This window comes from Crocuta crocuta, unplaced genomic scaffold (genome assembly GCF_008692635.1).
Source record: "Crocuta crocuta isolate KB4526 unplaced genomic scaffold, BGI_CrCroc_1.0 scaffold81, whole genome shotgun sequence".
Taxonomy (NCBI): domain Eukaryota; kingdom Metazoa; phylum Chordata; class Mammalia; order Carnivora; family Hyaenidae; genus Crocuta; species Crocuta crocuta.
In genome coordinates, this window is record NW_027527808.1 from 3,512,638 (window position 1) to 3,584,726 (window position 72,089).

General features: G+C 37.3%; 3 protein-coding genes across 4 annotated transcripts in view; all 3 read right to left on the minus strand.

The window, feature by feature from the left end:
• Nucleotides 1–9,765: 9,765 nt before the first annotated feature.
• Nucleotides 9,766–13,013, minus strand: LOC144240348 (fatty acid-binding protein 9-like). The gene is made up of 4 exons (XM_077774662.1): nt 12,941–13,013; nt 10,533–10,705; nt 9,978–10,079; nt 9,766–9,816 (listed from the first exon to the last, which is right to left on the minus strand). The coding sequence occupies exons 1-4, from the start codon at nt 13,011–13,013 to the stop codon at nt 9,766–9,768; spliced, it is 399 nt and encodes a 132-aa protein (XP_077630788.1).
• Nucleotides 13,014–22,158: 9,145 nt separating this feature from the next.
• On the minus strand, nt 22,159–27,015 carry FABP4 (fatty acid binding protein 4). The gene is made up of 4 exons (XM_077774672.1): nt 26,895–27,015; nt 24,274–24,446; nt 22,799–22,900; nt 22,159–22,347 (listed from the first exon to the last, which is right to left on the minus strand). Exons 1-4 carry the CDS (start codon nt 26,965–26,967, stop codon nt 22,297–22,299), a joined length of 399 nt encoding a protein of 132 aa, XP_077630798.1. The 5' UTR covers nt 26,968–27,015; the 3' UTR covers nt 22,159–22,296.
• A 41,962-nt stretch (nt 27,016–68,977) lies between these two features.
• FABP12 (fatty acid binding protein 12) overlaps nt 68,978–72,089 on the minus strand; it is a 6,337-nt gene continuing 3,225 nt past the window's right edge. For both annotated transcript variants that reach the window (XM_077774675.1, XM_077774683.1), the window contains exons 4-6: nt 71,901–72,073; nt 70,751–70,852; nt 68,978–69,117 (exon numbers count right to left, since the gene is read on the minus strand). In XM_077774675.1, coding sequence (XP_077630801.1) covers nt 69,043–69,117; nt 70,751–70,852; nt 71,901–72,073 — 350 coding nt within the window. In that variant the 3' untranslated portion in view covers nt 68,978–69,042. The remainder of the gene's footprint in view (nt 69,118–70,750; nt 70,853–71,900; nt 72,074–72,089) is intronic.

Here is a 72,089-nt window from a genome sequence, read left to right on the forward strand (position 1 = left end):
TATTCATAGGTAAGGGAGGCTTGGCATAGTTCACATATTCCGGGCGGGCAGAGTGGGCAGACAATACGGTCAGTCTATTACAACAGAGCACAGAAATTGTATTCATGGATGGACAAGAAGTAGCACCAGAACACACCCTTTGACCACAGCAAAGAGTTTCATCTAAAAAATCCTCAAGTCGAAATTAAGCAGGTTCTTAGTTAATATAACAACTTTGAATTTAAGGCCTTTAAAATAAATCTTCAGTATTATAAAGGGAAGAATTTTCTATATACATAATACTACTGTATATTGAGAGCTCATCATGGGCTGGTCACTGTGCTAAGCGTTTGTTACGGATTATTTTATTTAATTCTCTCAACACCTCTCAGAGTTAGGTACTATTATTACGTCTATTTTACCAATGAGAAAATTAAAGCTTGGGAAGTTTAGGTAACTTGGACAGGCACAGTTTGAACTTGGCATTGATCTCCAACCTGGACTCTGGACCATTATATTATACTGCTCCCTTTATACCACATATGCACCCAGGCCTTGGCCAAAGGTCAGATTATACTGACAACACCATGACTAGATAGAGATATTCATTGTCTGCCCCCAAATCAGTAGAGAACAAAGTCAAGAGACGAGGCATCCGGGCTACTATCGTACATCAGAGCCTCAGTCTTTGACCAGGGTGAGCAGATATAAAACCACTTCAAATATAAGTGTGGCTCTTGCGAATACCTTCTTGCTATCATGACTTTTCCTGGTGGTTTTCCATATTGGCTTTAATCTGGATTATAAAACAATGGATATTACTAGGTTTTATATATTTGTACATAGGTTGACACTCTTCACAACAATGGGAAATTGATCATGGAGAAATCCATGATCAGTTTACTCATAACAGGTAGAATTGCTGGCCTCTAGGGTTCAGGTTACAAAGGTCAGAGCTGTGCCATTACCACTGCACTTATGTGGTTAAGGTCCAAGTTGGGTAAAAAATATGGACTCATACAGTGAATCCAAGTCTCACCTTACATTACTCATGCATGCATAACTCAAAGTGGGAATGAAATAGTGACTAGAAAAATTCCTCAGCTGGGGCGCCTGGGTGGCTTAGTCGGTTGAGCGTTCAGCTTTCGCTTAGGTCATGATCTCGCGGTTCGTGGGTTCGAGCCTCGCGTCGGGCTCTGTGCTGACTGCCAGCTCAGAGCCTGGAGCCTGTTTCAGAGTGTGTGACTCCCTCTCTCTCTGACCCTCCCCTGCTCACGCTGTCTCTCTCTCTCTCCTAGAAATAAATAAAACATTAAAAAAACATTCCTCAGCTAATCAGCGAACCCAACCCTAGACCTAAGAGAATATAACTGGAGGAAGGATATTGTTCTGGGATAGAAGAGACAGTTATGAAAAAAGGGCTTTTGATTACTGAATGTGTTATTTTCTTAACCAAAACACTTAATAAAAATGAATGGTGGTATCACTTGTGCTCTCAAAAAATTTTTTGTTATCCTGGGTCTTCTCCCTAAGTCTGTGAAAGACTCTCAAACCATCCCACTTGAGCTGAGCCCTTGTATTCAGAGTGACTGATATAGGAGAGCTATATGAATTTTCAGCAGTCCCTGTATTGCTTATGGGAATAACCATGGAGTTAAAATATAAACATTGAGCTATATATTAGCAAGGCTTATAACTCTGAAGCAATTTTAAACAACAAAAAAAAGAATTTTATATTTTAGCTTATCAGCAATGTACTGACTGCCGGAATTAACCAGATATATTCATACCAAAATAAAATTCCAAGACTCATATGTGAATCAAAGGCACAAATCAAAGCAATGAGAGAAGATCCAGACTAAACTAGGATTGAGATATTAAGTCACTCTTACCTAAGAAAGCTATCAATATTCTAGTGACCAAGAGTGGATAATAAACACCAAAGCCACTTATAACTAGATACATATATTGATACTTGAAGTAAATGTAGTCGGTTTACAGCATGTATTCACCTTTCATAGATTTATTTCCTATGTAAATTCTCAAGAAAAGGAGAGCTACTTGAATCATACACTGAACGTTTAGAGGCCCAAACGAAATAGATGAAGTTTGCTCTGTATAATACGTCCGGAAATATCTCTCACATATTGTCTTCAAGTTGTATCCCATTATATATTTGGGAAAATGATAACCAATCATCCGATGGTAAATCAACAAAGAATTCATGATCACCCACTTCAGTGCCAAAGATCTGACTCCATTCCTTTCATTCAATTGCAAAAATATTGAGAGCTTACTAAGCATTAGGCACTGTTCAAGGTTACACATCATTGAACAAAATTCCATGCCCTTGTGGAAATTACTTTCTGTATTAAAATTATTATATAGCCTCAAATTATTTGCAAAATAGCAATACTGTGATCATAATTGTTAGTAAGAAAAAAATTACTAAATAATGGGTCATTATAAATAACGGTCATTTTTTAAATGTTCATTTTTTAATAATTGAGAAAACAAAAAAGGACCTTAGAATTTTCACATCCTCATAATAGATGAGGAAATTAAGCTAACTTTCCAACTATGACATTTTAGAAAAGATGGATGATTTTTTAAAAAATACTTCAAGGCATCAAAGAGATAAAAAGGCAGAGAAAAATTAAGGGTCTAGGATTTGGGTGAAAAAGGAAAGCCCAGAGAAACAGTCCCAATATTTGGGGCTGCTGCCTTTCTATGATCTCTGAATTCTGCAAAAGGCAAGTGAGAGGCAAAAGTCTGAGGAACGTTTATAGCTGTGTTACAGGGTTAGGAGAATGATGAGGGAGAGTCCCGGTTCATCATCACACTTTGGTTTGCAGCATAGGGGAGAACGTGAATTAATCAGGCCTGGCTAATATCAATTCCATTCTTGAAATTAGTTTAGTATGAACTGGACAGCCAGTGAATCCCGCTACCAGTCAGAAGCAAAATAAGATTATGTCTAAATTATTTCTACAATTTTTCATATACATGGTCAATCAAAAATAAATACAACAGAGAGACAGGAAAATATGCTCAAAAAGCAAAAGAAACAGGAGTCAATAGAGATAGATGATTGACAGAGCAGATAAAAATTAAATAAAAACAAACATGTTCTAGAAAATATTATAAAGACCAAAAAAATTTTTTGGAATGGCTTTTCCACTTATTTATTTGTCTGTTTGATAATTCTTTATTTGTTTTTCTCTTTTAAAATTTCATTTATTTATTATTTATTTCTTTTTAAATTTACATCCAAGTTAGCATATAGTGCTATAATGATATCAGAAGTAGATTCCAGTGATTCATCCCAACAAGTGTCCTCCTTTATGTCTCTTGCCCATTTGGCTAATCCTCCCCCCACACCCACAGTCCCTCCAGCAACCCTCAGTTTGTTCTCTGTATTTGAGAGTCTCTTATGTTTTGTCCCCTTCCTTGTTTGTTTTTTTTTTTTTAATGTTTTATTTATTTCTAGGAGAGAGAGAGACAGCGTAAGCAGGGGAGGGTCAGAGAGAGAGGGAGTGACAGACTCTGAAACAGGCTCCAGGCTCCGAGCTGGCAGTCAGCACAGAGCCCGACGCGGGGCTCGAACCCACGAACCGCGAGATCATGACCTAAGTGAAAGTCGGACGCTTAACCGACTAAGCCACCCAGGCGCCCCTCCCTCTCCCTGTTTTTATATTATTTTTGCTTCCCTTGCCTTATGTTCATCTTGTTTTGTATTTTAAATTCCTCATATGAGTGAAGTCATATGATATTTGTCTTCCTGCCTGGCTAATTTCGCTTAGCATAACACGCTCTAGTTCCATCCAAGTAGTTCCATCCATACTTTGGCTATTGTCAGTAGTGCTGCTATCAACATTGGGGTGCATGGGCCCCTTTGAAACAGCACACCTGTATCCATTGGGTAAATACCTAGTAGTGAAATTGCTGGGTATTAGGGTAGTTCTATTTTTATTTTTTTGAGGAACCTCCATACTGTTTTCCAGAGTGGCTGCACCAGTTTGCATTCCCACCAGCCGTGCAAAAGAGATCCTCTCTCTCCTCATCCTTGCCAACATCTGTTGTTTCCTGAGCTGTTAATTTTAGCCATTCTGACTGGTGTGAGGTGGTATCTCATTGTGGTTTTAATTTGTATTTCCCTGATGATGAGTGACATTGGGCATTTTTCCATGTAAGACCAAAATTTTTTTAAAGACTGATAAAATTGGCAAATTCTTAGCAAGATGGACTTAAAAAGAGAGAGGGTGAAAGTTATTAATTGCAGGAATAAAAAAGGGTGTATCAGTATATCATATAAGTATTAAAAATTATGGTTATATAACATAGTAATTTAAAAGATCAGAAGAAAGAAATATGAGCTGCCTCATGCCAATAAACTTTAAGATTTAAAAGAAATTTATAAACTCCTTAGAAAACACAATTTACCAAAATAATACAAGAAGTGAAAATGTGAATACTCCCAAATCCATTATTATCGCTGTAGTTAAAATTACTCTCACAAAGATACTCTGAGCCTGTGAGCTTCAGCAACGAATTTTTACAATATTTACTGAGAAAATAACATCAATTTTACACAAAATCAGAGAATATGAAAGAAAGTTCTAATTTCCAGCTTGCTTCTACCAGCATCTTCATACGTGCTCTTTTCTCTTCCTGGAATGTTTAGCCACTCCTATGTGGTTAATCTTTAAATTTCAGCTCAGTCGTACTTTCCTACCCTTGGGTTGACATCCTTTAGATTTCAATTCAATCATCTTTTTTAACTTTTTCTAGTCTAACATCATTTAACAGTTACTGCAATGGCAATTTTTATTAATTCTGGATATTATCTGATTAATATATATATCACCCACTGAAGTCTTGATTCCATACAAGTGGGGAAATCATGTGATTTTACTTGAGTAAGTGTCCTAAGTACATAACAGTCAATAAATATTTGTTGACTGAATGAAGAAAATACAAAATTTTCTACTTATAAAGGTTATTACTTGCATTAAATCAGATAATAAATAATATGAAAGCATCTAAACTTGGTGCTTATGATCACTAATATTATTCTTCTAAACTTCCTTCTCTCCTCTTCCTCCCTTGACTTTTTTTCTTCCCTTTTTCACACACATTGGGACCATGGAGAAAGCAAAGGCGGTGGGCACATCTAAGTGTGAAACTTAATAACAGCACTCATTCCTTCATTTGGTCACTCTTTTAGTCAGTGGTAAAAGCAGGTGCTTTTCTCCGTGTCCAGGATGACATGAACGTAGTACACCACTAGGAAAAGGCACATAAGTTGATTCCAAGATTCATTGTACATATTCTCACCTGCGTGAATGTACACAATTACTCGACACCAATTTACTGAATTGAGGTAGCACTGAAGGGAACGTGGTGAGTTAAACAGTGACAGTTCCTGTGCATATGGGCCTTATATCCTAGTTAGGAAGATAGATATTAAACAAACATTCAGAGGGGCACCTGGGTGGCTCAGTCAGTAAAAGCGTTCAGCTTCCACTCAGATCATGATCTCATGGTTCGTGTGTTCGGGACCCGCATCCCGCTCTGTGCTGACAGCTAGCTCAGAGCCTGGAGCCTGTTTCGGATTCTGTCTCCCTCTCTCTCTGACTCTCCCTTGCTCACGCTGTCTCTCTCTCAGAAATAAATAAACGATTAAAAAATTTAAAATAAATAAATAAAAATTTAAAAAACCCAAACATCCAGAGACATATTAGAATATCCAATTATTTTCTTCTTTTCCCCAATCATTATTTTTTATTGTTTGCAGATGGAGGTAGTGAGGATACCATTAAAGAGCCAATGAACCACTATTATGTAGGAAGATCCCTTATGGAATTGTTTAGACACCAGATGCCTTGAGACTGATGATCTGATTTATCTTTAGAACCCAGCCACTAAGGCATCTGGTGCTCCTACCCCAGACAGTTATTTGACAGAAGGTGACAATGGCACTTCAGCCTTGATGTCTTCCTATTACATGTTTCAAATAAGTGTTTTTCTCTATATTTAATAATTCTGAGATTATAGTTGCTTTCTTAATGCAAATCATTTCTTGTAACCTCCTTAGTCACCAGTGGCTATTTGATCTTTTGGTTGCTATGGTGACAGTTGCTGTGACATTTATGCTGCTTAAAGGTGGTTAATAGCTTGTCTTTTGTTGAATGGCAATAAAGAGAGGGCAGTAGTTTCTGATTCCTCCAAACAATGCATTTAGCTTTGTTTTTACGAGACTGTAACATACGTGACCTCTCGCAAAATCTAGTCTAAGATTTCAAATCATTATTCCTAATAAGACACCTGAGAATTAAAGTTATTCATTCACTGGGGAGGAAATAGAAGGTACTTTCTGCTTCTCAGCTTCTTTTGTTAGTCATTATAGTATATACCAAGCTGGCCACAGTTTTTTATTCAATTTGCTTTTTTTCCTCTTAGTGAGAAAGTGACATTCACAGCATTAAACTAGGCTGTGCTTTTGAGGCATTAGCATAAAAAGCCATGGGAAATACTTTTTAGGACTCAGCCATCTGCTCCCTTACAGCTGATAGGAGAAAGGAATCCCTGAAAAATAATTCATTTGCAAAGGATAGTGAGAAGCGTTAGTGTGTCTAGCTTTATTTCATAAGGAATAAATATAAACTCATAAAAGTTAAGGTGATTTTTGAATCATGTGTTACACAGATAGCCTATTTTTTCCTACTTTATTTCCTTGATTATGTCTTATAAATGTTTTCAATAATTGAGATGATAGAAAGGCCTTGAGAAAAAGTATTATTTAGACATACACACACACACACACAGATACACACACGTACATATACACACACAGAATTTTCCCTAAATGTTCAATTTAGAAATCTTAAGAACCTGTAAATTTGGGATTAGGTTATTTCCTGAAATATCACTCTAATTTTCCAACTACACAACCCTATGAAGTAGATAGATTCTATTTTGCAAAGGAGAAAAACAACGGGGTTAAGCAGCTCACATGTGCTCACATAGGTGTCCATGATAGAAGCAGGATTCAAGTCGCTCTCACTGCTTCTCAAACCCCATTCATTTCATTTCACTGAAATGAAGTGTGTCTCTGGGGTAACAGACGAGTCCGATTCTAGCATGGGGCTTGTGTCTAGATGGTTCCTTCCCAGTCTTGTGCCTCTCCAAAAATTACACAGGATCTAGATACCAGACGTTAAAATGGGCAAACTATACTTTCTCTAGATATTCAGTTTAAAAATCTTAACAACCTGTAACTTTGGGATTAGGTTATTTCCTGATATTTCATCCTAATGTTTCTATCTATTCTTGATTACTATCTTTGTCATAGTTATTTTTATGACCAGTAAAGGAAAGCATGGACTTTAATGTTTATTGCATTTTTGTGCAAAAATTTATGAAAATTAAGCACACTAAGAATGTTCAAAAACTATTTTGTCAGTGATTTACTAAGTAGTATTGGATAACAAAAAGAAATCTAGTGAATTATTCTTTGATAATAGTATTAATCATGGTTTTAATATGACTAATCTTTGGATAGTTAATACTTTCCCACAAACTTCAATGCAGATTTGAAATATGATGGTTTATTACTAAGCCATGCAGGTTAAAAACATTCAAATATAAAATGTATTTTCCTTTGAGGCTTATAAAAACTACTATTAATTACTTCCTTTATTTCAAACCCTTTTGGAAAGTGAGTAAAAAGTGGCTTTTTTCCCTCAACTCACTGTAATGAAAAGTTCCGTTATTTCCAACACAAGTTAACAAATATGACACACTATATTATTTACCTACAGATAGATAATGATAAATCCAGTACAACTTGACACATATGTTATCATTTACTTGCAGGTATATAATGACTTTTGAAGGCAAGTCAGATCTACCAAGCGACTGATCATGCGAAAGTCCTTAGGAAAGACTAACGATTCTTAGTGAATCTTAGTGAATCATCAGTGAATTTCTTTTCTACAGAAATTTTGACATGAGGTGACTGAGAATAAAAGTGAAAACAATAGGGTTTCAAGATGCTGAGTTGCTTATGACATCAAAAGTTGTGAACTCTGTGCCTAACATGTTGCTGTTTTCCAGCACCTAATTTGTTTGAATAGTTGTCAGGATAAGAATCTGTTGAGTCAATGATTTCCTCAGGAGTAGTAGTTTTATTCTACATATGAAAGACACAACATCAGGCTTTTGTTTCATTTACGTTCTTTGTAGTTTGAGCTGTGGCATAAAGAGAAGAGAAACAAGTCTTGAAAATTCAGACCTGTAATATTCTTTTCTTAATTATGCCTCCGTAAATCCAAAGATTTAAATGAGTAAGTGCCTAGTGGTTTTTAGAGTAGCATCTTCTTCCTAATGGTTGTGCTCTGAGGTGTTGCTAAAGTGGCTGTCATTTGCATCCCGCTTGCAGAGACTATCTTCTGATTAAAGAAGGATTGGCCCATGTCCCTCTTTGTGCAAGGACACATTGGGGGTTGAGAGTCCCTTTGACCTCTGGGGAGAACGTATTGTTGCATTTAGTACACACTTGAGTCCTTTAGGAAGGATAGGCACGAGTCGTGTGTGCTGTCATTGCCCACATCCAGCAGCTGTGTGGCCACCACCACGCCCATTACTTCAGGCGCACAGCTGTATGCTCAGAGGCCTTTAGGGTTTAATAGGACAATCCTAGATCCTTTCCTTGGCCTAGTTACCGTCCTTGCTTCGGTTCTTGCCTCAGCTCCATACTTAGTCCTTTCATATATTATCTTTCAATTTCATCCTTACAAGGCAGCCATACCCCCCAGTTTGCCTAGGGCAGTCCCTATTTTTGCCCGTTGTCCAGGTGTAATTATTGATACAGCCACTTTCCACTTTAGACAACAGATTTTATGGACATTCTACTTTAGCCCATATTAAACATAACTCTCAAGACTTATTTTTGACTGACTACTATCAGTTTTGAATTTAAAGTACAACATGGTATTTATATAATTCTTCCTCTTTGTTCTAAACCCTGAGGGTACTTCCTAGTAATAGTACTTAATGAAGTTATTAAGAGACTTTGTGTAGTTCTAGATATTAAATTTTACAAGGCGTTTAGAAATTCAGGACTGGCATTTAATATAATGTCATTCTGCAAAGACTAAGTTGTAAACAGTGGTGACAGATGTACTGGCCTGATTATTAAAAATGCGCTTATGGATGAGTATGACAATAATTGTCTTAAATGGTCTATAATAATTCAACCACAGTGCATAATGTCCAGGCTCTGTTTTATGCTTGCTCTGTCTATCTGTCTATCTGTCTATCTAGACAAGGACAGCCTTCTGCAAAAACAAAAAGCCAGTAATGTTGGTTTTCAGCATCTGTGCTGCTCAAAGTAGTTTCTAGTGATTGTATCTGCAGTGTATTATACCCTCTTTGAGGTCACAGGAATTTCAACACAGGACTCTTTGACAAAATGCCTTAACTTAAATGGAATGAGTCCACTGGAGGGAACCCAAGGACTGCAGACGTCAGGTAGACATAGGGTAGGAGGACTTTGGAGCTCTCATAATCATACAATAAGCAAGTAGCTTCTTACCTCACCAAATAACTAGCTTGTCCCCAACCCTCACTATCACACAGCTCCAAAACTGCACTTAATTTGATGGTTTTATTGAGCAAATTTATGTTGAACAATTTTTTAAAAATCAATGACCCTGAGGCATATCTTCTTTAAGTCCCAGGTTCTTGTTAGTGAACAAGTTTCTACTGATGTAGACATTTCCTTCATACCTTTTCAAAAATCCGAGTGCTGACAGTTTTATTCATGGTATATTCCTAAAAGCAAAGAGGGATCTATTAGAGTTGGTGCATGAAGGTTAAGTTTGCTCTGCCCCTCCTTCCCCAGACTCTCAATTCGAGATGCCAAACAATTGAGTAACTTGAGAGGCATGCCTCAAATTGGAGAATCGGAAAATTTCAATTTAGAGAAAACTCACCACTACCATTTTTCCATCTACAATTTGTCTTTTGATTGTTGTCTCTTTGCCAAGCCATTTTTGGACATGAATCATTGAACCATTGCTTAATGTTATGATGCTCTATAAATGCATAAAAGAATCAGTTAGAAATAGCAATTCACAACATTCTCACCTACAGAAGACTTTTCATCTACTTTTAATTTCTATTTTGACATTCTTTTCCCTCAAATTATCTCCTCAGTTCTTGTCATAATTTTTTATCTTCAAACTAGAGAAGTCTCAAGAGAATATTCAGTTAATGCTCTCCTTCCCCAAACAATACCTAAACTATTGGTGAATAATTGTTCTCTTCTATATGCTCTTTTATACAAAGAGATCTGAAAAAAAGTAAAAACCATGTCAAATTTTTTGGTCCTGTTAACCATCAGACTTTAGAGATGTGCCATAGTAATTAACAAAACAAGCCCAAAGTCACTTGATGATTAATCAAATTAGATATGCGTGAACCATGCTCACGCACCTCCTAGTTTTTTCTGGATTGTGGAACACCAGGAAGACTTATTTTGTTCTCACCTTCACTTTTCGATTGTCTGCTGTGATTTCATCAAATTCTTCCCCCAGTTTGAAAGAGATCTCGGTGTTCTTAAGGGAATTTTCTGTTTTGATGTTCACTTCATCCCCATTGGCACTAATACTGATTCTTGGCTTCGCTAACCCCGCCAGGTTCTGGGCTGCTGCGCTCATTCCTGTTAGGCAGAGAGAAACAATATGCCTTCCTAAGACATTTAGGAAGAAGTGCTAACAACCCTATTGGAAAGCAATTTAAAAAGAATACATACTTCCTCCATTCAAGTTTTGGGTAATGTGCTGTAATTTCTTCAATGCTCACTGTAATAGCTAGGTTGAGCCAAGCAAGCTCATTGAGAAGGTATGTCTAGTAATTACATTTGACATTTTGAAAGGCTAAATTCACTTTTTGAGGCTATTGTGTCTCATCTAAAATCTTGGAGACTCATGCTTCATCTAAAATGTGTAGCTGCAGGGTGGCTTTTAGGGAATCAGAACTCACAATTTACCTTGTGGAGTGTTACAACAGTTGTGCAGGATGAGGGGGTGTTATTCCCTGCATTTTAGAGATGAATACACAGCATCCTAGAGAGGTAGAGAGGCTTATTCCAGGTGATGTGTCTGGTAAGTAGCAGAGCTGAGATTTAAGCAGAGGTTTTCTAATTGTCCAAGAATTTTAGCACACTTAGAAAAAAAAAGTAAAACAAGAAATACAATTTTCAAAGTACCTAAACTCCTGTAAAAGATTATGACTTAGAAAGCCCATGCCCCTCTTTTATTTGCAGATTGCATTCGTATCTGGCCAAGAAGAGAGGAAGTAGACAAATGGTATTGACTTATAGTCTGGTCCTGTTGTTCAGGTTGAGGCTTGTCCACTGTCAAACTTGATTCCTGTAACAGGTGGGCAGAAGAGCTGCATCTTCTCTCTCTGTACTAATAGCAAACTCGATTTCACATTCAGACTGTGGAACTGACTAGACACAACTGACTATGGAGAAGCAGTGTTAGCTGTGGATGACAAATGAGAGAAGAGCGAGGTAGTTCCAACCTGGGCTTTGCCACTTGTGAGCTCAGCATGCTATTTCCTTTCTCTAAGCTTCAGCTTTCTCAATAGCAAAATGTGGATAACTATAGTGCTTGCCTCCTGGGTGAGCTAGGAGGTTAAGTGAAAGCACTTAGCATGGCAGTGGCACATAGTAGGTGCTCACCTGTTATTCTGTCTTGTGCTCTGCGTCAGCCCACTCTCAGTCAATCAAGGGCTACTTCTGCCATAAGCCCAAAGTTTCTTAGATGCCCCTAAATTTAAACTCAAAACAGGTGGGTCTATGAATCCATGAAGAAATAGGGAGGTATGTTTCTCATATCTCCCTGAGAAAGTTAATACAAAGTATGAAAAAGGGTCAAATGTTACCTTATGAACACACTGCCTTATTACACATTGATCACTTCAACCAGATTGAAAGAAGAAAATAAGGTTAAAGAAATTCTTGGTTTTATATATAGCTTATTACTGCAAGGGAGACTTCTCTTAATTAACTATTAAAAGTTAATTATTAAATAATTACTATTCTTCTAGCATTAGTGAAGAATAGTTTAGTTGCTATACACCTGAGCCATTATAATTGATGTTTATGAACTTGAGTATAGAGCTAAAGAATGGATTTATACTTCTGAAATTATCCATTGAAGAGACATTCAGTGAGTAAACATGTTCCATTTCTCCAATAAAAATTTTGAGATTCTTGAAAATAATGTTTTTAAAATATCTCTCATATATATGAAAACTCTAAAAATTAACCAAGTAGAAATTTCATTTGTCACTATTGTTCTTTTGAAGTTATAACTTAAAGCGAATCTTGAAACAAATTTAGCTTATAAATTTATAGATATTATTATCTGTAAACTGGAAGCTAAGAAATGCTATTAGATGAAATGATGAAGCTGGAGATGAACTCTATCCAGGGATTAAGATGAAATGTTTTCAAAAGGGATAAATGGACTTAAACATACAGATAACGACAAGGAAATATATGTGAGCCTACTATTCCAAAGTGAGAAAATTATTACCAGTTATTAAAAAAAAAAAAACCAGGGAGCCTGGGTGTCTCAGTTGGTTAAGTGTCCAACTTCAGCTCAGGTCATGATCTCACAGTTCTTGAGAAGTGCAGAGCTTGCTTGGGATTCCCTCTCTCCCTCTCTCTCTGCTCCTGTCCTGGTCACTCTCTCTTTCTCTCTCAAAATAAATACACGTTTTAAAAACTCAAAAGTAGATATGTAAACTTTGTTAATCTTATATGACTATTTCTTAAGATCACAAAAGAGAAGAATTATAGGAAAATTTATTATGAAATGCAGAGCTAACCACAGAACAAAATGTGTTGCCAGCTTCTAAATCTTGTAATAGTATTTCTCACCTAGTTGTTTCATGTATTCCTCAAAGTTTTCACTGGAGATCAGCTTCCAGGTTCCCAAGAAGGGCTCAATCATGATGGGAAGCTTGCTGAGAAGAGGCGCTCACAACCAAAAGCCAAAGAAACTTAGGGAATACAGCACAACCCATCATACCTTATTTAAAAGGCATCTTCATCATGTGACTTCTGAAATGACCAATGGGCAGCAGCAAGGCCAAACCCTCTGGGCCCCAGCATTACTCATTGTATTCACCTCCAAATTAAGAAACAGAAAATCAACATGTAAAGTTGAGTTTAAGTCAATGATTATAGCTTCTAGGAAAGAGATTTCCACCCCTGAGGCACCTGATAAGTATTATTTGTGGAATGGAGACAATTTTCAATAGCCCTTTGAAATTTGAATGCTGAGTCAACTCTTTAGGAATATCCCAACAAATGTCCAATAAACACCTGACTAAGGTCGTTTTCCTACCTGACAATAGAAGCACATTCTTGCTTGGTCCACCTCAGCTATTTTTTGTTTGGACACATCATGGTGCCAGAGTATATTCTTCATTAAAATAATATCCTCTCCTCCCTTGCTTGCAGGGTTGATGAACTGATATTATTTAATGTAACTGAAGTGTCTTCAGTTGCTTGGAGTGAGGGATAGAGTGTTATTAATATTATCATTGTTGTTCATCAGGAGTAATTGCCCACTGGAAAGAAAAGTAACAATTACCATTGAATGGTGTTTTGTGACTCAGGCCCTAAAAAGGAGGTGGAGCTCACTAATGCTTGGAAAATTCATCTTTTAGGCTTACCAAGTAATCTTGATATTAAAAGATACCACTTGGAAAAAAAAATAAAAGATACAGCTTGAAATTGTGAAGAGAAATTTTAAAGAGAAAAATGGCATTTGTATCTGCACTAAAGACAAAGACATTGGCAGTAGGTTATTTAAATCTCTGTACAATTACTTCTGAAATCATCTTCTGTAACCTAATTAATATGGACTTTGAATTTTGCCTTTACTAAAAAGGCTTAGATTCAGAGGCTTAGATTTATATCACAACTTTGAATTCCAGGTGTTTTGAACAAGGCCAGGAAATTAGGCACCAGAAGGAGAATATTCATACTATTATCTGCTGTGTCAAATCTTTCTTCAATTCAAAGAAATATTTATTTAAATTATCTGTTTATGGAAAAACAAATTTTAAAAAAGGTTGACATTTTGGCACCATAATGTTATAACTTAAGTGGCATAAAGAATTTCTTTTGATGGTGACATATAAAGAAGAAAATTACAATACTCATTGGCCAATGAGGTAGTGTAATATTAGTGTCATCATTCTTGTTCCAAGAATTTCCCTGCCACTGATTGATTCAGGANTTTACAATGCAGTCTTTTTATAGCTATAACAGTTATTAAAATATTTGGAGGGCAAAACAGGGGAAGCAAAAATGCTAGAATCTCTTTCAGGAAACCAAGACCTGTCCCCGAAATAAGTGCCTTAACAGTTGAAAATGTACTCAGAGATGATGTTCAAATAAAGAACAAGTGATCAGATCTTGCTTTACTGGTTGTAGATGTGTGTTTACATTCTCTGCTTGAAAGATAGTAAGAAAACATGGCTATCGTGTTGGCCAATGAGGTAGTGTAATATTAGTGTCATCATTCTTGTTCCAAGAATTTCCCTGCCACTGATTGATTCAGGAATCAATCCTCTGGTCCATATAGAACTCAGTTGTCCCATGAGACCAAAGGAAAAGTAAAATTGCTGGCTTCCATAAAATTCCTTTACCCTAAGGGAAAGAGCCAGAGAGTCGATTTCTCTTCGTCTTGGCACATTTTGTTTCCTCTGCCTTTGATTTCATGTTCAAGATATCATTGCTAAATCCAATGTCATGAAACTTTTGCCCTATGTTTTTTGTAAGAATTTTATAGTTTTAAGCCTTTACATTTAGGTCATGGGTCATTTGAGTCCATTTTTGCTGATGGTGTTAGGTAAGGGTCCAGATTCATTCTTTTACATGTGATACCCAATTTTTCCAGCACCATTTTTTGAAGACTGTTCTTTACCCATTGAATGGCCTTGGTACATTCATTGAAAATTATTTGACCATATGTGTGAGGGTTTATTTCTGGACCCTCTTCTATTCTATTTGTTTAACTGTCTGTCTCTACTAGTTTTCATTATAATAGCTTTGTAGTAAGTTTTAAAAGTAGGAAGCATGAGTAATCTAACTTTATTCTTCTTTTTCAGAATTGTTTTGGCTTTTTGTGGTCCCTTTAGATTCCACTAGAATTTTAGAATGGGTTTTTCTATTTCTGCGAAAAAAAATGTCATTGGGATTTTGATTGGGAGTCCATTACTTTAGATAACTCTGCATAGTATGGTATCCTAACAATATTAAGTCTTCCAATCTGTGGATATGGGCTATCTTTCCACTTATTTATGCTAATAAAAATTTCTTTTAGAAATGTTTGCAGTTTTCATAGTATGAATCTTTTACCAAAAGGTAATTCCTTTAATTAAGTTAAATTAATTAAGTTAATTTCCAAGTATTCTTTTTGCTGTTATTGTAAATGGAAATGTTTTCTTAATTTACTTCTCAGGTTGTTCATCATTAGTATATAGAAACACAACTGCTCTTTGTGAATTGCTGATGTATTCTGCTGCTTTGCTTAAACTCATTTATTCTAGTAGGTTTTTTCAGGTGAGTGAAATTTTTAGGATTTCCTTCAAATAAGATCACACCATCCTTGAACAGAAATAATTTTACTTCTTTCTTTTGCCTTTCTTTTCTTGACTTATTACTCTGATTATCACTTCCAGTAACATATTAAATACAAATGGCAGAAGCTGACATCTCATTCTTGTTCCTGATTATAGGCGAAAATCTTTCAGGTTTCACTATTAAGTGTAACATCCATTATGGAGTTTTCACACATGTTTTCATTACGTTGAAGTAGTTTCCTACTATTCTTAGTTTGTTGAATGTTTTTACATGAAGGAGTTTTGAATTTTGTCAAATTCTTTCTCTGTATTAATTGAGATGACCATGTGTTTTTTCCCCTTTATTGTGATAATACAGTAGGTTACATTGACCATTGACCAATTTTTGTATGTTGAGCCACACTTGCATTCCCAGAATAAATTCCAGTTGGTCGTGGTGTATGCTCCTTTTAATATGCTGCTGAATTCTGCTTGCTAGCATTTTGTTGAGGATATTCACATCAAGATTTACATGGGATATTGCTCTGTAATGTTTTTTCAATTACCTCTGTCTGAATTTGGTATCAAGGTAATATGGCTGCATAAAATGAATTAGAAAGTCTTCCTTTTTCTTTAATATTTTGGAAGAGTTTGAGAAAGATTGGCATTAGTTCTTCTTTAATTAGTTCTTCTTTAATTTTATCAGTGAAACCATGAAGCCCATACCTTTTCTTTATCACATATTTGGTTCCTGGTTACTCCTTACAAGTTATAGTTCAGATTTGCTATTTCTTCATAGGTTAGTCTTAGTAGGAATTTGTTTGTTTCATCTAGATTATCCTATTTGTTGGTGTACAGCTGCTCAGAGTATTCTCTTGTAATCCTTTCCATTTCTGTAGAATCAGTAGTAATGCCCCAGCTTCATTTCTGATTTTGGTAATTTGAGTCTTCTCTCTTTTTTTCCTTAGTCAGTCTAGCAAAGTTTGTCAATTTTGTTAATCTTTTGAAAAACCAACTTTTCATTTTGTTGATTTTCTTTTTCATTTTTCTGTTTCCTATTTCATCTTTTCTGCTCTGATCTTTATTATTTCCTTCTACTAGCTTTGGGTTCAGTTTTTTCTTGTTTTCCAAGTTTCTTAGGTTTTAAAGTTAGATTGCAGATTTGAGGCCATCTATTTTTCTTCTTCTCTTTTAATATAAGCATTTTAGCTATAAATTTCCTTTCACTGTGTCCCATAAGTTTTGGTATGGTGGGTTTCAGTTTTCATTCATCACTAAGTGTTTTCTAATTTCTTGTTATTTCTTTTTTGATTCATTGATTGTTGTTTAATTTCCAAAAATTTGTGAGTTTTCCAGTTTTCCTTTTGTTATTGATTTCTTGCTTCATCCCATTATGTTTGAACAAGATATTTTGTATATATATTTTTAAATTTACTGAGACTTAATTTTATTCTTTCTATTCTGGAGAAAGTTCCATATACACTTGAGAAAAATATGTATTATGTGGTTGTTAAGTGAGTGTTCTATATATGTCTATTATATCCGCTTGGTTTATTGTGTTTTCCAAGTCTGCTATTTCCTTATGTATATTCCATCTGGTTGTTCTATTCTTCATTGAGAGTGAATTTTGAATGATCCAACTATTATTATGGAACTATCTATTTCTGTCTTTAATTCTGTCAAGGTTTCTTGTTGAGATATAAAAAATTCTGTCATTTTTTGCTTTATATGTTTTATGGTCTTTTACTAAGTATGTTTATAGTTATTATATATTCTTGCTGTGTTGAAATTTTTATTTAAATATATAATGAGTCTATTTTGTCTGTTGTTGGTATAGTCATGTCTGCTGTCTTTTGGTTACTATTTACATGGAATATCCTCTGCTATCCTTTGACTTTCAACCTATTTGTATCTTTGGATCTAAAGTTGGTCTCTTATAGATAGCATATAGTTGGACTATGTATTTTTTTTTTAATATTTTTTATTTATTTCTAGGAGAGAGAGAGAGAGAGACAGCATGAGCAGGGGAGGGTCAGAGAGAGAGGGAGCTCTCTGAAACAGGCTCCAGGCTCTCAGCTGGCAGTCAGCACAGAGCCCAACGCGGGGCTCGAACCCACGAACCGCGAGATCACGACCTAAGCGAAAGTCGGACGCTTAACCGACTAAGCCACCCAGGCGCCCCTAGACTATGTATTTTTATTCTTTCTGCCAATCTCTGTCTTTTGACTGGAGTGTTTAATCAATTTACATTTAAAGTAATTAGCGATAAGAAGGGATTTACTTCTGTCATTTTGCTATTTGTTTTCCATGGGCTTTGTAGCTTTTTTTGTCCCTCTTTCCTCATTTACTATTTTCTTTTTCACTTAGCTGATTTTTTATAATGAAACATTAAGATAACTTTCTCATTTCCTTTTACATATTTTATATAGCTGCTTTCTTGTTGGTTACCATGGGGATTACATTTAACACCCTAATGTTATAACTAATTCTAATGTGACTTTATGGAAGCTTAACTTCAAAAATATACAGAAATCTGCTTTGTATTTGCCAAATTCTACTATAAATCTAATTAATAAGCAATTAATTACAATTATCTTCCAAGACCTAACTCAAATATATCTTCTTCGTTGAAAATCTTTCTGACTACTCCAGGATATGTTGGTCCTGCTTGCCATTGGCTCTCTTTAGTCCATAGAACATACCATATAATTTAGTGTATAATGAATTTCTTCTCCTATATTGTATCTTTATTCATTCTGTTAAAATTTATTGAGTGATTACCATGTTCAGCCACTGTGCTGGATTCTAGGTATACATGTAAGTGACCTGCTCTAGAGGGAATGACAACCTAGTGAATAGGAAAGAGAAATGGGAGTGTGGTAATATCTTGTTATAGTAAAAACACATACATTTTTCTGTGGTCATGGGAAGGAAAGTTTTAATCCTTTCTATATTTGTGGGGTAAGGGTATAGGAAAGAGAAAGAAATATCAGGACAATTTTCGCAGGTAATGTGATGGTATTCGTGCTATATCTCTACTACATTAGGCACATGGATATGGGGGTGTCATTCTTTCTGTGTTCCATACCACATCTAGTACAAAGAAGACAGCTCACTTAGTTATCCAAGAATCATTTATTAAGCTCTGACTCTCCTGTTCACTGTGCCAGGATCTGGGCACCCAGCTACAAATTTGACATAATCATTGCCTTTGAGATGCTATGTATATATAAAGAAACCCCCTGTCAGCTATCTAGGAGGCTTACACGTTCCAACTCAAAGACTTTACAATCTATTTTTCTTCTTAGCAGCAATGCACCTGTAAGAACTTTTGCAAGTGCCTTAGAAACCCTTGAGTAAGTCTCATATACAAGTGATAATCCCTTTCTCTCCTTCTGCAAATAAGAGAACAAGTTTGTGAAAAACCATATTTTAGAGGATAATATTAAATTTTAGTAATTTATTTTAAAAATAAAATAATTCATAAATCTTTGTACTTTGTTATTGGTAGTGACATACTTTGACATAACACACAGTGGTTCAAGTCACAGTAATGACTTGGGTGAAAATCACAACAGACTAGGTCACCTGCTCAAAACTGATTCATAGCTTTCAAAAAATTAAAAAATTTAAGTCAGGGGGCGCCTGGGTGGCTTAGTCGGTTAAACGTCTGACTTTCGCTTAGGTCATGATCTCGTGCTTTATGGGTTCGAGCGCCGCGTCGGGCTCTGTGCTGACTGCCAGCTCAGAGCCTGGAGCCTATTTCGGAGACTGTATCTCCCTCTCTCTCTGACCCTCCCCTGCTCACGCTGTCTCTCTCTCTCTCTCTCTCTCTCTCTCTCCTAGAAATAAATAATTAAAAAAAAATTTAAGTCAGTAAAAATTTAAAAGTAAAATTTAAAGTAAAAATTTAAGTCAATAATGCTCTGGTATTTGGAAGAAGTATTTCAAAGCCATAAATTGTAATTCAGTGACAGTAGTGGCAGAAATTGGAGAAAAGAAAGGATATGATGGCCTACTATGCCATCGGATTCTCACAGTTCTAAAGACAGAGTGAATGGCTTTTTGAACTTCTTCAAGATATAGATGGACTCTATACCCATGCATCTGTTTTTCTGAGAAGCATCTGCTTGGCCCTTTTTATCTTCCTTTAAGAGTAGAATCTTCTCTATGTTTCTGTATATGTGTTGGTAGAAGCAGTGTCAGACAATGGAAAATTATATGACCTTCAAAGAAGGCCCAGGCAGGATAAATTGGAGAACTGATACTCAAAGATATCTCTTGTATTATGACCTTAGTTTTATGAAAATATAGAAGGTAGAAACCAACTTATCTGGCAAATATACATTGGACTGGATCTTATTACTCTTTGCTTCCATGCCATCTGAAAAATAAGAATTAAACTTGAAAGTACGTTTTGAAAGTAACTAGATCCACAAATACACATACATAGAATGGTCCCTAATCCAACTTTGTAAAAAAATAGCACAGGGAAACCATTAAGGGATGAGAAATGTTCAGAACAAAGGAAAGGAGAGTTCTAGACAGAAAGAAGTAGAATACACACACACACACACACACACACACAAGTAAAGGCCAAACAGAGTATGAAAATTGTTTGGTATGATTGAAGCAAGAAGCATAATGACAACAAGAGCAGTGATAAAAACTAAACAGATGAGAAAAGGCAAGCATAAGACAAAATATACGTTCCACACTATGGAGATTGGACCTTCTCTGGATGCATGGAAGAGAGGGAGATTTATTTGGAGAACCCTGAAGCAATTAAAGAAAAAAATGTTTGATGGTATTGGCAATGGGAATAGGAAAAGCAAACATCAAAGAAATTTTAAGTTAATAGAATCAACATGATTTTCAAGAAGTAAAATAGATGCTGTGGAGTGAGGAAGAAGGTGTATTCAAGGATGATTTTAAGATTTATGGAATAGGCAATTAGACAAAACATGCTGACATCCACTGAGCTTTGGAAAATGGGATGATGAACAAGTTGCAAGGAGTGGGTGCAAGGGGATGACAATGACAAATTTAGCATAGAACATGTTGAGTTGAGGTGCCTGGGACATCCACTTGACCACCTTCCAGTCTTTCTTTTTTCCAATTCTCCTTTATCATTGGATGATCTCATCACCATACGTGAATTAAGTTACCATGGGATACTGATAGCTTCTAGATCCTATCCCAACCTGGGTTGCTCTCTTGAATTTCAGATACATTTCTATTCCCTATTTTACTTTATAGACTTAAACTCTAAACTTCAGTTTCCTCATCTATGAACAGGAATACTAAAATCTCCTTATAGTATTATTTTGAACATGCAAAGTGCCTGGCACCAAAGTAAGTGCTTAATAAATATTGGTTTATCAAGAATTGTCCTAATCAGTCTGTAGAAGTCTTCTCTTTTTGAGGTCTTCAGTCCTCCAGTGAGCCCAAATTAAGAGTCTGACTCTGTTCTTTCAAAGAAAGTAAATTCTTATGATCAGGAACTTACTTTACCTCTCTGGCCTCTTCATATCTTAGTGTTGTGCACAAAATAAGTACTCAGAAAATAATGGAGTTGTTCTTAAAGGAAACATCACATATATCAATTGTAGCACACTAAAAGACTTTGGCTGGCTATAAAATATTAAGTGTGTAGTTTGGAAATTTTAATCTATGTATGTGGAACTCCAATAATTTCTAGAGCAGCTGCAAAATTTCTACAAAAGGCAGAAGAAACTTCTCACCCTCCTTCCCTCCCTCCCTTTCTCTGTCTCCCCAACACATACACACACACACACACACACACACACACACACACACACACACTACACTCCTCTATCTGGAAAACCTCATTATCATTTTTGTCTATTCTTGGGGGGGAGGAATTCCATGGAGATTTTATTTGAATAAAAAGTTCCAGAACATATGCAGTATTTTATTTAATAAAAAAGTTCCACTAGTAGGAAAAAGAAAATTTTGGAAACCATCATAAGAACATTTGCATCATTACACATTACAAGGGCTGTCATCTCTTTTATGGAATGAACATTATGGGATTATTTGCACTTAACTCTTGAGATATTCCAGAGATAGCTTGGTTTACCACTAAGTTTTCAGATTAAAAATTGTATTCTAGAAATATTGTCTGCAACATGTATTGCTGGTCCTTCTCTCAGTGCTCCAGGATAGGTAGGTATGACATGGCAGGACTTGGCCCAGCTGGCTGTGGGCCACTTGACTACAGACTACCTGAAGTCTTTCTGAGATAGTTCCTTGACTGTAGACCTGCTACAGAAGGGCTGAATACTCAGGAACAGCAAGTTTGTCATCTACCTGAGAAAATGGAGAATTCATGTATGTTTTTAACCTTGGATTATTATGAGAATTCATATTACTTATACCAGAAGTAAAGCAAAAATACAATTTTCTCTTTCCTTCATTGAATTATGAGTAAAAAACCATCCCGCACAATGAATAAATCATTACATCATCTTCTAAATCTAAGAAGTTTTATTTAACGAACACATCCACATTGAATAAAATCAGTTTGGGGGGAAATTAGTTGCTTGCAAATTAGAGGAAAATAACAATATATGTGTGGACAATATATCCAACAGAATGTCACAGAGTTCGATGCAAACCAGCTCAATGTTCCTTGGTTTATGCTCTCTCGTAAATTCTGGTAGAGGTGACGCCTTTCATCATACATTCCTAGACACAAAAAACATTCTTGGTCAATCACGGGACTAAACTATGAGCTTATTTATTTTTCCTTTAATGTTGGAAAGGACACAGTATTCATTTGAAAATATTTGTTCTGGGCTCCTATATATACCTGATAATGTAATAAGTTAGGGAGATATAAAGACCAAGAAAACACAAGTCTTCCTTTCAAGGAACTTTACAGCCTATGTAGGGAGTGATAAATACAACCAGAAATGCATAGTACAATATGTGGGTGCTGAGAGCAGTCAGAGAATGCTTTTTGGGGGACAGTATGCCACGACTGAACTTAAAAGCTGAAGAAAAGTTGCCAGAATGAAACCATAATCCCAATGGAATCACCTTTTTTGCTCTATGTAAGCCAGCATGAGTAGGTAGAATAGTGAGTATAAGATGACCAAGTGTAGAGCCTAGAATTAAGCAACTGGAGGATACTCACCACCACCAGTTTATCATCCACGCGTTTCCTCTTTATGGTGGTTGATTTTCCATCCCACTTTTGCACCTGTACCAGGGCACCTCCCTCTAAGGTTATGATGCTCTGTGAGCATAATAAAAAATGATTACCATTCATATAAGGCAGAGGAAAATAAAACAAAGAATACATCATCTTTCAATGAAGGAATATTTTGAGGTCATTAGTAATTCTAAATTGTAAGAATATATTAAAACAAAAAATGAGTGGGGCGCCTGGGTGGCTTAGTCGGTTAAGCGTCCCACTTTCGCTTAGGTCATGATCTCGGGGTTCGTGGGTTCGGGCCCCACGTCGGGCTCTGTGCTGACTGCCAGCTCGGAGCCTGGAGCCTGTTTCAGACTGTGACTCCCTCTCTCTCTGACCCTCCCCTGCTCACGCTGTCTCTCTCTCTCCTAGAAACAAAAAATAAAAAATAAAATAAATAAAATAAATAAAACAAAAAATGAGTGTTAAAAACAACAGCATAGAGTGAAATAAGTCAGGCAGAGAAAGACAGATTCCACATGTTTTCACTCATATGTGGAAGAGGAGGAACATAACAGAGGACCATAAGAGAGGAGAAGGGGAGAAAAAATTGTTAAGGAGAGGGAAGGAGGCAAACCATAAGAGACTCTTAAATACTGAGAACAAACTGAGGGTTGATGGGGAATAGGAGAGAGAGGAAAATGGGTGATGGGCATGGAGGAGGGCACCTGTTGGGACGAGCACTGGGTGTTATATGGAAACCAACTGGACAATAAATTATATTTTAAAAAATAAATAAAAATTAAAAAATTAAAACAATAGCATACAAATAATACATTATGGTCAGAATATTATACAAACACATATTTGAAATAATACTTTGAATAAATACAGGTAATAAATTTATGTTGAGATGGTAGTTATAGGTGATCTTTTCCTTTTTTTCTTCCATCCTTTCATAAACATTCTCTGACACGTTATTTTATTTCACTTCAAATATTCTATATATTGTATGACAAATAAATTATGTCAATCACTTTTTAAAGAATAAGTACAACTTTATAGAAGGAAAAGATTGACCAACTATATATCAAAGACATACAACTACATACCCAAAGACAACATGGCTTAGGTCTAAGATGTCAGGGATCCTAGACCCGTGATAAAATAGTTTCCCTCCTTTTACACAAAAAGACTTCTTCTTGGCAGCAGTCTTTTATTTATTTTTTTAAATTTATTTTTGAGAGAGAGCAAGAGTGGGGGAGGGGCAGAGAGAAAGGGAGACACAGAATCTGAAGCAGGCTCCAGGCTCTGATCTGTCAGCACAGAGCCCCGTGTGGGTCTCGAACTCACGAACCATGAGATCATGACCTGAGCTGAAGCTGGATGCTTAACCAATTGAGCCACCCATGAGCCCTGGCAGCAGTTTTTTAGAAACCAGGCTTTTTATTCTGCTCCGATTCCTTCTTTCTCACCTTGACTTTTCTGTCATCTGCAGTAACTTCATCAAATTCTTCTCCCAGTCTGAAGGAAATCTCAGTATTTTTAAAGGTGCTCTCTGATTTAATGGTGATCACATCCCCATTCACACTGATGATCATGTTGGGTTTGGCCATGCCAGCCACTTTCCTGGTGGCAAAGCCCACTCCTACAGTTTGGAAAAGACCAAAAAAAAAAGTCAAATTTACAATTTTCTTTCACATCTTTAACTAAGTTAGAGCTGTACTGTGTGTATGTGTGTGTGTGTGTGTGTGTGTGTGTGTGTGTGTGTGTGTGTATGGGTGTGTGGGGGTAGATGTTCATAAAAGAAAAAAAAACTAGTGAGTTTCTTAAAAGCCTCATTTAAATAGCTTGCTGCAGATAAGTAAAGCAGACTAATACTTAAAGGAAGACATGTCATGACTAAGTGTAGGTCTATTTAAATTTCTTCTTCTGGGTTTCAGATACAACTCTACAGGAGACATACTGTTAATTTTCAAAAAGATTAAGTCTTCTGAAATATATATATACATATATATCTGTATTGGAAAGTCAAAGTGAGAAAGAAGGAATTGGAGCAGAATGAAAAGACTAGACTAGAGGGTCTAGTGAATTTTGAAAACTTCAAAATTTAAGAAACCACTATTTTAATAAGTTTAGAAATCAATACTTTGATTCTCAATCACCTCACGTACAAACCCCTCTTTTAAAAAAGGAACTTCTTGGGGTGCCCGGGTAGCTCAGTGGGTTAAGCATCCAGCCTCAGCTCAGGTCATTATCTCGCTGTCCATGAGTTCAAGCCCGTGTCGGGCTCTGTGCTGACAGCTCAGAGCCTGGAACGTGCTTCTGATTCTGGGTCTCCCTCTCTCTCTGCCTCTCCCCACTCATGCTCTCTTTTTCTCTCTCAAAAATGAATAAATGTTAAAAACAAATTTTTTAATAAAAAATAAAAAAGGAACTTCTTTTCTTGTGTAAGGTAAGGGATGAACAATTTACAACTTAATGTAGACAGTGAGAACTTGCTATCACTGCATATGTTGTACAGAATTTATGACAGTCATAGGTGTGTTGAATTTTTTAACAAATGTACATAAACCTATGCTTCTTCTTTGACTAAAGGCTACTTATACATGCCAAAGGTTAGAAATAGGGGGTAGGAGGGAGAGAAATATTGTATAAAACAAGTGACACTGAGGCTCTTAAGTAGTGCCCTGTCTGAAAAGTGGCCACAGGTGGAAAGATATTGCTTCATTAAGTCCTGGCCCTGTGACAAAATATACCTTTAAATACATGGAGTGAGTCAGTATAATGAAAGGATGCAACATCAAGTATAATTCCAGAACAGCTGACCTTGGGAAAAATCACATTCTTCACTTGCTTTACTCAGTCCCTCTTTGACTGATGAAAGTAATACCTGCTTGCTGATCATCAGAGCAATTAATGTCAAGAGTTACTTTATTGTCTTTCATTATCATCAGTACTTTATAATTCTAAAACACAGTGGTATAAGAATTTAAACATAAGTATAAAAAGTGCAAAATGTTCCTAAAAATCAATATCAAAATAGCCTCAAATCCTGACATTTCTGTATCAGCACATACTAATTAGTTTATTGAATCACAACCAGTTGACATTCTAGAAAGTTAGATTTCACTTATACTAAAGTCCCTAATTTTCCTCCTATCTATAAACAAGGAAAATAGTAGTAGTTAGAGACAAGCAAAAAACATACCACATGATTTAGGGGAAAGGTAAAGTTTTAAGGTACAGAGATTAAATCCTAACCCTTGTAAAAACCCTCCTCAAATTGCTATATCCGGATACGACTTTATCATGCGCAGGGGTGTGAAGACAGGGGCTTTCAAGGTAGAAGCTGTCTGAGTGAGAGCCTCCATACTGCACTGCTTCACCACCGTAATCATCTAGGGAATATTCACACAACACACTGGCAACATTAGTAGAATCTCCAAGCCTGAAAGCCTCCATTATCAAGGAGGGGGTAGGTTATAGATACAACATTGTCCTTTTGACTTACTTGACGATCCTATGGTGTCCCATGTAATTCCTAATCAACGAAATATTTAACCCCTTAAAGGAACATATTTCCTGAAATTAAGATTTTGGTTCTCATAAAAACAAAGACACATTTTAACAAATTGACAGTGAGAAAATAAAATAATTAGTTAACATATGTTTGCTTAAAAATTACATTAAATAGAGTACTATAGTGCTTTCAGTTTCAAATAGAAATTATTGAATACTAGGAAATAAATATAGTCTTATTTATTTTATATGCAAGAGAAAATGACAGAAAAACAGGCAAGGAGCCAAGTAAAGCAAAGATAACCCAGTTTAGCAGTCAACTAAAATCTTGTTATTTCTATAGACTAAAAATTCCAGTTAGACCCTTTGTCATATTGGTTCACCTTTAAGAAGCATTCGCTGTGACTTTGATCTAGAAGGTTTCTACAAACAAATGGTTTTCACTTGCTTAGCCTCTATATAGAAAGAAGCATTCCCTATCTGACCAAAATTCTCAGGGTGAAAACCAGCCAGAAACCCCTCCTTCCCAGAAAAAAAGTTATAAATCCCATCATCCCACAACATATTTTCTTACCCACTTCTTTCATGTAATCATCAAAGTTTTCACTGGAGCTAAGTTTCCAGGTACCCACAAATGCATCACACATTTTTATGAGCTTTCTAAAGTTATCTTCAAGATGAGGAAAAAAGCTGCAGCTGTCAGGAAGGTGCTATGTTCTCCTTGAGTCCAGATAAATTCCTTTTAAAGATGCCCAGATCATGTGATCTGAGGAATAACCAATTGGGGATTGATACCAGATCATTTCCTTTATTACCAGCCTCTGCCTTTTTCCCCTTTGAGTCATGTTTCACATAAAAGTTTCTCAACTCTGGTTCTCCCTGGCAAATGGTCATTTGACTTAGAGTATAAGTTATTTTTAAGCAGTGACAAAATAATTTCAACTTTCCTGTTTTGACAGTTTAATGTTCAGTGCATTGAATTTGCCACTATTATTTCCATACATACTTATCCCGGGGTAGAGCAGGTTAATTATCTTGAGATGAACTTTGACCGCTGTTCTGGAGTTTCTATTAAAATTACAACTATGTGGTTCTTTTGAATTGAGGAACATAAGAATGACCTTACAGATGCTTCGTTAATTGCAAAGGCTCTTTGAGATAGTACTGTCTTGGGAATTACTTGTCAATTAAAATAAAGTAAGTAGTAGCATCTTGAATTACCTCAGATTTCTTGTTTCAAATGTTTTGCATGAATGAAAAAGAAATTATCCATCAAGAATCTGTTGGTTTAATTAATAATGGTTTAACCTCACTCTTTCCATCCCCTAAATGATAGCAAAGTGTTTATTTCCATAGTATTGGGGCCTTAAAAAATAGGTCTTATTCCAAAATATGCAACCCATACTGAGAACACCCATCCAGTTCTTGAACTATGTTATTACAAGCTCTAAATTTATCCAGATCTATATGGTGTTGCTTTGCTTGAAAATGATCAAGTGGTGTTGATGTCACACTATCAAAATTTTATTTCCTTCTTTTATATAGTAAGTAATTCATGACATTACTTTTCTAAAGTAACTTTATCTTTCAATCTCTTATCCAATACCAGAATGGGGAAAGATATTTATATGTACAACAAACACCCATGAACATACCTAGATTTTAGAAAAGAAAAAAATAAAAATATTGCATCATGATGAATTTCTACTCCATGTGCCCTACTGAGTAGTATCCGCAGAGCATTTCATTGATTCACAACCCATGTAAGATCCTGAGGGCTTCCCAGAAATGCCTGAGGCAGAGGATTCTATGAAGGACAGGATTTTCTGTAGGCAAGCAGGTTGCTATAAAGGCCTGATAAAGCCATGTTACAATAGTAATTTTTAATTGCTGTGTGTGTTAATGGCACAGTAATAGTGTTCATCCACTCTGGACTATTGCATAGATACAGGGACTGTGGGTGATGTACCATTTCAGGTAGACTTCCTATTATAAACTCATCCATTTCCCACTGAATAAGTAAATAAAAACAATCAATCTTAAAGCAGTGATAACTTGACAATGTTCTAAATTAAGAGTGGTTTGCTTTTTTTGGTTTGGTTTTGGTTTGTCTTCTTAAAGATTTTCTTAGGTATACAACAAAATTGAGAGAAAGGTACAGAGATTTCTCATGTACCCACTGCCCCCATACATTCATAGCCTCCCCTATGATCAACATCACTCACATTTTTACCAAGGATGTACCTACACTGACACGTTACAATCACCCAAAGTCACCAAAAGTTCACCTTCGGATGCACTTTGATGTTGTACATTCTGTGTGTTTGGACAAAGTATTATGACACGTATCCATCATTATAATATACAGAGTATTTTCACAACACAAAAAATTCTCTGTGCCCTGCCTATTCATCTCTTTCCCACATCCCTAAGTCCCCAAGCTGTGAAATCACTGTTATTTTTACTGTCTCCATCGTTCTGCCTTTTCCAGTATGTGGCCTTTGCAGATTGGTTTCTTCTATTTGGTAATATGCATTTAACTTTCCTCCATGTCTTTTCATGGCTTAATAGCTTATTTCTTGTTAATGCTTAAAAATATTCCATTGCCTGGGAACACTGTAGTTTATTTATTGACTCACCTACTGAAGGACATCTTGGTTGGTTCCAAGATTTGTCAACTATGACTATAGCTGCTATACACATCCACATGCAGGTTCTTGTATAGACATGTGCTTTTGACTCCTTTAGGTAAATACAAAGGAGCATGGTATAGTAAGAGTATGTTTTGTTTTATAAGGAGCTACCAAACTTTCAAAGTGGCTATACCATTTTGCATTCTCACTAGCAATGAATGAGAATTCTGTTGCTCCATATGCTCACTAGTATTTGGTGTTGTCCGTGGGTCTAGATTTTAGCCACTCTAATACTTGTGGAGTAGCATCTCATTGCTGTTTTAGTTTGCATTTTCCTGATGATGTATGATGTGCAGCATCTTTTCACATGCTTAGTTGCCATCTGCATGTCTTATTTGGTGAGTTATCTGTTAAGGTGTTTGGCTCATTTTTTAATTGGGTTGTTTGCTCTCTTACTGTTGAGTTTTAAGAGTTCTTTGTATATTTTGGATAATAGTCCTTCATCAGACATATCTTTTGCAAATATTTTCTCCAGTCTTTGGATAATGGTTTACTTTACTTTTTAAATTTTTTTTAATGTTTATTTAGCTTTGAGAGAGAGAGGGATAGAGCACGAGTGGGAGAGGGGCAGAGAGAGAAAGAGACACAGAATCCGAAGCAGGCTCCACACTCTGAGCTATCAGCACAGAGCCAGACGTGGAGCTTGAATCCATCTACTGCGAGATCATGACCTGCGCTGAAGTTGGACACTTAACTGACTGAGGCATGCACCCAGGCCCCCCTAAATTTTTTAATGTTTATTTATTGTTTGAGAGAGTGAAAGAGAGAGAGTATGAACAGGAGAGGGGCAGAGAGAAACGGGGACAGAGGATCCAAAACGGGTTCTGATAGCACAGAGCCCAATGTGGGGCTAAAATTCACCAACCATGAGATCATGACCTGCCAAAGTCAACCGCTTAACTGACTGAACAACCCAGGAGCTCCTTAGTTTACTTTTCAAAATATGTGTTAATGCTTTACTTTTAGTAGCAAATTGCTTTAGACAGATTTTCAAATGATTATCACATTTGAATATATATATCTTGTATATTTTAACACTGCAATTTAAACACTTTTTTAGAGATGGACTGCCCAATACTGTAGTCTTTAGTCCCACATAGTTCCTGAACACTTGAAATGTGTCCATAAAGATTCAGAAACTGAATTTTTTATTTTGCTTAACTTTAATTAAAATTTTAAAAATGATCCTCATACAGTCATTAGGAAACTTTTAAATATGTGTGGAAGAACCTGAGTATGTGAATCTACTTTTTCAGTTATAGAATGTCTACATTTTATGAAATCTAAGTATCAATCAACCATTTCAAAAGAAAATTTAGAATCTGAATTGAGAGGTACCAGTAGTAGAAAATGCACACTGAACATTGAGGACAATATTTTAAAACGTACAGCATCTCATTAAAAACTTTTACACTGATTATGTAAATGATGAAATGTTGACATTATGGCATTATAGATCTATTGGGTAAAATATAGTATGTTACTAAAATTAACAAATTACTAAAATTAATTTAGTTAATTAATTGAAGTTTTTTTAAATTTCTTAACCCAGCTACTAGAAAATTTTAGGTTACATACATGGCTCACATTATGCTTCTATTGAGTAGCCGTATTTTAAGTAACATAGTGACACGAAAGTTTATTTGTTTATTCAGCACGTGGGTCAGGCACTTTGCTAGCCACTGGGGATTCAGTATGGGCAGACTTACCAGGCCTTGCTTGCTCTCATGGAGCTTACATTCTAGTACTGAGGATGATAATATCCAAGGAGATAAATAAACCAACATCAGGTAGTGCTGTGTGTCAGAGAAAACAGAACAAGTTAATCTGACTATAACGACCACTGTGTGGTTTGGCAACAGCAGGTGGGGCAGGTCAGGGAGGTCAGTCAAAGGAAACGGACAATCAAGCTGATGCCTAAAGGTTGAGAAGAAAGCTGTCATGGAAAGATGAGACAAAAGATGTTCCAGACACAGGAAACAGCAGGAGTTTGCTGACTCCATTCTTGCTAATGACAATTTCGCCTAAACATGACCACCAACATGAAACCATGACAAACATATAGATATATATTCCTATAAGCCATGACTTAAGTATAGATATATGGTCCTGGTGAGCAGCGGCTAAGCTCCGTTAAGGCAGAAACTTTTATCATGATTATTTCCTGATGCATATCAAATAATCGAGCATTCAACAAAATGCATGAAGGAAATCCCATTTAAGTAAGTTGAGAGTAGAGCAACACTCGTATAAAATTACCTCAGGATTATTTCTATGGGACAGTGGACTCATGTTCCTATGTTAACATGTTTAGATCTGATCATTACTAGAGAAATGGCATAGTTGAAATTTTCTAGAAACAAAAATTTCTTACTGACTTCATATAAACAAAAATAGTAGTCTATAGTAAAGGAACTTAGTAACTTAAATAGCAATGAAAAAGCTAACATATAAGAAGACTGTTGGGTCTGTATGAAAAAATTTCATGCTACCATTGCATAGAGTAACAAAATAAGTTTGCCAGAGTTAGTTGAAGGGATGTTGTCTTTAAAAGCAGCTCAATTCAAAATAGATAGATAGATAGATAAGCGAATAAATAAATGCATATGTGCAGCTCAGTCTATGTTCCAACCACATGGGTCAGTCTGTGGAATACTAATATTCTATAAACAAGTCCACTAAGTTATGTATCATATAAGACAGAGATTTCCTTCAAACAGGAAGCTGTCCAGAAATTATTTCTAAAATTTTTGTTTTAATTCCAGTGTAGTTAACATACACTGTTCTATTAGTTTCAGGTGTACAACATAGTGATTCAACAATTCTATACATTACTCCGTGCTCACCATAAGAAGTATAATCTATAACCCCCATCACCTATTTCACCCATCTCTGTCCACCCACCTCCCCTCTGGTAACCATCAACTTGTTCTCTATAAGAGTCAGTGTCTTGGTTTGTCTCTCTCTCTCCACCCCCCCCAACCTTGTTCATTTGTTCAGTTTTGCAAACTCCACAAAAGAGTGAAGTCATATGATATTTGTCTTTGACTGACTGACTTCTCTTAGCATTATACTTTAGCTCCAACCACATTGTTGCAAATGGCAAGATTTCATTCTTTTTTATGGCTGAGTAATAAATAGTCCATTGTATATATACTACTACTACTTCTTTATCCGATTATCTATTAATGGACACTTGGGCTGCTTTCATAATTTGGCTATTGTAAATAATGCTGCAATAAACATTGGGTTGTATATATATTTTCAAACTAGTATTTTTGTAATTTTTTGGTAAATACCCAGAATTGTGATTTACTGATTCATAGCAAAAATGTATTTTTTTTTTTATTTTTTGAGCAACCTCCATACTTCTTTCCAGAGTGGCTGCACCAGTTTGCATTCCCACCAACAGTGCACCACAGTTCCTTTATCTCCACATTTCCACCAACACTTGTTTCTTGTGTTTTTTATTTTACCTATTCAAACAGCTGTGTGGTGATATCTCTTTGTAGTGTTGATTTGCATTTCCCTGATGTTGAGCATCTTTTCATGTGTCTGTTGGTCATCTGGAGGTCTTCTTTGGAGAAATGTCTCATGTCTTCTGCTCTTTTTTAATTGCCTTATTGTTTTTGGGGTGTGGAATTGTATCAGTTCTTTATATATTTTGGATGTTAACCCCTTTGCAGATATATCATTTGCAAAAGTCTTCTCCCATTAAGTAGGTTGTCTTTTTGTTTTGTGGTCTCCTTTGCTGTGCCGTAGCTTTTTTATTATTTTTTTTTTTTACATAGTCCCAATAGTTTATTTTTGCTTTTATTTTACTCATCTCAGGAGACATACCTAGAAAAATTTCACTTCCGCCAATGTCAGAGACATTGCTGCAAGTGCTCTCATCTAGAATTTTTATGGTTTCAGGTTTCACATTTAGGCCTTTAATCCATTTTGAGTTTATTTTTGTGTATAGCTTAAATAAGTGGTCCAGTTTCTTTTTTTTTTTTTTTCATTTTTTTCCTAACACCATTTGTGAAGAGACTCTTTTTTTTTCCCCTTTTTTATATTCTTGCTTCTTTTGTCAAAGATTACTTGACCATGTAAGAGTGGGTTTATTTCTGGCTTTCTATCCTGTTTTATTGATCTACGTGTCTATTTTTGTGTCAGTACTATAGTGTTTTGATTATTATAGCTTTGTAGTGTAACTTGAAATATGGAATTGTGATACCTACAGCTTTTCCTTTTTCAAGATTGTTCTGGCTAATCTGGGTCTTTTGTGATTCTGTGCAAGTTTTAGGGTTATTCTAGTTCTGTGGAAAATGCTGTTGGTATTTGGATAGGGATTGCATATAATCTATAGATTTCCTTGGATAGTATGGACACTTTAACAATATTTGTTCTTCCAATCCATGAGCATGAAGTATCTTTCCATTTGTTCATGTCATCTTCAATTTCCTTCATCAGTGTTTTGTACTTTACAGAGTATAAGTCTTTCACCTCTTTGGCTAGATTTATTCCTAGGTATTTTATTATTTTTTGGTACAATTATAAATAGGATTGCTTCCTTAATTTCTCTTTCTATTGCTTCACTATTAGTGTATAGACATGCAACTGATTTATGTACATTGATTTTGTATCCTGCAACTTAACTGAATTTATTTATCAGTTCTAGTAGTATTTTGATAGAGTCTTTTGGGTTTCCTATATATGGTATCCTGTAATCTGCAAACAGTGGAAGTCTTAATTCTCCCTTAGCAGTTTGGGTGTCTTTTATATCTTTTTGTTGTCTGATTACTGTGACTAGGATTTCTAGTACTGTGTTGAATAAAAGTAGTGAGAGTACACATCCTTATCTGGAGGAGGAAAGCTCTCAGTTTTTCCACATTGAATATAATGTTAGCTGTGGATTTTTCATAAATGGCCTTCATTATGTTGACATATATTCCTTCCAAACATACTTTGTTGAGGCTTTTTAATCAGGAATGGATGTTTTACTTTGTCGAATCCTTTTTCTGCATCAATTGAAATGATCATATGGTTTTTATCCTTTCTCTTATTGATGTGATGTATCACATTAATTGATTTGCAAATAGTGGACTACCCATGCATCCCTGGAATAAATTCCATTTGATCATGGTGAATGATTTTTCAATGTATTGTTGGATTTAGTTTGCTAATATTTTGTTGATGATTTTTACTTCTATGTTCATCAGAGATATTGACCCAGAATCCTCTTGTTTTTGTATTATCTTTATCTAGTTTTGGTATCAGCATCATGCTGCCTTTGTTGAATGAATTTGGAAGTTTTTCTTCCTCATCTATTTTTTGGAATAGTTTGAGAAGAATAGGTATTAGCTTTCTTTAAATGTTTGGTAGAATTCACCTGTGAAGCCATCTGGTCTTGGACTTGTTTTTGTTAGATGTTTTTTGATTATTAATTCTATTTCGTTGCTGGTAATCAGCCTGTTCAAATTTTCTATTTCTTCCTGATTCAGTTTTGGGAGGTTCTATGTTTCTAGGAGTTTATCCATTTTTTCTAGGTTGTCCAATTTGTTGGCTCATAATTTTTCATAATATTCCCTTACAGTCCTTTCTATTTCTGTCATATTGGTTATTACTTATCCTCCTTCATTTCTTATTTTGTTTTCATCCTTTTTTTTTTTTTTTTTTTTTTTTTTGTTTNTCCTAGAAATAAATAAAACATTTAAAAAAAATAAAATAAAAGTTTATTTAGAGTGAAAGACAGCATGCACGAGCAGGGGAGGGGCAGAGAGAGAAGGAGAGAGAGAATCCCAAGCAGACTCCATGCTGTCAGCACAGACCCCAATGCAGGGCTCAATCCCGCCAACTGTCAGATCATGACCTGAGCTGAAATCAGGAGTTGAACACTTAACTGTCTGATCCATGTTGTGCCCCTTTCTTGATCTTTTCAAAGAACCATAAGCTGTCCAGACTTTTAATTCAAAGACCCATACCTCATATTTTATGCATCTACTCTACAGTGTAACTTGGAATATAAGCAACTTCCTAGTTCTTCCATAAATTATCTTCGTCTCAGTTCCTAAGACTGAGTCTTGCTGTCTGAATAAGATGGAATGTTCCCTCATCAAATAACCAGTATCTTTCACCACAGTGTTGATGGATTGCTATATGAATAGATTGTATATAATAAGGAGAATCATACTAAAAAACAATTCAACATTGTAAGAACTTGGGTTCAACATTCTTTGAAGAATATCTTCCCTGTGTAAAAATGAAGAAAATTTGGATTTAACCAAAAATTTAGTGATCATTTTTTTCTTAAAAGGTAGTATAAATCATATTATTTACATTTTTAAATCTTGTTTCATTGTTTAAAGCACACACTGGCAAGTTTTTCACAAAAGCTTTCTTTGGCAAACCTACTATGTCCACAGCACTGTGCTAGGTGTGTTGAGGAAATATACTAAATAAAGAAGATGTGATTTCTGCTTCTCCTTAATGATCTAACTCCCTATTCTAGTTACCAAACTGAGGCCAGAGTAAAATACAAAGCATTTTTTGGTATTTATTTTGACAATCATCTTAATGTAGCTTTTTTTTTTCTATAAGAGGCATCTCTTGCTCTCCCAAGTTTTTCTTCACACTTTTAGCATTTTTTATTAGCATATAATGTGCACAAGATAAGTGGTATCTTCACCCCATCCCCAATCTCTCCTCATTTATGATCTCCCTTCACCATCCTGAACTTTATCCCAATCACAACTTAAAGTTCCTTATACTTCACTCGTTCACCAAATATTTGCTGAATCAAGGCATTAATTAACCAAAGAAATGAGGTTTGGGTTTAGGCTACATAATCATACTTAATGCTTATGTATGAGTTTTAAACAAAACCATATGCTCAAATCTGTGTTTTACAAATATATAGTGGCACCAGGAAGGATGTATTATAAAGGACAAAGTAAACAGTTGTAATTTCCCTCACAAGATGTGAGTTATGGGATGGTGGGGAGCTGAGCAAGGGTAACAGCAGAGAGATGATGGAAAAGCAGTGGAAGAAAGGGAGAATGACATAGGAAGGCTATAGGAAACTCCATTTGGAGGAGGAGGCTGGTGCCCATAAACAAGATACATAGGAGAAAATGTACCTTTGATTATAAAAGGAATTCCCACAGGAACGACTATGAATATTCACAAATATTAAAATAACAGCACTAAAATGCACACACTAGATCATACTCTTTCCCCAGAGTCATGAAGAAGGAGTGCTCAGTGACTAAAGCCTTGCTTTTCTTTGGAAACATAGAGACTAGGAATACGGCCCCAGACACTCAGTGTTGACTGGGTACAGGCCCTCTCGGGTTCAGGCCAACTGCTTTGCCCTTTGCTCTACTAGGGACAGCTTCCATGGAATGCAGCCCTCTGAACTTTGCCTGTGTTTATTTCTTTTGGAGGAAATGAGGGTATTTTTTCTGACAATTTTTAAGGTGAAGAGGAAACGTAGCCAATCTCAGGATAATAAGGCATAGAGACAAAGCCATCAGGAGGGGGAGTGTTTTCACAGAATGTGTGTGATAGGTTAGGAAAGAGTTCATGCCAAGGTTCTCCTTTTATTGAAGCAAAATCCTTATATATATTAATGTAACATTATTACCAAGGTTTGGGGATTTTTGTTAAGAGTTTTAATATAAGATTTTGGCAGGAAATTTAGGCATATTTATTTGGTTCTCTTTCCCAAATTTAATATGAGAAATTTAATATGAGAATTGATTTATATTTCCTATCCTGGGTTTAACAGGCCACGTAAAGACTAGCCTATTTAGTTTGTGTATCATCCATTGAATATATATTCACAGTGACTGATCATTGACACTTTGACTTCAAATACTGTTGTTTTTAGAAACCATGAGTAAGCCAGTAGGCTATGTGTACCAGTTAAAAAGGTGGGGGCTAATTATAGACTTGTGTTGTGGCTTCACGAATGTTGTGTAACTTCTTCATTTGCCCTCTTACTCATAAAAGGGACTATTCATTAATAGTATAGTAGGTACAAGTAGGAACCAACTAAAGGGCTGAAAAAGCATTCCTGAATGGAGAATGTGTCCTACTTTGTCCTTATTTAATAAAGCAAGCATCATTATGAAGAACTGACTATGGGCAAGTGAAAAAGTGAAACTGGAAAATCAGAAAAGTATGCACAAAGGAACCAGTTGTGATATTAGAAGATATCACTGAGGCTCCGGAGTGGCCCAGTCAGTTGAGCAACCAACTCTTGATTTCGGCTCAGGTCATGATCTCACAGTTGATGAGTTCAAGCCCCTCATTGGTCTCTGCACTGACAATGTGGGGCCTGCTTGGAATTCTCTCTCTCCCTCTCTCTCTGCCCCTCCCCTGCTTACACACAATCTCTCTCCCTCCCTCTCTCTCAAAATAAATAAATACACTTTAAAAATAAAAGAAGATATCACTAAGAAAACGTCCAGGAGGACAGACAGAAACACACTCGTGCGTGCATACACACACACACACACACACACATACACCAAGTTTGTGCTCTTCTTTGTGTTCACTTAACACTAAGTTATTCCCCCTTTTAATTCCTGGCTATGAGCTCTGTAGGGGTAAGTGTTATATCATCTACCCTTGGATACCCTAGGATTACCATTCTGTATGATGTGGAAGTTCTGTATTGTACTGTATTGTTGAATTAAGAGGCAATCAATCAGAATGTTTTAGATCATAATAAGGCATAAATAATAGATAATATTGTGATATTACTAGAAGTACTTGCATTTTTAAAAAAATGCATTCTGATTAACCCCTTGAAATTACTTTTGACAGAATCCAGGGTAAATCTTCAGATGTAGGAAATATACAGTAGAAGAGAAGAAGTCATCTGGCCTCCTCAGGTTGTAGTAGGATATAAAGTGCTACTTGTGCTTATAAGAACTTTTTTCAACCCACAAGGACTGAGCACAACAGAAGTCTCTTCCAAACTTCTGTTCATAACCTTACATTTACCAGTCTCACCCCACTTACATTTTATAGGTTTTTAAAAATTGCACACATATTGTGTGATTTTATTACATAAATAGAAGTCAGTGCAAAGAAGATATTCAGCTACATATTCATTATATGTCTAATAAGGGCCATAAAAATGAGGAAGACAAGCAGGGACAGGCACATGAGACCTGCGAACTTCCTGGAGAAGAGGGACTGTGCATTCAGAGTGGCTCTGTCAGACAGTAGGCACACTCTCTGCTTCATAGGAGGCACTTAAGAAATAATGTTTAAGAGAGAGAAGGGAGAGGTCAGGGAGAAGGGGGAGAGAAGGAGGAGAAAAAAGATGAAGGAGATAGAGAGTAGGATGGAAGGAAAAAAGAAAAGAGAAACAAGATGCTCAGGAGGAACACTTGGGTACCCCGGGGTTGCAGACAAAATGACAACCATGTAGTGGAATAAAAACACCAGGCACTAGCAGAGGCCACAATAGGCACAAACTGACTTGATGCTGATAAAGAGGCAGAACAGGAACAGCTCAGCCAGAACCAGTTTGATTACAGGAGACACGGAGGATTCTTTCTGGGAGGCACTTTTGCTGTGGGACTTCTCCCCAGTGAACTATGATCGAGTAAGAAAGCAGAAATGTCAGGCATCTGCGAACTATATTTGCCATCTGGGTGTAAACTTCCCTCTTGACGAAAACCCTCTGTCACTGGGTGAAATGTGCATTCCTGCCCTCTTTGGTGGCTTGCCCAGATTCTCCAGATCTAGATATTATTACTCCTGCTACAGGATTCTTCATAATGATTTTATGCTTTAATGATACTATCATTCCTTATAATTCTGTCACTATTTTAAAATATTTATTCAGTCAATACCAACATACCTATTACATTTTCATGGCTGCCATATAAGCAGTTTTATATAATAAAAAGACCCACAAGTTCTGGATTTAAGACATATTGAAATTCTTCTTCCACTCTTCACTGGGCTGTGAACTTTAGCAATCTAATTTCTATGGCACTCAGCTTTCTCATCTGTAAAATTGGAAAGTTATATTTTATGGTATTGTTTCCATTTGCAATCTTGATGTAAAGTATTCTACATGTTGCCTAGTATTTCTTTGAATATGTTGCCTAGCATGTACCTCTACACAACATGTGGCAGCGAGTAATGGAGGTGGTGGGTGTGATAGTAGCAGTAGTAGCAGGAGTAATATAGTATTCCAGAAGATAAACCACATACTTGGGGATGGTGAGTCTGGGCTGCAAAGAACTGGTAAATTTTCTCTAATGCAGAATAGCCTTGTTCACAGTTAGAACTCTCAAAACATTGAGCTCTCTCCAGCAATGATTCTGGAATGAAAGTTTAGTCCTGGGACCATAGAAATCAATGAAATTCAAAATACGTTTTCTTGATATTCGTGATTCGGAACAAGAATATTTTTCTCTAGAGATGATATCATGTTAGTACTTTTCTTTTCACTGTGGAAAATTTTCTTCCACAATTGGAAATAGTTTTAATGTTCTTTAAAAAAGAATATATTCTTGGGGACACCTGGTTAGCTCAGTTGGTTAAGCATCCAACCTCAGCTCAGGTCATGATGTCAAGGTTCATGAGTTCAAGCCCCAAACTGAGCTCTGTACTGATAGCTCAGAGCCTGTAGCCAGCTTCCAGTTCTGTGTCTCCCTCTCTCTCTGCCCCCCCCCCCCCGCTTGCTTTCTGTCTCTCTCAAAACTAAGTAAACGTTAAAAAGATTTTTTTCCTTTATAGAGAGATTGCCTTTTTAAGTTTATTCCTATGTATTTACTTCTTTTTGCTTTTGTGAATGGAGTATTTTATTCCGTTAGATCTCCTAATCTGTTGTTTGTCCATGTNGCTGATTAAGCATCTGACTCTTGATTTCAGCTCAGGTCATGATCTCACAGGTGTGAGATCAAGCCCCACGCCAGCCTCCGTGCTGAGTGTGGAGCTTGCTTGGGATTCTCTCTCTTCCTCTCTCTCTGCTCCTCCCCCACTTGTGTACTCTCTCTCAAAATAAATAAACATTTTTTTAAAACAATGAACATGTGCTTGATACAAAAATACAAATAATATGGATATAAAGGAGAAAATAGTTGTCCTACTGTCTGGATCATCACTTTTACTGATTTCATAATATCCATTCAGTATTTTTTCTAGGTACATGCAAGCAAACATATGGAATATGAATACAAATTTTTATGAAGGACATTGGATAATATATCAAGACTTTGTGTATACATACTCTTCCATAACTTTCATCTTCACTTAGTAATATATCACGGCCATCTTTTCATGTCAATGAATAAAAATATATCTCATTTTTTTAAATTATTGCTAAGCATTCCATTTGTACATGTGCCCTATTTTAACTAATAACTCCAGTTTTCATTGTTAAAATTTTTTTTAGTAAACATTCTTGTACGTATTAATCTTTGTCTATTTGTGTTGCTATTTCTGTAGAGTAAATGCCCAGAGGTAGAGTTGAAGGGCCAGTGGGTCTACACATTCTAAATGTTGAGACACATTATTGAATTACCCTGTAAGGAGCATAGCTTTTTAAACTCCCACCAGTAGTGAATGAGATCACCTATTTAATTTCAGTAAAACTAGTTTGAATGGAGCTTTGCTTTCAGCGGGACTTGTCATTTGAAATTGTCAACATGGGCATGAGGTAAATAGATAATAGAATACAAAGTTGACTACTAGAACCCAGAGCCAGAATGCTACCCAGGGCCTGGTTTATGGTAGTCGTAGTCACTCAACACATATTTGGTGACAGATGGAGCATCTGACTGTTTAATCAAGATCATTAAGGACCTGGTTTAGGAAGAAAAAGTAACGTTATGTACAAACATTAGTATTCCCAGTCTTCTGCTAAAAAGTAAAAATGTATGAGTGACAGCTTGAAGCAACCTCCCTTGAGAAGGCTTAGGGGAGATGGTTGAAACTTTCCAAATTCCAGCCAGAGAGAAGTGGAGTATATATCTTTTAATAACATGTTTGCATATGCTTTCCAAACAGTGAGGCAGGAAAATTATAATGCTTTGGTCATAACTACTCCCTCAAGACCAATCAAGACCTTATAAAATATGCTTTTCCCCTTTGGTGCCTTTTGGGTGCTTGAGAATTTGCACTTATAGTTCCCAGTGGAAATGATTTTCTTTATTTGTAAGTACAGAAAACAGGTTTGAAGTATTGCATTTTTCTGGGATAAAGAGTTTCTATGATTCTAATTCTCTGAGAATACTTATTCTCTTTAGTGTACAAACATTAGGGAGTGTCTTATACATATTAAAGGCTGTGTTGCATGAATAGGTTTATCAGTCGGGGAACTGGGTAGCCAAACCAAATTAAGTGCAAATCTTCAATAAATAGACAATAATATCAACACTGTACTTAAATAACACAGGAGTTCCTTTAATGTGGAAATAGAGCTAGAGAAAAGCTAGCATAAAATCTGATTTAAAATTTAGGAAACTGTGGATTGTTTCCTAACATTATGATTTCCGTGCCTAAGGGTGTCCGGGATCAACTGCCCTTTTTATGATCCTCCCATGGTTGCCTACACTATAAAGTTGCCTCCTGATCATTAGGATTGCACAGAGCCAGGGTTCTACCAAGAATAATTGTTTGCCCTTCTTAAATACATAAGTCATTCTTCAAAGGCATTTCAATGAATATAAATGCTGAAAAACTCCTTTGAACATCTCTATTAAAAATTGCTGCTAGTGGCAGAGATTGGTAAATGAAACACCCCAGGTAGTGACAGTTTCATCTAATACAAATAAAGTAAATCTCTTGATTAGTTCTGAGAGGATTAATCATTATTATGTGTGTGAAGAATCATGAATTACTTTGACACAGGCTGATTTTCGCTTTAAGGATTTCTTTTTATCTCCTTTCTTCCCCCTGGAGAAATCCTTTTGGTAAAAATTTTGCAGAGGTTGCAAATTCACTTATGCACTGAATGCTGTACTTTTTCAAGAAATCATTGAAGCTTATATTTTCAATATATGTGTTGTTGCTCCAAGAAATTCCCTAGAATATACTTATGGTCCTCAGAATTTTCTAAATTATTTCTTTCTTAAATCCTCAAAGAAAAGAGTTCTGGTTTGGGGAAAACATCAAATGTGAAATATATTTTTTGTCTTTTTTGCTTTTCCATGTGTCTGAGTTTTACAAAACATGTTTCTTTCTTTTTCTTGGTTTAGGCAAAGGAAAACATATCAGCATCCTTTCAATAATACCAGCAGGCAAGGCTATGAGCGTAAGCATTCCCAGGGATGTCAGAGTGGAATTTCCCTTCATCTGCGTTTCTCCAGGGTTTTGATTTCTGACCACCCCAACCCTTGGAAGCAGCTCTTCGAACTCTTGCTCTTTCCCCTAGTTATCTTGCCAAACTTTGCAAATGTCATTCTAGCTTCCTCCAAAATCACACCCAGGGATATTGTCCTCACTTTTTTCTAGATGGATTTTTTCCCCTTGTCCTTTGACATACTTCTGAGTTCCTCAGGACTACAGAACAGACTATTTTAAGTCAAGTCAATGACACATTCTCAGTTCCCATTTCTGTGGTTTTCTTATTCTGATACATGTATTGTCTTTATTTAAAAAAAAAAACAAAAAAAAACCTCTATTCAAAAATCACAAAATAGTAGTCCAGAGTGCAAACCAAGCATTTCATTGCTGCAGAAATATCTGGAACATAAAACCTTGGTAAACAGATCTTCTTAAAAGTATGTTAATCCTTTTAATTGTTGGTACTTGCCTAATGACATGATTTGGAAATGCAAGTGAAAAAAAATAAGTACATAAAAAACGGCATATGATAATTTTACACATAATATATAGGCGCTACTTTTTGATGTTTTTAAATTAATTTTGCCAAAAGTGTTTTTCCCCCCTCATGGGATATAAGATACACTGTTCTTTAAAAATGTGCTCTTCTTAATTGTCCTTCTATATTCCTTCAGTTACTGTAATTTTATAATAACATCAAAAAACTAATTAGAAAAGTCATAGAATTATGCTGCTGTCACTGACCTCTGATGCATTCTTTTTATTTTATGGATTGGGAAATAGTTACCAAATATGATTTGTACAAAGTCACATAGATACAACTCAGCCAGCATCAAAATGGAGTTCCCTTTGTTCTATATAAATGCTCTTTTCCACACTAGCATTACAATTTCCTAGTGTTATTCCATTTTTCCTAAATTATAGTCCAATGTATACCAAGTTACGATAATCACCATCTGTATTGGACACATCTCCTAAGATTTTCTTGATGGGAATAGTCTCTTGGCTCCTCTGCTCCAGTCTTCACAGCAACAAGACAGTAAGTCATATATAACACTGCATTCCTAGAAGGATTGTAGATGTTAGTGTCAGCATCAAAGACTTTAAAATGCAGACTGAGTTCCCTATCATATCCCTATTCAGTTCATCTACCTGTCTAGTCCCTGCAAAAACTAGATGGATCGTGGCCAGTTACTATTGATTAACATCACCTTACCCAGATGACCATTCTAAACCAAGCCGATATGCCAGCTATGGTATTGTTACTGCTGCAAACAGCCACATTCAGTTATCCGGGTGAGTGGGCTCTGTCTGCTGGGGCTCCCAGGCAGGTAGCAGGGTCCCAAGGACAGGCTACTACTTGGGACTTGACCAGGAGGTTGATCAGCAATACCTAAGCCCAGCCATTAGGGTAGGGCAGCAATTTGATCACTGGAACTAGTCTACAAAGTAGGCCCTGGGTCCCAGAAACAGAAGGAAGTATCATTACCAGAATCAAGACACCGATGCTCTGAAGCCGGGGCTGCGAAGTCAATAATTTATCCATAAAAAATCCAGATTCCTCTGCAAAGGCTCTAATCGGGAAGAGTTTTAAGCTGTGGAAAAACATTTTACTTTTTTTTTTTATTTTTTTTTTATTTTTTTTTTTTAATAGTTTATTGTCAAATTAGTTTCCACATAACACTCAGTGCTCATCCCNCATTTTACCTTTTTGTAAAAAAAAAAATTTTTTTAATGTTTATTTATTTTTGAGAGACCGAGAGAGCGAGAGTAGGGGAGGGGCAGAGAGAGACAGAGACACAGAATCCAAAGCAGGCTCCAGGCTCCAAGCTGTCAGCATAGAGTCCGAGGCAGGACTTGAACTCACAGACCACGAGATCACAACCTGAGCAGAAATTGGATGCTTTACTGACTGAGCCACCCAGGTGCCCCAAAACAAATTACCTTTTATAAAAATCATTTTAGCAACACGAGGGAAGCTGGAGCCAGAATCAATTTGGGGAAAGGGAGGCAGGCACACCAGGCAGCCTGCAAAGGCAAGAAGGCCAGTGAGGAGCTGTTAAAATAGATTCGAAGGGAGGAAATGAGCATCTGTGTCATTCTGTGTTTTTAAAGTGGGGTTCTCCCAGCCCAATCCTGAGCGAGATTCTCCAGGAACCCCAGTGCTGTCTCTGGCAGCCATCCTCTCCACCCTCACTCTCTCTGACATTGGTGTTGTCCAGAGGCAGATTGACGCAACGTTTGCAAGACCTGTGGAACTGACCCTGTGCAACTTCTGAGCCTCTCAGTGTGTCACAATCTATGCCCTTCTGCTCCCTTTTTGCTAAATCCAGAACAGAGCAGGGTTTCCTCACGTGAGGTACACAGGTCATGTTTCAGAAGCACCCTGGAGGCTTGTTAAAAATGCCTGTTTCTAGACCCCTCCCAGCAATCAGAATCCCTTGCAGTTGAACATCAGATCTGCACTTTGCAATCTCCCCAGGGGATACTGACTTTGAGAATCCCTGCAAGAGACCCCTAGACAAGTAGGTCTTAAACCTGACTAATCATCTGATTGGCTTGGGGAATTTTTTTTTTCAAAGTTTATTTTTATTTATATTTTGAGAGGTGGGGGGAAAGCACAAGCAGGGGAGAGGCAGAGAGAGGTAGAGAGAGAATAACAAGCAGGCTCCACGCTGTCAGCACAGAGCCCAACATGGAGTTCGATCCCATGAACTGTGAAATCATGACCGGAGTCAAAACCAAGAGTCCGATACTTAATCAACTGATGCCCCAGTCTTGGGAAACTTTAAAAAATGGTCTTTAAGTCACCATCCCTCCAGAAATCTGAAGGTCTAGTACTGAGTAGGGAGCCCTGTTTAGCAAAAGCCCTCCCAAGGGTTGGACACTAATCATATTTGGGAACCATTGCCTATATCACCTTCCTGGCAACTTAACCTTCTGCTGCTAGAATAAATGAAATCATTAGTCGCAAATCCTTCCTGGTATAATTACAAAGGGGTAGCTGACTTGCCATTTTATTGAATGAAATTACCCTTTTTGAAAACATAGAGACTACGATGAAAGAGAAGGTTGGTCTCACAATTGACTGCTCATAGGAGATGGCCTTGAGAAGGGATAGCTACCAGTGACCACAGCACTTCTTAACTTGATGCGTTACAAGGTGCGAACTATGCAGACTGCTGCCTGATTTGGGACAAAGAGTTACCTTGGATCTAATCACTTGCATCAGAGCCTTTTCTAGTTCCTATCTCATTTGCCTCAGAAATTGAGGGAACTCTCTTTAACCATGTAATACTTGTACTTCCAGTTGAGAAAGCAAGGATCATCATATTTTTACTTGCTCGTCAGCCAGAATGTGTGAAGTTTCTCTGGGCTGAAAAAGACCTAATTCAATAATGGACTTGTTTGAGATGGGAAGAAAACTGGGGTGGGCCAAGAACTTTGGAATAATTAAATAATAATTCTAACTTTAGAGATCACAATGAAAAAATGGATCCTATATCTTGTCTATCATATCAGAACCCAGGCCTAATGAAACTAGAGATAGTTTCTGTGACTTAAAATGAGATTTAAAGAGTGAAAGGAGAGAGAAAGTACTACAGAAACAACCTTGTGCCATCGGTTACCACTAGAAGTGGGTCTGGCCTCACTACGTTTTCTTGGTTTAATGACTGCCCCTGGGATTGCCTGTTAAAGTTCACTGCTCGGTCAGAAACTCTGTTGAACATTGGAGGGAGATTTTACTGGCCTCCAAATGATGAAAAGGTGCTCTTGGAAAATTTTTCAAAGGAGTAATGGCAACTGAAAATTTCTGCTTTAATTTACCATGATTGAACAAGTGGGCAGTCTTCCAGCAGAGATCTTTTAAGAGCTTGCAAGTACAAAAGAGGGTGAGCCTTTTGCCTGCGGTAAAAATGTGAGCTTCCTCGTGAATCCTTTTAAGTATTCATGTAAAGAGACTAGCCCAAGAACACGCAAGAACTATCCTTTCTACCTCCAGGAAGGTAAAAAGAAGAATTTATTTTGAAGCTTCAACCTGCCATTAAGAGGGCTGCCCACCTACTTGGCCTGGAAATTCCAGAAAAGTCTTCAAAAGAAAAATCCCACTGCAATCGAAGTATTCAGTCCATTATTGTCAGAGAAGGACCAGTTCATTCAGTCAAGAAAGATTTTACTGAGGACATGTGACTTGAGCTGAGTACCGCAGGATAACACGGGTTTGCCAGATAGAGGAGGAAGGAAAGAAGAAGCATTCTAAGGAGTGTGAATAGGCATATGCATTTGGTGATTGTAACACTTTATTTTTTTAATATTTATTTGTTTTATTACTTTGAGAGAAAGAGACCGAGAGAGAATGAATCCCCAGCAGGCCTCACACTGTCAGCACAGCTCATCCAACTAAGCCAAGAGGTGCCCTTACACGTGGTGATTTTAAAAATAACAAAACAAGAAGCATAAGTTTTAGTGCCAAAAGTCAGGGGAGGAGGTGGAGATGAATGCATAAGGCATCAGTGTTGACAGGGGTGGTCATCTGACAGGGTAGATATGGAGCTATAGATCATATCTACAGGCTTTTGTCAGCAAAAGGAAAGTCATAAAGTTGTGAAATCAGATTCAAGTATTAATGAGGTAATTCTAGTTGCAGAGTGGTCCAGTTTAAGGAGTGACTAGCAATTGTGACTAGACCATTAGAAAGCTAATGCCGTTGATACTAATTAAAGAAGAATGAAGGGGAGGGTGAATTAAGATGGGGATAAAGGAGGTGCACTTGGGTGGTTCAGTTGGTTGAGCATCTGACTCTTGGTATTGGTTCGGGTCATGTTCTCATGGTTTCATGGGTTCAAGCCCTGGATCAGGTTCTGCATTGACAGTGTGGAGCCTGCTTGGGATTCTCTCTCTCCCTCTCTGTGCCACTTCCCACTTGAGCTGTCTCTGCCTCTCTCTCAAAAAAAAAAAAAAAAAGAATGGGCATAAAGGGCCCCCAGAAATGAAAGTGACTTGGCTAGGGTCACATGGAAAGGCTTTCTTGATCTGTAGTCCTACAGTTTCCATACCCATTGTCTTTAGTACTATATCATTGTTTATTGTCATTTGGCATAAACACGTGCCCTATTATGTTCTGCTCCCACTTGGCTGATAGCTGCCTCCCTTCTCTAAAATACCATTGCACTAATCACATCCTGATTCACATTATTTGTAAACCTGGCTTTGTTTGTTTAGTTTGGATATCATTCATTTATTATAAAAGAGAGGCATGGAAATTCTTTACATGACAGATTTCACAGTCTCAGTGGAATGGGCCACTTCATGTGACACCATTTCAACAATGATTTATTTCAATCCATGTACTTTATGAGAATGTCACCATCTCTGAGTAAGAAATAATCCTTGTCGGGGCGCCTGGGTGGCTCAGTCAGTTAAGCGTCCGACTTCAGCTCAGGTCATGATCTCACAGTTTGCGAGTTTGAGCCCCGTGTCAGGCTCTGTGCTGGCAGCTAGCTCAGAGCCTGGAGCCTTTGTGCTCTGTCTCTCTCTCTCTCTCTCTCTCTCTCTCTCAATAAATAAATAAATAATAAAACATTAAAAATATATATATATGGGTTAAAATACTTAAACAAGCACCATTAGGCAGTAAGTGGCTAGCCAGGACTCAGACCCAGGGTTTTAACTTGTTATTCTACTTTCTTCACATTCTCAGGTTTTCCACGGGACTCTTCTCATGACAGTTGCATTGAAGAGCCTAGACCCACACACATGTCAGTCTTTTCCAATTCCCAAGCAGTGATGGCAGGCCTCCACTTTCTGGTTGCGAAATCATTTTTGAGAACTAGGAAAATGGGTAAGGATTGCTGATGCTGGGATAAACCCTTGTTGTTCATCTACCCAGAGTTGATGAGAACTTATTAGGATTAGTCTTAAAATAGGAATATGGCATCACTTGTTCCCTGAGTACCTATTATATCAAAAAACCTCCTCCCAAGTGAGGTTCCCACATCTGGGGACCATCTGAAGGTATTATAAAAAATGGACATCCCAGACCTCATCCCCCAAGTGAGTCAGACTCCCTGGAATTTGAGCCCAAATCTACATGCTTAAAATCTCTTCTGGAAGTTTGGGGAAAAAATCGCTGAGCTAAGGACTTAGTCACCTCCTTTGACCTCCCCAGGTATTTTGGCCTCAGATGTTTTATCTGCAAGATGGGATAATAAGACCTTACTCCCCTATAGCTAGGAGGCTAGATCTGATTATCTCTCCCTGTCCTTTGTGTTTGTAAAATTTGCAATTCAACTTTTTATGTTTCTCATCAATCATTACTGATGATTCATTCCTGCTTCCCTGTGGTTTCACCATTGTTTACCCCCAGTACCCTTCTCCAGTTCCACTTCTCTTATTTATGATCCAGCATGTTGCGGACGAAATGACACAAAGGACAAGACACACAAAAGACAGACACAGACACAACTCCGGCNCTTCTGTATTAATTGCCATTCCTTTAAGTTTAATTGTACTTTGGGTTGGCGCTTAAACCCATAACAATGCTGCTCCACAAGGCGAAGTAACTCAGATAAACGGCGACTAGATGCCTTCACCCCGATGGAGTGGAGAAGTCCTTTGACTAGCTCCATGTATTGTGCCTTTGCTGATGGGGAATTCCCCATAATTTTCCCGAAAGTTCCCCCGCCTTGGACCTACAATCCCCGAGGGGTACTCACCCTTTCGGTTTCGTTCGCCCTCTGCCCCACGTTGGGCGCCAGATGTTGCGGACGAAATGACACAAAGGACAAGACACACACAAAAGACAGACACAGACACAACTCCGGCCGGAGGAACAATTCTACGCAAGCCCCTCTTGCGGTTTATTTTATACCCCGGTAACTGGATACAAACTGAAATCTACAAGATGCATTCCTTTACCAATTAAGGGCAAGTAGCCAAACACATTTCAAGGACAGGGGGGAGCAAAGGGAGGAAGCGACCACAACATGTTTACTAAGAGGCCTGCTCACAACTCCAGCCTCCTCCTTACTTCTAAGGAGGGCATGTTCCCTCGTTTTCGAGTGGACCGTTAAACTTGGATATTGTGTGCAGGCCTCCTGGCAGAGCACCCTGTTTGCAGGCATGCTTTGCCCAGGCAGGGAGCCCCGTGTGCAGGCACATCCCCGCGTCCCTAACCACGCTTTCTTGTGGTCACTGTCCGGCTCCCACACATCACCTCTTTGAAACTGTTCCCAACTGCTCCCACCGTGAGTTTACTCCTTTCTCTTCTCTGAACCCTTGAAGAATTCATGATCCCAGCACTGACTTTGCCAAGGAAGCCATTGCTTTGTGGTGACAACCTTTCCGTGTTAGGACTCCTGGCTGGGTGTTCTTGTTGGACAACTAGACTATCCTTGTTGATGACAGTGATGTTGACCAACACTATGTAAACTATTATCTTAAAACAGTTTTATAATTTCTTTAGTATGCATGTTCAATAATCATGAAATAGGCCTTCTGAAAAGTCTGCTATGCACAGATTTCAACTTCAATCTCTAATAGATAGGAACTCAGAAATTTGGCTTTCATTACCTAAATGCAGTTAACTCTCCTCCTTTGTCTAGATCTTTAGACTTTTCAATTCAGGAAGAGTATAAAGCATTCCCTAAAAATAAGATTTTAATTAAACTGCAAAAGAATTTTTTATAAAGCTCTGAATCAATAAAGGCAATAATTGGTTTGAGATGAAATAGGTCCTTTCCATTCCAAACTTCCATTTGTCAGATTTTACCTGGTTCTAAAACCCTTTCCATCATAGATGCTTAGTGGTATAGCTCTAGTCAAGAGAAGTCTGAGATATATCTTCTCTGTACACCTGCTTCTTTTACAACATTAGTCCTTCTAACTAAAAAGACGTATCAAACCATTTTCTAACTTTTATATGATGACCTGAACTGGGAAAGTACATTTATGGCACTAGACTGAAGCTATTTTCCAAGCTCCTCTGACTCAACTAACTTGTATATGTTCTTATGATATTTGACCAACAATTATATTTCTCACAGGTCTTAGAGACCTGCTAAAATTTTCAATGACTGATATTAATTAATTTAGTGACTGAACTAAGAATTGGTGATGATGATGATGGTCATGCTGATGACTAAATTATCATGTTTTCTTATATATGCTCATTTATTCAAAAATAAATACAACTATGTGAATTTTAGTTTCTTCCCCAGAGTTAGTATACTTAATTGGCTCTGCTTGTCACTTACTAGTGATTTTCCTATCCCCAAAAGAGTGAAAACTCATAAAGTACAAATATTAAAACTTTCCCCTTAATCCACTGATTTAACAATAAAGAAATTAACCTCAAAGTTGTTTCAGGATTCTCGCTCAGAGAGTCATGACACCGAGACTTTTCTTTCCAGGATACAACTTTATTTTGCCGGCACCGCTCAGTTGGGTTCGTACCCAAAAGAACTGAGCGGCCCATGTCATATGGCATAGGGTTTTATATGCATTTTCTATTTCTTTGTTTCCCATATATGGTAATACACATAAACATGTAGTCTGATTAAGTTGTTTCAGTTTACAGGAACATGGGGGATGTAGGCAGCTGGACTCATATCTAGGTGACCTTGAAGTCTTCTCTTCTCTCTTCTTCAATTTTTTTCTTTCTCCTTAGGGAGGGGTTCCTACCACAAAGTTAAATTGAGGGGTGCCTGGGTGGCTTAGTCAGTTGAATTTGATTTTGGCTGAGGTCATGATCTCACAGTTCATGAGTTCATGCCCCACAACAGGCTCTGTGCTGGCAGCTCAGAGCCTGGAGCCTGCTTCGATTCTGTGTCTCCCTCTCTCTGCCCCTCCCCAGCTCATGCCCTATCTCTCTCTCAAAAATAAATAAACATTTAAAAAATCGAAATTGAAATTATAAGAAGAATACAATGTATTGTAAAGAGCACAGTAGGAAAAAAAAAAGAGCACAGGGAATCAAGAAGTTTTAGCCCTGGGGCACCTGGGTGGCTCAGTCAGTTAAGCATCCAAGTCTTGATTTTGGTTCAGGTCGTTATCTCATGGTTTCTGAGTTCAAGCCCCAAATCAGGCTCAACATGGACAGTGCGAACCCTGCTTGAAATTCTCTCTCTCTCTCTCTGTCTCTCTCTCTCTGTCTCTCTCTCCCTCTGCCCCTTCCCCCTACCCCCCTCCTTGCTCATGCTCTTTTCCTCTTTCAAAATAAATAAACTTAAAAAAAGTTTTAGCCCTGCTTCTGCCCTTTACAGAAATTTGGGAAAATTGAGGTGCATTCTCTGCATTTGAGACATTGAGAAGAACTAGAGATTTCCCAACACCTCTTCTAATGCTAAAGTTCTGTGAAATCAACAAAAAAATCATAATCCCTAATCAATAAAAGCACTTATTTGAATACTGTGCTTATGTATATCTACCTAAATTGCAAACTCTTAAAAATGCATGTTCCTAGGCCTTGATCCATGCCCCTACCCATTTCAGATGCTTTTATTTTTATTTTTTTTTCTTGGTAGATGTTCTGATTTTTAGTAGGCACCCAAGTTGAGAAATACTAATCTAGATAATAGAATTATAAAAGTTTCCATTTTGCCAGAGTTTTAGCCTATGTCCTAAGTAACAAAGATCTATGTTGAAAGAATCTCATTAAGATGTCAGGAGGAAAGCACGGTCCTAACTATAGTAACAATGCAAAGGGCGAAGGGAATGAATCAAATTCACCACAAAAGTCACATTACATGGGCAGAAGACTGTTCTTAGGAAATAGGATGTAAATGCTAATGGCAATTATAGGTCAATAGAGTAAAAAATAGGAACATTTCTGAAAAATTATTAAAATCTTTCCTGTCTCAAAATTAACCATTAATATTGGTTAAGGTTCGTTTTTAAGTAGGAAAGATTCTAATTTCATCAAATGGCTTGAGTCTGGAACATCCAATTATTTATTCTTTTGTGGGGTTTTTTAGTGTTGAGAGGAATTCTAGCTCCTTAATGAAAATTATAGCCAATACTTACATTGTGCCCACCATGTATCAAGCAGTGTTCTAAGAGCTTTATATAGAATAAATAAAATTAATCCTCACAACAACCCTATGATTTGGGCACAATCATTATCCTATTTTTACACTTGAAGAGATTAAGGCATAGAGATTTTTGGTAACTTGATCATAGTGTCACTCATCAAGGTGGCATGGCACCCCTTGCTAAATTCTTTCAAATTCTTCATTGCTACCTTGCTAACTTGAAAACACAGTGTAGTGCATTTTAAATGATTGGCTTTTGATGTAAACCACCCCTCCCCCCATCCCCATCCCTCCCACCCTCCTCCCCCACTCAACACTACATGCCAGGCATTGAGAAAGGGGAAGATGTGAGGAAGGGAGATAGAAAGACAAATTAGAATGTATTTTATGTGTTCATGTAGTTTCAAACATTGGCTTACATTTGTTATGATTAATTGAAATGTCTTCTATTTGCATGAATTTGTGCCTGGAAGATATGTCTTGCATAACTCTGTAAAAGAAGTCACGATATCTATCCTAAGTCACTATAGTCTCAAGAGTGGAATGGGCATAGTGCACTTCTTTGCCCCTCAGAGCTCAGCCAGTATTTGCACATCTGAGAAACCTGAAATCTTTACAGTTTTACGGGGACAAAGAAGATACAGACTCCTTTGAGGGGGGACGTTAGCTCAGTTGCTGCAGCCCCAGACACCCCTGCTTCCTGTGTGACCCATGCATTCCAGCCCCACAAGACCTTGCAAGACTTGAACTCCTCCAGTGTTAGGGGACAGCTGGGGTTAAAGTAGTCCTTTTTCAAGCAATATTGGGTTTTATTTATTTTTATTTTTTAAGTTTTTTAAGTGTTTATTTCAGAGAGAGAGAGAGAGAGTAAGCAGGGCAGGGGCAGAGAGAGAAGACACAGAATCCAAAGTACGCTCCAGGCTCTGAGCTGTCAGCACAGAGCCAGATGCAGGGCTCAAACTCACAAACCATGAGATCACAGCCTGAGTCAAAGACAGACTCTTAACCAACTGAGCCACCCAGGCACCCCAAACAATGCTTGGTTTTAAAAGGGGGCTCTTGAAGTCAGAAAAACTTTGAAAAGCCAAAGAAGGAAAAATGTTACCATTTGAAGACTCCTGTCAGGAGACAGCACAAGGTAGTTGGGTAAGAAGAAGGGGTTTCATGGTACCTCTCACATTATTTCTCCCAAATCTCTCCTAGTCCCTCCTATATTCAAGGGTAATACATAATATATGGATCTTACTGTATCTAGTGTCAATCATTTTAAGGATAATTAACTGCTTGCATTTCCTAAAAACACATTTTTCTCTAATCATACATTTTTCTCCCTTGTATCTAATAATTAAAGTCAGTATATATAAGATTTTATGGAATTCATGAGAAGCAGAATATATCTAAATATAAGAAATTGATAACTAAAAGAGACCAGTCAACATAATACACATATTAGAATAGCTAAATTAAAAAGATTTTCCATGCCAAGGATGGCAAGGATGTGAAGAAACTGAAACCCCCATATGCTTCAGTGGAGATGTTAAATAGTACATACCTTGGGTAAATAGTTTGACAGTTTCTTTAAAAGGTAAGCATGTATTTACCATAAGATTCAGCTGTTCCACCCCTACATGTTTACCCAAGAGAAACAAAAACATCCATGCAAACATTTGTCTATGCACAAATGTTCATAGCAACTTTATTTGTAACAGCCAAAAACTCAAGAGAACCTCCAGAGTATATAAATAAGTGAATGGATAATCCGATGGTGGCATATTCATACAATGAAACACCAGAAATGAATGATTGTAATAAAAAGAAATGAATGATGGATATACATAATTATGATGAGTGAAAGAAGACAGAAGAAAAAGAGTAAATAGTATATGATTCCATTTACATAAAATTCTAAAAAATAAAAATTAATCTATAGTGAAAGAAAGTGTATCAGTGATTGCCTTCAGAAGGCAGGGTAGGGAAAGGGAGGGAGGGAGTGGGGAGGGATTACTAAGGGAAATGAGACACTTTGGAAAGTAATGATATGATCATTATCTTGATTGTAGTGATAGTTTCAAAGGTAAATGCCTATGTTAAAGATTAAATTATATAATTTAAATATTAGTTTATTCTATGCCATATGTCACCATAAAGCAATTATTTAAAAAAGAAAAAGACTAGTCAGTTTAAAATTTAAACTTGAAAAAATACTAGATAAACATCTAGAAAAAAATAAGAAAGAGAAAAATGGAAAATTTAGCATTAGATGTATCAAAGTCTGTCAGATAAATCCTGCTATAATAAATTATAGACACAGTGGGTGGAAATGAGGCAATATATGTAATATCTTTCAAGAAGAATTCAAAGGAAGGTTTGCCTGTACAATTAGGTAGAGATAAATGGGGGAAGAAAAGATAAGAAAGCCAACGATCCTGATAATCTTGTGAGTCTCTTCCAGTATAGAAAATAAAACTCAAGGATCAGGAGGACAGAAAGATGGAAGGCTACACAAATAAACAAACAAAAAAGATGTATAGTAAAAGGAAATTTATCAGCTATCAAGGCTATATTAGAAAAAAATGACATTGTTTAAGTGACCCTTTATACTGTACATAGCACCACCTTTAGGAAAACAATAGGAAATACTATTCCATGTGTAATAGAGCCCAATCCATTCATTGATTGTTCATTCAGCATTTACTTAGGTATACATAGCACTATTCTAGATACTTGGGATACAACGATGAACAAACACTAACAAAATTCCTACCCTCTTAGAGCTTACATATCAAGAAAAAAAAGCAGCTTTGTTTTCAAATAATTTATAGTTATATGTAGACTCATTTTATAAACTTTTGAAAATACAGTAAGAATTTAGAGGAAGTCTATGTATGTAAGTAAATATAAAAGACCATTGTGTGTTTTTCTTTTCAAATGAGTTTTTACAGAAGATATTTGTATAAGTCAGGGTTTTTTGTTTTTGTAACACTTCATAGTCAATTCTAAGATTTTTTTTTTAAATCAGTATAGTCAATGCTGAAGTGTAGTTTCTTTTCCCTTTTTCAAGACTAAGGTATGTATCCCCCATCCCCCCAGCTGCCAGGATTATAGGCTTTTAGAGGCTCACAGTTATGACCCCATCCTGGGATGACTGTACTCCACATCAAAAGTCATTGGACTGTGGCTGCCCCTCCCTCCTGGGAGGTGTTTAAATATGGACAAGGAAGTTCTCTAGCCAAAAGCAGTTTCCAGTCTTTGTTTCTGTCTGTATTTCAGTCTAGATAGAGTTTGTTGTTATGTCTTCAAGTTCAGTAATCTTTTCTTCTGCAGTTTCTAATCTGTTCTTAATCCTATCCAGCGCATGTTTATGTCAGATACTATATTTTTCATTTCTAGAAGTTTTAGCTTCCATTTATCTCCTCATTATGTTCAGATTTTCATTAAATCCTTAAGCATTTAAGCATAGTTATATGTTTTAAATAATCTTAAGGTCCATATTTGCTAATCTCTGCCATTTCTTGCTATTTATTGACAGATTTTTTTTCTTGGTTATAGACCCCATTTCCTGTTTCTTATAATGTTCAACAATTTTTAACTGACTGCATGGAGATTATGAAAGTAATTCAGTTGAGTGCCTACTACATTTTGTCTTCCTTTAAAAAGTACTGGTCTTGGTTCCTACAGAAATTTAAGTTACTGGCAGAGCAGCTTGATCCTCCCACAGTCTGTTTCTGAGCTTTGTTAGGGTGCATCTAACCTCACTGGGGATAGTGTACGCTACTCTAGGGATAGTATAGCCCGTGTTCCAAGACAGAACCCTTCTGGAGTGTCTTCTGGATGCTCAAGTTGAGTATCAAGAATCTCCACTCTGGCTGGTGAGAGCTTAAACAACTCCCTGCCGTGTATGAACTCTGAATTGTCCTGAATACCCCCTGGATATTCTTTCCCTGGCCTCTTAAGTATCGCTCCATCCATGTGCAGCTAAGGACTTTGCTAAGAATAAAAGGGACCCTTAGTACAGATTACTGAAGCTCCTTTTTTCTCTAGAGTGATCCCACCCAGAACCCTACCCCACATCTTCCAACTGTCTCAAACTCCCTACCTCCTAAACCCTGGCACCTCAGCTGACTGAGGCCTGTGTGCCTTTCCTGTGATTCCTCTCTCTGCGCATCAATGGGGGAAGTGTTTCTAAGGCAGAAAACTGAAAAACTGGTGGGAGGTCACTTCAGGTGTTGCCCTTCTCTAAGATATTATGGCATCATATATTTCCTGTATTTCAATACCTGGAGATATCTGCTTCAAATACTTTGTCCATTTTTTTAGCCATTTATTTTTCAAGAGTGAGTATGGTTCTTGTCACTATACCATGGCTAGAAGCAAAGTCCCCAAATCCTTTATTATCTCATCTGCACATGCAACGTAGCATGAATTTAAGCTCATTTCAATAATGCATATCCTCTAATTTTTATAACATTGCTCTTTAAGAATATATATTTGAGGTTCTAATGTTGGAGAGGGCATAGCTATTCCCCTTCAGTCCTTAAGTGGTGGGAACAGAGGTAAGTTCTTGAAATGGAGAATTGAGAAGAGATATTGATCCCAGTCAGTACCACAAAATGATAGCTTTCTATACTTTTATATTTGTATAGGAAATAGTAACTCCCTAGGAAACAAAAACCTAAACAAGCAAACGCAAGGTACTATTGTAAGGGAAGAAAGAAACTGGAACCAAAATTATACCTACCTGAGCTATTCTAAGTCAGCCAAATGTTTGCAAGTCAGGGTCTTGCAAACACATTTTAGACTTCCCTCAAGGGAATGGACAAACAAAAGATTGCCAAACCCACGATGTTACAACTTGCATGCAACAGCTCCTATGGTCCACATTTGCTAAACTCGTGTTTGGTATTCAAGGGTCATCACAAGCACCTCTACCCAAAAAAAAAAACCAAAACAAAAACAAAAAACAAAAAATAAAAACAAAAACACAGGAAGCTTCAATGCTTTCTTATAGGCATTGAAATAATACATCTAGACTTCCTGTGATCAAATTACTCTCCCATCCCTTCTCTAGGCTTCTAGTCTTCAGTGTATTTTGAAGCAAAAAGTAACACATAAATAGAAATAATCCTGGCTTTAGCCGTAATCCCAGGAGTAATGATGAAAGCCTTACTTTTCTTTCAAAGCCCTTTATCCAACTATAGTGTTACTTAGTGACTGAGAGCAAATAAAGCCTTTATAATGAGATATGCTTGGATCCTGGATGTACCATTAGCATTTCCATAACCTCGAGGGAAATTACCTAACTTCTCTAAGGCTTAGGTGTAAATGACCTGGTATGCAGCTTGACACATAGTAGGAATTCTATACCAGTCAGAACAAGTAGAATCACACAACAGAGAGGTTTTAGCATAAGGAATTGTTGACGCTGGTATTGAAAAACGGAAAGAGGGGCGCCTGGGTGGCTTAGTCGGTTAAGCGTCCGACTTTCGCTTAGGTCATGATCTCGCGGTTCGTGGGTTCAAGCCCCGCGTCGGGCTCTGTGCTGACTGCCAGCTCAGAGCCTGGAGCCTGTTTCGGAGTCTGTGTCTCCCTCTCTCTCTGACTCTCCCCTGCTCGCGCTGTCTCTCTCTCTCTCCTAGAAATAAAAAAAAAAAAAACAAAAAAAAACGGAAAGAGTTGCACGGAGGTATCAGATAGTAAATTGCAGGACTCAGCTGCTATCCCCCTGGCTACAGGAGCAAAGAGAAAGGGATGGGGCTTTAGCATTAATACTTGGTCAGGAGCGCCTGGGTGGCTCAGTCAGTTAAATGTCTGACTTCTGCTCAGGTCATGATCTCATGGTTTGTGAGTTCAAGCCCCCACACTGAGCTCACTGCTGCCAGGGCACAGCCCACTTTAGATCCTCTATCCCCCTCTCTCTCTCTGCCCCTCCCACACTGGCGCTCTCTCTCTCTCTCTCTCTCTCTCTCAAACATTAAAAAAAAAAAACCCNTTCTGGGAAGCTGGGACTCAGACTTCCGAGGAGAGGACATGGAGCTGCATTGGTGTCAGTACCTCTCTGAGTAGGACGACGGGGCAATGGCCAAGCTCACCTCTGTGTTTCCTTTCTCCCATGAATCACTGTTCTTTTCCCTGAAGTCCTGTGGCTTAAAAACCATTGCTTCACAGTAGTCCTTTTTTTGTTGTTGTTATTTCAGGTGATTAGTAAATCTGGCCCTTGCTACTCCATCACAGCCAGAAAGAGATGTCTCTAATGTTTTCTAAATAAATAAGTTAGCCACTTTTTGGGATCACTTTAGTTCATTCTGTCTCATTCTGTTAAGTTTTTTCAGTGAATTTATAAAGTTAAACAATTGCTTTGGCATAGTTTGGATGTGATGTCACTTCATGGCATGCATCTTTCTAATATCTAATAGCAAAAAGTTTTAAATCATCCTTCACTGTCCCCTTTTTTAAATTCCATCAGGAAATTCTGTTAACTCTAATTTAGAAATATATTCTACTACTACTTGCCATCTACTGCTTCTTGCCATCCCAGTGCAAGTCACCATCGTCACATGCTTGGAATATTGTTACAACTTCCTTACAATATTGATCTACTTATATGCCTGCCTCATTCCCTAACTGCTTTCATATATTTACTCAAATGTCATAATTTTTGCTTCTATCAGCATGACCCCAGCAATATTTCTTCACACTGCCAGCAGCAGTAGGTTCCAGTAGCTGATGTGGATTTCAATTTACAGTTTCCCAACCCTCTCAGAACCAACCTCCTGGCACCACATCAGAGAAACCAACATCCATCTGGAGCCTCCTTCTCAGCGCTCTGGGTCCCAATTCCACAGGGTCTCTCATAAACATAGTTCTCAGTAGACAGGAAGTGAACTAAACGTGCCCTCTCGAATATGGGAAAGGTAGATGAACGCATACATGGAGGTCTGGGACTTCCTGCACAAATAAAAGAGCTCTGCCTTGGTCTGTTTTACACATCTACATACAATTTCTTTGGCAAAAGGGTCCACTGATTTAAAAAAAAAGTTTAAAAACTGCTGGTAACCAAAATTAAGTCAATAAGTTTTGCAGAACTTAGCAAAGAAGAGCTCGTATCACAAAATAAGGAAGGTATAACTCTTTGCCATAAGGCTCAAATGAGTCTTTCCATCAGCAAAAAAGTCTTTGTGTCAATGCTGGAATGGAGTAAGTACGTATAGTCACTTAGTTACATGTCCAACCCCTCAACAATTCTGGTCAAAGAAGTTTAAGGATTGTGACTTCAGTCATCCTTTGATTTTGTCTATCGGATTCTGTATGGTCTATAGCAGTTGCTAAGACTAAATCCCTAAAACACACCAGTGCTTAGTCAGAACTTGAAATGACCACAAACAAGACTATTTCACATTCCTCATCCTCGGTTCACTAGTCTCTTAAATGAGAAATTCTATTTTATGATTCTCAGAGCCTTGCCTAGTGCCAAAACCATATTTCCATGACATCGCTGCACTGTGTAAATACGAAAACTTCCCAAATTCATAATGCATAATGGTATTCTCAACTTTAATTCTTAAACAGAATTGCCATCTATCAGTGCTAACCTAAAACTTACTAGACCTTCTATTTTTCTTAGTCCAACTTCTCTGGTCTCAGGTTCTTAGATTTTATTCCTTTTGTTCAATGCATGGAGCAAGAATTTCCTTGATTCCTATAAATCTCTCTTATTGTGTGAAATCTAAAAACAAAACAAAACACCATAAAAACAAAAAACCAGGGTATCTGGGTGGCTCAATAGATTAAGCTTCTGACTTCAACTCAGGTCATGATCTTGTGGTTTGTAGGTTCACGCCCCACAGTGGGCTCTACATTGACTATGCCTAACCTGTTTGGAGTTCTCATCCTCTCTCTCTCTCTCTCTCTCTCTCTCTGCCTCTCCCTGTTTTCTCTCTCTCATGTGCTTTCTTGAAATAAATAAATATTCTTTTTAAAAAAATGAACAAGCTCATAGATCTGGAGGATGGACTGGCAGTTGCCAGAAGTGGGGGGGTAGAGAGTAGCAGAATGGGTAAAGGGGAGTCAAAAGTTAAAACGAAAAAAAGAAACCTGCTTGGTGTCTTAGTCCATTCTGACTACTGTAATAAACTACCATAGACTGTGTGACTTATAAACGAGAGAAATTTATCACTCCTAATTCAGAAGGCTAGGAAGTCCAAGATCAAAGCACTCACAAATTTGGTGTCTGGTCATGGCCTCTAGGAGGCTCTCCCCTTTTGGTGGCAAAGGGGTTGCAGCAGCTCCAGCCATCACTTCATCTCAGACTCAAGTTTTACACACAAAAAGAAGTTTGTTTAAAAACAAAAAATAGTATCACCTGTACTATTAAAAATATCTTTCTTTTAACAATTACTTAAGTTTAATTTGAAAAGAAAAAATAAGGGAAACAGAAGAAAAAGGAACTAGTGAATGTACAGAAATATATAAATGCACATATAAATATAAAATAAAATACAAATAAGGAAGAAAATATGTATAACTGATACAGGTTTTATTTCTATAACTTATGGCAAGATAGTTCATTGGGGCATTTTGATACCAATCTGGAAAGCATAAGACATTAGATGTATACTTTATACTTACATCAAAATCAGTTCCAGATGGATTAAAATTTTAAATGTAAAATATGAAACCATGTAAGTAGTAGAAGAAAAGAGGCATAACTATTCATATACCTTGGGGAGTGGGGGATTTATTTATTTATACCTTACAACACCTGAGATGTAAGCATCCATTGACCTCTCTGCCCAGCAGCCTGTCTCTTCTGAGATACCTCCTCGACTGTCTCCCCTTCACCTCCCACATAAACCTGGGGTTTGAATAGGAGATGTCCTCTCCTTCTCTTAATCCATCTTCCTGGTCACAGTGGCTGATCTAGAGAAGAGGTCCTCATCCAAGCTGAGTCACCCATCTGGGTCAGCCTGAGATTCTTTGCACTCCTCTCTATTCATGAAACTGAGGAGATATACATTCTGGAACTGCCTTTGCAAGCATATATAAAAAAAAAAAAAGTAAAAAGAATTCTGATAAACCTGTCTCATACAGGTGATAGATTAGTACTAGTTTGGCTCTTTTCTACTTCATAAATTTTGAGTTCCGAAAGGTAATCTTTCTAATCATTTAGGGCATGAGAGTTTAGATAGGGTTCAGATTACTGGTATTAACTGTGCATTTATTCATCGCATTTATTATAACATAGAAAGACTCGAAATGAAACTTTCATAACTTCATCTTGATTTCTGGAGAGGCATTCTGGCTCAATGGTTAAAGACCATGGACTTGGGTCACAAAGATCCAGTTTTGAACTCAGACCCTGATATTGACCAGCTGAAGAAATTCAGCCTTCCTGAGTCTTGGTCTATACTTTCATAAATACCTCACAGAAAAGAAAATGAGGCATGCATCACAAGTGCTAGACAGTATCTGGTACTCAATAGTGACTCAAAAACCAGTGTGTTATCATTGTTATTATCTTATTTTTCATCTCAGATTATTGTCAGCTGAATTATTCAAATGGAACATAATTTTTCTAAATCTGTCCACTTAGATATAAATTAGTCAACATTGTTAACTTTCCTGTTTAAATAAAATTAAAATATCCCCCCTTTCTGTAGTGAGCATTTTTCTGATTTCTAGTCTATATTTTGGCCAAATTAAAATTAAAGACTATATTTTAAAACCCAAACTTTTCCCATTCTAGGATGAACAGATTATGCCTCTCTAGGAATAAGTCCACACTCACTGAATAGTGACTAGTGACTTGAACTGAATGACTGCAAAGTGCACACAGGCTGCAGCATGGAGGTGCGCCTTTCCTAGGACAGACGTCCTGACAAGGGGTGCAAGAGAGCCCATGCACCTGGGCCAGGCTCCTGTCCTCACTCTTGCTGCTTCTGCCACCCTCATTGCTAGTGTACTTCCCTCCTGGGCAAGGCAATTATTCACTAAGAAAGTGGTATGAGATCTTTCTGTCCAAGTGAAAGCATTTCATTTTCACTCTGTTCATAAATTCCTGAGATCAGTGTGCCAGTGTGATACTGTTTTAACAGATCTCTTCTCTCTCCAGTTGGTCAAGGGCAGGGAACACGACTTAGCTCTCCTTCAATCACCAGTTCTCACATAGTGTCTGGTACCTGGTGAATGTGCAGTAAATCCTGAATTACAATGTCACTTCTGAGCAGTGGTGCATCTTGTCAAATTTGATCATACGTTGATTGCTGAACCATACCTGAGGGATATTCCATGTCCAACAATCATAGCGAGTGATGATTTCTTTGAATAGTTCTCAACCAGGTAAAGGAGGTGGGAAGAAGGTAGGCATGTTGCTTACTTACCTTCCCTGAAAATCTTTGCCTGCTGCTGTTACATTTTCATAGGTTTGAGCACCCGACAGTCTAGACTTCATCAAATTGTCGACAGGTAATATAATATTAACACCAATATCCCAATGTTATGCCTGCACTTGCTTGTGGCGAATTCCAGCCCACACAGTCCACCCCTGCCCCCAGCCCCAGGTGTTTCAAGGTGTCATTGCTGGTGTCCTGTGTCCTACTGGTAGGTGATAGCAAGTCCTTAGCCACAAGGCTTCCTGCACTGGGTCATGCTGCCTACAAGAGTGCCTCCATTACACAAGAACCTAGTACCAAAGCCAGGAGCACTGTTTGTGGAGCGCCTGCAGTCACCCACCCTTCAGGTATGAGAGCAGTGCTGGGGCCCATCTCAGTGGAGGGAATGCTTCTTTCCCACCTCTGTGCAGCAAGCTGTCCCCTGGGTCCCTGGAGCAAGCTGCTCCTGTCCCCAGCCATACATGGAGCCCCAGGAAAAGAGCTCCCTGGGCCTCTACCAGTGATCCTCTCTGTCCAGTCCCAGCAGCCCAGAGAATTGTTTTTCTGGGCTTTCCATTGTCCTCATCAGCATTTCAGTACACCAAAATTAAACACTTCTCTCACTTATGCCAGAGCTCCAAGGTCCCCTGTGTATCAGTCAGTTCAGGCAAATAAGCGGTGACAGGTCACAACTCCAAATGGTCAAACTCTGTGTCATTCCTGGACCAAAGCAAGGCATCCTGCCACATGTATTAAGATAAAGGGAAACTTGTTTATCCACTAGTTTGACGTAGTGCTATACTTGATTCAAAACTGTACACTGAGAATCTCTTTCTACCTTTGTTACAGTTGTGAGGTGAATATTCAGAAAACATGGGTTCTGGATCCCATTCTTCATGAAACCATCAGGGTAAGATGAAAGTGCACCGTTGACCTATTGGGGCCTGGTTCCCCATCTACACGATGAAGTCATGGGTCCACACAGTTTCTAAAATCCCCCCATGGCCTAACTACATGAGGTTTGGTACTAATAAAAAAAATGCACATTCTCCTTCCTGTTGGCTTTTAGTGTGATGGTGGTACTTAACAGTGTTCTCAGTAAAAATAGTTTGCTAAGTATTGCTCTAGTTCCAAACCTGTGTGTGATTCTTTCACATACGGCTGAGGTATAACCTGTGAGACACACTATGTCCCAACTAATTTATTAAAAAATTAATTTTTTACCTTTTGGACTTCTTCACCATTTCTCCCAGTGGATGAAGGAGGTTGAAAGGTAAAAAGGAAAAAAAAGGAACTACAAACTAACTATAACCCAATGAAACTTCCTTGTTAATTATAAGTTTGATCTAAGTGTACATTTTTATTAATAATCAAGATAGTAAACAGTTCTTTACATACCAATTCTTGTAATATGGGAAAATACTTAAGTGAGTACTTCCAATGGTCCCCATGCTGCTGATTTGAAATTGCTGAATACTGCTGATTTTTTTAAATGTGTTTATTTCTGCGAGAGAGAGAGAGAGAGAGAGAGAGAGACAGCATGAGCAGGGGAGGGTCAGAGAGAGAGAGGGAGACACAGAATCCAAAACAGGCTCCAGGCTCTGAGCTAGCTGTCAGCACAGAGTCCAACGCAGGGCTCAAACCCACAAACCATGAGATCATGACCTGAGCCAAAGTCCGACGCTTAACCGACTGAGCCATCTAGGTGCCCCTGAACACTGCTGATTTTAGACAATTGCCCTGGTCTGCAAGAAACTGAGAAACCCTGAGAGGCTAAAAAAATAAATGGTTGTGTTAAAAAATGCTCAGTGAGGGGCGCCTGGGTGGCTTAGTCGGTTAAGCGTCCGACTTTCNTTTTTTTTTTTTTAAGTTTATTTATTTGAGAGATTCAGGGACAGCATGAGTGGAGGAGGGGCGGAAAGACACGGAGAGAGAATCCCAAGCAGGCTCCACGCTGACAGAGCAGACCCCCTAAAGAGGGGCTTGAAATCAGAAACTGTGAGATCATAACCTGAGCTGAAACCAAGAGTTGGACACCTAACCACTAAGCCACCCAGGACCCCTCATTACAGAGTTCTATTCCTGTCAGTGGGTGTAGCAATGTAGACATTAAATCTAAAATTCTGGACATTTAGGAGTCAGCCCAGCCTCGGCGCACTGCGGCTGACAGGCGCCCTCCACGCGCCCGCCCTGCCCACACGATGTCTACGAGGTGACCAAGGAGGAGCCCGAGAGAAGCCAGGGTGAGGTTGCCCCTTCAAAAGGGGAAATGAAGCCAAAAGAGGTGGCAGGAAAAGATAAATCTCCAGACAAAAAAAAAGTGCAAACAAAAAGGGGAAGGGGGAGCAAAGGGAAACAGGCTGAAGTGGCTAACCAAGAAACAAAAGAAGACGTACCTGCAGAAAATGGAGAAACTAAAAATGCGGAGTCCAGCCTCTGATGAAGCAGAAGAGAAAGGAGCCAAGTCTGATGAGTGTCATATCCCATGTCGTATCAGTCATCCCTGTCGCCCTTCTTGTGTAATCCAGAGGAATATTGTTATCAGCTATTTTGTAAATGCTAGTTTTTTTTAGTAGCTCTAGAAACATTTTTAAGAAGGAGAGAATCCCACCTCATCCCATTTTTTGAGTGTAAATGCTTTTTTAAAAATTTTTTAAGTGTTTTATTTATTTCTAGGAGAGAGAGAGAGAGAGAGACAGCGTGAGCAGGGGTGGGTCAGAGAGAGAGGGAGTCACAGACTCTGAAACAGGCTCCAGGCTCTGAGCTGGCAGTCAGCACAGAGCCCGCCGCGGGGCTCGAACCCACCAACCGCGAGATCATGACCTAAGTGAAAGTCGGTCGCTTAACCGACTAGACCACCCAGGCGCCCCATAAGTGTAAATGCTTTTTTTTTTAAAGAGGTAAAATCATTTGCTGGTTGTTTATTTTTTGGTACAACCAGAAACTAGTGGGATATTGAATATGGGAGGCTTTGAATGTCTTGGGTGCTGGCCTAACATTCCATAGATGGGGTAATTCTTATATCCTATAACACCAAGCATACTTGGTGGCAATTTGGAGTCAGTTGTTCATTTAACATGTCTTGAACATTGATTTAAATTTATTTAAATTTAAATAACATACATAAGTTAACATACAAAGTTAACATACAGTGTAATATTGGTTTCAGAAGTAGAATGCAGTGATTCATCACTTACATACAACACCCAGTGCTCATCCCAGCAAGAGCCCTCCTTAATGCCCATCACCCATTTAGCCCATCCCCCCACCCAACACTCCTCAGGCAACCCTCAGTTTGTTCTCTGTATTTAAAAGTCTCTTACGGTTTGCCTCCCTCTCTGTTTTTAATCTTATTTTTCCTTCCTTTCCCCTATGTTTATCTGTTTCTTAAGTTCCACATATGAGTGAAATCATATGATATTTGTCTTTCTCTGACTTATTTCACTTAGCATAATACAGTCTAGTTCCACCCATGTTGCTGCAAATGGCAAAATTGCATTCTTTTTGACCAATATCTCAATATCCCAAATATATATGCATATATATAAATATATATGTGCATATATATAAATATATGTACATATATATTTATATATATAAATGTACATATATATTTATATATATGCCACATCTTCTTTATCCATTCATCAATTGATGGATATTTGGGCTCTTTTCATATATTGTTCATAGTGCTGCTATAAGCATTGGGGTGCATGTGTCCCTTTAAATCAACATTTTTGTATCCTTTGGATAAATACCTAGTAGTGCAATTGCTGAGTCATAGAGTAGTTCTATTTTTAATTTGAGGGGGGACCTCTACACTGTTTTCCAGAGTGGCTGCACCAATTTGTGTTCCTACCAGCCGTGCAAAAGAGATCCTCTTTCTCTGCATCCTCACCAACCTCTGTCGTTGACTGAGTTGTTCATTTTAAACATACTGACAGGTATGAGGTAGTATCTCACTGTGGTTTTGATTTATATTTCTCTGATGGTGAGTGATGTTGAACATCTTTTCATGTGTCTATTACCTATCTGAATGTCTTCTTTGGAAAAGTGTCTATTCATGGCTTTGCCCATTTCTTCACTGGATTATTTGTGATTTTTGAGGGGGGGTGTTGAATTTGATAAGTTTTTTATAGATTTTTGGATACCAACACTTTATCCAATATGTCATTTACAAGTATCTTCTCCCATTTCATTGATTGACTTTTTGTTTTCTTGATTATTTCCTTTGCTGTGCAGAAGCTTTTTATCTTGATGAGGTCCCAATTGTTCATTTTTGCTTTTATTTCCTTTGCCTCTGGAGACATGTTTAATAAGAAGTTGCTGAGGCCTTGATCAAAGAGGTTGCTGCCTGTTTTCTCTTCTAGGATTTTGATGGTTTTCTCTCACACATTTAGGTCTTTCATCCATTTTGAATTTGTTTTTGTGTGTGGTGTAAGGGAGTAGTCCGGTTTCATTCTTCTGCACGTTGCCACCCGGTTTTCCCAGAACTATTTGCTGAAGAGACTATCTTTTTTCCATTGGATACTCTTTCCTGCTTTGTTGAAAATTAGTTAGCCATACATTTGTGAGCCCATTTTTGGGCTTTCTATGCTGTTCCATTGATCTATGGATCTGTTTTTGTACCAGGACCATACTGTCTTGATTATTATAGCTTTGTGATACAGTTTGAAGTCTGGAATTGTGATTTCTCCAGCTTTGGTTTTATTTTTCAACATTACCTTGGATATTTGGAGCCCTTTCTGGTTCCAAACAAATTTTAAAACTGTTTGTTCTATCTCTGTGACAAATGCTGGTATTATTTTGATAGGTGTTGCTTTGAACATGTAGATTGATTTAGCAATATCTGTTCTCCCAACCCATGAGCATGGAATGTTTTTCCATTTCTCTGTGTCTTCTTCAATTATTTTCATAAGCTTCCTAAAGTTTTCAGCATACAGATCTTTTACCTCTTTGGTTCGGTTAATTACTAGGTATCTTAGGGGTTTAGGTGCAAATGTAAATGGGATCAATTCCTTGATTTCTCTTCCTGCTGCTCCATTGTTGGGATATGGAACCAATTTCTATACATTGATTTTATATCTTGTGACTTTTCTGAATTCACCTATCAGTTCTAGTAGGTTTTTGGTGGAGACTTTCATATTTTACATGCGCAGAGTAAAGTCATCTGCCAAGAATGGAACCAATGAACGTGATAGCCCACATTAATAAAAGAAAGGGTAAGAACTATATGATCCACTCAATAGATGCAGAAAAAGCATTTGACAAAGTACAGTATCGTTTCTTGATAAAAACCCTTAAGAATGTGGGGATAGAAGGAACATACATCAACGTCATAAAGGCCAAATATAAAAGGCCCACAGTTAATATCATCCTCAATGAGGAAAAACTGAGAGCTTTCCCTCTAAGGTTAGGAAGATGACAGGGATGTCCACTCTCACCACTGTTGTTCAACATAGTACTAGAAGTCTCAGCCTCAGAAATCAGACAACAAAGAGAAATAAAAGGCATACAACTTGGCAAAGAAGAAGTCAGACTTTCACTCTTTGCAGATGACATATTTGTTTGTTAATGTCCTGCGCAAGATTGTATGTAGTGTCTAATACTAAATTGTTAATAAAATTGGACTTAATGTAACAGTGTATCAGCATTGAAGATATTGGTACTTGATATACTGTTAAAGAAAATTTGCCTCCAAATTTTAAGCTGGACATCATGGAATAACTTTGAGAAAAGAATGACAACTATGTGTTTTTTAGATTTTTAGAACTTAAGAATTGTGTACAAATTGAAATGTGTGTACTGATCCTCAGAACAACCAATAAAAACTCAGTTATGAAAGAAAAAATTTTAAGCTTTTAGGACAAAATTCTTTCTAAATACAAATCATCATATACTGTAATAAGTTAAATATGAAATCTGAATCATCTCAAACAGTCTCCAGTGCAATTTGATTGTAAACTTTAACAGTGCAGAGATGTTTGTGTTTTGTTTTCTGATGCATCTCCAGCCCCTATAAAAAGATATTTTAATAAATTAATATTATTTTCCCTATTAGTGCAGGTTGAACATAAAGGGTTAACATAATATGTGGAATGAGAAAAAAAATCAACATGAGGTGCCTTTGATCATATTATAGCGCTGTGACTATCACGCTGGTCTCCCATAGCCACCAATACCAAAGCACCATAGAATACAGGCATACAAAGCAGGGAAACCAAAATTGTCAACGCTTGTGCACAGGCTCTCTCATACCATCAGTCATAACATTTTACTTCGGAGTTTTATTTAAGCTACTTTAGCAGTTTTTTAGCACAGTTTGGGAGTGCCTAAGAGTTGGAGGGTGAGTTTGTTTGTACTCTCTCATATGTCCGAGTACAGATAACATTGTTCACGGCACTTTCCTAGAAGACAAAGGATGAGATATATCAGTATTGTTGGTGAAACTGACTTTTAGAACAATGCAAACTAGGTACTATCCATAGGTACATGCCTTAAAGCTTTTGAAAAGAGATCTATATAGAGAATTGTAGATACCAACTATTAGGTGATTTTGCTGTGTGTGTGTGTGTGTGTGTGTGTGTGTGTGTATGTGTGTGTATGTATGGCAAATTGTATATTAATATAGGGTATATGTGGTATATATATGTGGTAAATATATAATATGTGTGTATATATATAGTAAATATACAATGTGTGTGTACATATATATAAACAACGCATATAGTATAGAAATTGAAATCCTTATTCAAACATTTTAAATGCCTACATTAAAGCATTTTTGTTATTTTACATAATGCTACATTTTTCAAATAATGACATTAGGATACATTGATGTAGTATTTTATGGTTTTTAGAGCACTAATAGATACATCATGGTATTTAATTCTCTCAAAAAAAACATGAAGACATTTCTACATTTTTTAAAGGCAAGTAAACTGATTTTGTAAAGGATAAATGACTCATCCAAAGTCACATAAGTACTGAATGGCAGAGATGGAAATGCACATTTTAGATTCTGAATCTAATATTCTTCCTAATGAACTAAAAATGTATCTCCTTGGTGATTATGTAATTATAAGGAGCAATAAAGTCAAGTATTCTTAGTCCTCTACTTACTACTTTATAAGGAAAATGTACTCTTCATTGTTGAAAGAAAAAATATCCTTAAGTTAAGAAATGAGGATTGATTTTTTTGTGTTTTATCTCCTCACAATTCTTACATATTCCCTTAGAACTATTTGATATTATGTACAAAATAGATTTCTGGTTCATTTTTGTGGAACTGGTGGTTTGGGAAGAAGAATCATTGGCATATATTCCTTCACTGTGTAGGGAGAAAGATGAACTGAGAAGCCATCCTCGGAGAAAACAGGATGGACTCAAAAATTATCCTTTGGAATGAAGCCAACCTGGGTTTTAATCCCAAGACCACCATGTTTTTCTAGCCGAATATCCTTCGGTAAGTCAGTGGCTGAATCTCAGTTTTCTCACTAATAATGTGTTAATAAGTCTTACCTCACAGGATTATTGTGAGGAGTCAGTAAATGATATATGAAAATATGCAGACACAATAGCCACAGAAGTGTTAGTTTTTGATTATGTCAACTCATCCATACACCAAGTAGATACCACTTGAGCTTTGCTTTAGTTTAAATTTCCTTCTCATGTGTTTGGTATTGAGCTAGAAAATAGTGAGAAATTAATCCTGGCATGGGGCTAAGGATTAATAACACCTTGAAATCCCTGCCGAAATCTTTATTGCACAAATGCATCCTTGTTTTAGCTTATGCATAAGTCAAAAAAGTAAGCGACACATTTTTTAAATTTTCTTTAGTTTTTTAGTTCCTCAATCCATGCAAATTTTATACCATTTATAATCATATATTTATCTGCCAATGTTTTCCCCCATTCTTATAAAGCAAGACAAAAAGAAAAATTGCATTTACTTCCATTATTTTAGAACAAGCTACCTGAGTGATGTTATATATGTGTGTTATAGCTGGTGAAAAACATAATGACAAACAGCTCACTCACCACCACCATTTTCCCATCCACCACCTTTCTCCTTATGGTGGTCTCCTTGCCATCCCAGTCCTGTACTTGAACCAAAGAGTCGTTATCTAAGTTTACCACATTCTGAAAAACAGATAAAACCAAATTCAGCCCAGATTGTCACATGTGAACACTAAAATTTTATCAAGTACCAAATTCTTTTCAGCTTTTGTCATACTCTCAGGTAGTTTTAGAATGGTGTTTACAGTTTCACTTATATTTTAAGACTTTGCCAACACTAAATTTGTTGGCTGATTCTTCGGTGGGGGGGGGGGGTTATAAGAGTAAAAATATAACAGTATCTTGAATAGTAATTAAAGCTTTCTTTTCCCTGAGAAATAAGAGGGATAGAGACCCTGTTTCCTGTCCCCTCTCCACCACACACACAGAAGCTTCTCCAACCCCACAACAATGCTGAATATGTACTATTAATTAGAAAGCAATTCCCATTGTGTTAAGCCACTGAAGGTCTGTGCTTAATCTGTCAATGTAGCATAACCTCACCTATACTGGCTAATATACATTGTATTCTTTGTGACTTTATGCTTTGTAGAAAACTGCTACAAAGTAGAAAGGCAGAACTTTTGTTTCTGAGAGAAGAATCTAGGGAAGTAAAAATAAGTCTGCTAAACATCTGCATCAGAATTATTTTTAGAAATACAGTTTTCAGGTGCCTACCCCAGATATCAGAGCCTGTGGGGATGGGACCTACAAGGAGGCGTTTTTCATAAGCATCACAGAAGATTTGTACGCATATTAAAATTTAAGATCCTTAGACTTAGGTTTTAGTCCAAAGTCTATCTAGTACAGACTTTAGATGTGTTTGCTATAATTCTTTATTTACTTAGAATGATTTTGAATTAGCATTCTTTTTTTTAATATTTTAGTTATTTCTGACAGAGAGAGACAGGCAGCATGAGCAGGGGAGGGTCAGAGAGAGAGAGAGATACAGAATCTGAAACAGGCTCCAGTCTCTGAGCTGTCAGCACAGAGCTGGGCACAGGGCTTGAACCCACAAACCGTGAGATCCTGACCTGAGCCAAAGTCGGATGCTTAACCCACTGAGCCACCCAGGCGCCCCTTGAATCAGCATTCTTATGAAATGTATCTAAAAGAGTGTTGAAGGCCTCACCTTGGTTTTACGGCCACCTGGTGTGGTTTCCTCAAACTCTTCTCCTAGCTTAAAGGAGATCTCGTTATTTTTAAAGATGCTTTTGGTTTTTATAGTGATCAGACCTTCCTGTGCACTGATGGTCACGGTGGGTTTTGCCAGACAGCCAAGTTTCCTTTTGGCTCTTCCTATTCCTGAAAACCAGATAAA

Excerpts from the sequence above, each read along its gene's own strand:
- FABP4 (XM_077774672.1), bottom strand. The coding sequence starts at position 26,967 with ATGTGTGATGCATTTGTGGGTACCTGGAAACTTAGCTCCAGTGAAAAC. Across the intron at positions 24,447-26,894 it reads TGATTACATGAAAGAAGTGG|GAGTGGGCTTTGCCACCAGG; the intron begins GTAAGAAAATAT and ends TCCAAACTGTAG. Across the intron at positions 22,901-24,273 it reads CAGATGACAGAAAAGTCAAG|AGCATCATAACCTTAGAGGG; the intron begins GTGAGAAAGAAG and ends TTATGCTCACAG.
- LOC144240348 (XM_077774662.1), bottom strand. The coding sequence starts at position 13,013 with ATGATTGAGCCCTTCTTGGGAACCTGGAAGCTGATCTCCAGTGAAAAC. Across the intron at positions 10,080-10,532 it reads CAGACAATCGAAAAGTGAAG|AGCATCATAACATTAAGCAA; the intron begins GTGAGAACAAAA and ends ATGCATTTATAG. Across the intron at positions 9,817-9,977 it reads TAGATGGAAAAATGGTAGTG|GAATATACCATGAATAAAAC; the intron begins GTGAGTTTTCTC and ends CTTTGCTTTTAG.